Raw genomic sequence first — 70343 nt, forward strand, 5'->3', positions numbered from 1 at the left:
TACAGATATTAAGACATGGCAGTTTAACAGATTAGAGGAATATTTCATAAACAATCCTTTAATTCACCAGATTTTGAGGGCTAAACATTCTTTTGTACCTTCTATAAGACTTCATAAGTCATGAGAAGTGAGGTGAATGAATTGGAACACTTCAGACAGTGTCATTTTGCATACAAGGATTAAAGGTACCCCATAGATCCGGCCCTGGAGCATCGATGAAGACCCATAGACTATATAAGGAGATGCATATGTTGAAACCGTCTGTGCGATCCGCCACTCCTTTAGCTCCTTCAGAAAGAGAGTCGGTTCTCGACCCCTAGGGATTCAACTGGTTTTGACGGACACTCACACAAGGTCCTGAAAAAACTGTGGATGGCACTCGTAGATGTTCACGTTTGTCACAGATTTCTTGTTGCGCAAATTTTTATTTGGTTTTATTTACACTATGATATAACTTTGAAACTTTGAATTGTTGCACTTTTTTCTTTTCTCATCAGTATATTTGTCATCCTGCAGAAGAAAAGAGTGCAAGCCCATTTGCTCAGGAACAGGTTTTGAATGAGAGTGAACTGGCTGTGTTGCTGAAAGTCATTAAAGAGCAGGTGATAATGACTGCACAGCCCTCCTCTCTTCTTTCTCTCCATTTGGTCATGCAGTGGATTGGAGAAACACTGGAAGGCTAGATAAACAAATCTTTGAGGAAAAACAACATTCAGAAGCCTACAAGCTGATGAAATACGAGCGGACAATAAACCGAGGCACACTTTAAGTAGAGGTTTGTAGGAAAACACCACGTCGAGAGTTATACATACTACAGTAGTCTTGTTACATTTAACAAACCATACCTCTTGGTTGTTTATTAAAAACACTTAACATAAAATCACGTTTTCTCTTCTTTTTTTGTACCAATTGCTCTGTACTTTTACTTCAATTCAAGTCAGCTAGCAAAAACTAGCAGTTTAACTAAATTCCCATTAATTTTCCAAAAGAATGCCATAGTCGCTTTTTTTTTTGTCAGATTCCTACCACATTCATACCTCAAACCCTTCTCTGATTTGTTGTTTTTGCTCTTTCTCCCTCTCTTTACTTGGCTCCAGTGATCTTCTCCCGGAGTCTACGACGTAGCTCTTGCCTCAGCAGATCTCTCTCTTTGCGGATCCCCTGCAGCACGGTGCGGTTCTCCTGAGCCCGCCGGACCAGATACGGCAAGGTGTCTTCCACTGAGCCGTAAGGCACCGACTTGTACACAGGGAAACCCTGCTGAGCTGGAAGGAAGTCACATAGTCAAAAAGAAATCAGAGTTTGGCTGATACAATCTCACTCACTCACACACTCATTTTCTACCGCTTATCCGAACTACCTCAGGTCACGGGGAGCCTGTGCCTATCTCAGGCATCATCGGGATACACCCTGGACGGAGTGCCAACCCATCACAGGGCACACACACACTCTCATTCACACACTACGGACAATTTTTCCAGAGATGCCAATCAACCTACCATGCATGTCTTTGGACCGGGGGAGGAAACCAGAGTACCTGAGGAAACCCCCGAGGCACGGGGAGAACATGCAAACTCCACACACACAAGGCGGAGGCAGGAATCGAACCCCGACCCTGGAGGTGTGAGGCGAACGTACTAACCACTAAGCCACCGTGCCCCCCTTGCTGATACAATCTAATCCATATAATCAAATTAAACCGTGGTCGTGTTTTTTTATTTTCCCATAACAACATTGGTCATCTAAGTTTATTCCTTACATCATAGAGGGGAATGTTATGATATTTACCCAGAGTGAGGGATACATGATCGCACATCCCCAGAAGCTGACCAAAACACACCGAACCCCCTTCTCGAGCAATCCCTAACTCGGTCATCCTGAAAAAAATATCCATTATATTCTCTGCACAAATGTTTCATTTCAAAGCCACAGAACTAAACATTTCCATAATGATTGGAAAATTAAATTCATAGCTTTGATTAGTCACAAACAAGAAGACCTCATGAGCAGCCTCATCATAATCAGAATCATGTCTACATCCTGCCATACCATGTCACTGCCTTTCTGACGGATTCTTCATTATGAGTGGCAACGATGATCTTGTAGCGGTCAGGCTGCTGTGAAATCAGGTTAAGCATCACTTCCAGAGACCCGTTATAGCTGCGATCAAAAGTGGGCACAGCATGAAAACAGTAACCAGAATGCAGGACATTTCTGGATTCTTAACAAACTGAATGCGTGATTCGTTCACCTGTCATTTGTGTGCTCCCAGGACTGGTGAATCGGGTCATCTCGTCCTTCCTTGATCGCCAGCTTCCTCTCCTTGTCCATGTATGCACCTCGGACAAGTTTAACCCCGAGGCAGAAAGACTGGTCCACAGACACACGGATAGCATCAAAAACGAGGTCTCTGGACTCCTGGAAAGAGACAGGAAAGCATTCATTCATCCATTCATTCATCCATTCATTCATTCATTCATTCATTCATTCATTCATTCATTCATTCATTCATTCAACAGCTTTATTCTCAGGATTTTGACCATAGAGCATCCTGGGAAAGACCTGGAAGGAATATCATATGGACTTAGTACCCACATTCACACTTAGGGACAATTTGGCTTGTTTTGGGGAAGTGAAAGCAGAAGAACTAACCTTCAGGTAGCACTGGTAAGTGTTCCAGATCCAGGCGCTGTCCCGATTGAACTTCTTCATCATGGCCATAGTGACGAGCGAGAGCGCAGGATTCATGAACGTGTACTCGGCATCCACTAGCACCCTGACTTTGTTAACACTTGCCTGTTGATCATTTCTTGGTCAGCATTTTTTTTTAAATAATCAATATTTTCTTTTTTAAGTGTGGTAATTTTTGGTACCTCTCCGATTCGGTTTAGTCTGTTGAGTCCAAGTAGAACATGTGTGTTTTCAGTTTCACTCAGTCCAGGAAATGTAATAAACTGGTTAGGGAAAGCGTTTCCAAAAACGTGCAAAGTTAATCAAATCTGTATTGGATTTGTAACTATAGAACAAATGGAACAAGAGAATAAATTCTCCCAGGTTTTGTACCTCTCCGTCCATAGCTTTAACCACGAGGTCAAGATCATAATGGTGCTTCTTCAGCAAGGACGTCAACTTAACCTAAACATTGTCACAACATTTAACAAAGCAGTAAATAGACAACACAGTAAAGCATCGGGTCCAGCTGATATACTTGAGCTAGGACGTTCCTGGATAAGACCTTCCTGTCCACACAGTCTCATTTCCTCTTAATAAATACTGTAAATTACATTTTTCCTTTGCTTGTGGGACCAACATGTGTCTATCCACCCATCAACCCATCCAATCCATCCGCCCACCAACCCATCCACCCAAAAATATAATAATGGGAATTATTCAAATAAAATTTAGCTAAGATACCACAAAGCTGTTTTTTTCCCCCTAACTTACATTGTTATGTTCATAGTTATGGCTAAACTGCATAATCGATTCGATACACCAGTTATGTTACAAAATAATTTTCATATGATCATTTTATCATCATGGTCAGTGGCGGTTCTAGGATTTTTCTGTAACAGGGGCCATTAAGGGGCCATATGTTACATTCAGGGGCCAAGTACAGGGTACATTTAAGCACACAGTACGGTTATATACGGTTTATCCAGTACGGTGCAAATACATTTTGGCAGTCATTCCTTTTTCAAATGCTCGAGTGCCGCCAGTTGTTTGGTGGTGGAATTGCATCTGTGATTGTTTTGAAAAATTCTCGACAATTGATGGAACGGGGGCCAATCAGGGGCCAATCAGATTTCAGCAGGGGCCAGGGCCCCTGTGGCCCCACCTCTAGAACCACCCCTGATCGCGGTACCTGGAAACTACACCCATAGGAACCAGGAACTAGTACATCAATCTTTTAAACAGATTTGGTGCCCATTGAAACTAAATTGTTTAAGCATGTCTCACGGACACATTACCAAGTTAATAAGATTAATATCTGAGATCAGTCACCTACACAAAGCTCGGGGTTGATCAAGGCTGTTATTTTCAGCTGCATCATGGGATCTTTGCTCCAGGCATTGCTATGAGACATGCGCACACACTCCAACATGGCTGCCAAGTTGTCATCATACCTCTTCTCTCTGTTTAGTTCAGACAGGCAGTGACAATTTTACACCTCTTTCTTATTTTAAACGTAATAATGTCCTTATGTCCGGTGTTTGTTTTACTACCCAGAGCTTTCTCCTAAATCCTCTTCAATGGGAACAGCCAACATTGGACGTAGTCCTAGAGAGTTCATCTTCTCCATGGATGCTGCGATCTCACTCTCTGTTTCCCCGGCAACAAACTGAGCGTACACAAACGGCCGAAGGACCGCGGCGAATACTCTTTTGCCCAGGACGGCCCGCGTGAGGGACATAAGCTGAGACAAAATGGGACATACATAAAATTTGACATATACTAAACCTTATATACTATTAAGTTTTGAAAGGTAAATGTTCATAGTGGATACACATTGAAACATATCAAGACATACTTGGACATATGTCTTATATACAGTACATACAGCTTTCTACCAAATGGTTGGAACTGCATAACCAATTTCTTTTGATGCAAACTGAAACCATTTAGATTTGTTATTAATATTAAACCATAGATCAGACTTTTCTGCTTTTATTTCCTGATTTTTAAATTTAGTTGAGGGGAAGTGGAGGCTCAAGTGGTTAAGTCTCGGTTGTTGATCAGAAGCCCCAGTGCTGCCAAGCTGCCCATTTTGGGCAATTGAGACAAGGCCTTTAACCCTCTCTACTCCAGGGGCGCTGTATCATAGCTGTCCCTGCTCTCCAACCTCAATCTTCTCACTGGGGATGTACGAAGAAATTAATTCCATTTTGCTGTAATTTATATGTGGTGATAATAAAGGCTTCAATGCCCCAAATTAATTTAATTTTTGTCATCTTTATGATCAAATTATTTAAATAGATCATGTGAAATGCATTCCAAAGTGATGTTCAGAAATAGTTCAGAAGATGTTGCTTGGAAAAAAATAATAATCTGGGAGAAAATGTAAGAATTTGACTCACTGACTCATATGAGCTGGAATTTCTATTATTCAATTCAATTCGATTCGATTCAAATTTATTTGTATGCCGCAATTGAAATTGTCTCAAAGCAGCTTTACAGAACATAAACATAGAATAATAAAAGAATTAATATAAAGAATAATAATTCAAGATTAATATTAGATAGATTTAGTTCACAATGTGTATGTATTTATCCCCAATGAGCAGGTCTGAGGTGACTCAGGCAGCAGTGGCGAGGAAAAACTCCCTTGAATGGTATAAAGGAAGAAACCTTGAGAGGAACCGGACTCAAAGGGGAACCTCATCCTCATATGGGTGTGATTATAAATATACAGTCTGACAAATGTTGTATTGATGAAAAAAAGATCACATGGAGTTCACATCTCCTCTTTAGTAACGCAGAGTCCAGCTAGAGCTGGTAGATCTATCTGATGGCTATCCCAGGGGGCTTGGGACAGATTGGACAGATTACATATATAACGTATGTCTTTGGACTAGAGGAAAGGTAAATATGTTCATTCACATTGATGCTGCTTTAGACACTGTCATCTTTTACTAGCACCTAACAGTATGAAATGGATCCCATTGAGAATCCCCACTGAGGCTTCGGGCCACTCACCTTGTCACAGTTATTGACCAGCACAGGGTAGGAGCAGAGTTTAAAAACCCCAAGTGCTCGTATAAGTTCCCAAAAGCTCTTAGACTGGAACGCTCGAGGATCCTTGAACGTTAGCAGTGCAGGCGGAATTGGGTCCCTGAGCTCGTGACATCTGATGGGCGTCAACCCTCTGGGCGTTTGTGCCCCTGTTACGCGAAGAAACCGAAAGTGATGTAAAGTAGTCGAGCGGAGAACAGAATACATCTCTGTGGATTTTGTGCAGAACGTCGTTGATGTTGAAGCCCTGGATTAAATCATTCCAAATGCAAATCTCTTCTCTGGTAGAACTTACCAGAGATCTGTACATGAAGAAGGTGTTAGTGAAAGCTTTAGCATGTAGTTATTTCTTACAATGGAAGATTAAAATGTATACAAATCTCCAATTATCTAAAAGTCCAAGATCATACTGTACCTTCTCAAGTCCGAGCGTTACTCAGAAAGACCAGAGATTATTATTATGAGAATGTTGGAAATCTGGAAGGTGGCTGAATATTCAATTTGGATGTAAGAGGAGAAAGGATAGTGGTTTGGGGTTTATGTTGGGTCTCGTGGTTAATTACTGACAAACAGAATGAACTTTGGGCCAGGACAAAACCTCATCATTTCATTTTGGTTGGTGCACTTTAAAAAAAACGACTGGACGTGTTTCAAATGGACACGGTGACGTTACTGGTTAATGACATGTCCAACTCAAAGCAGACTTTGATCCAAACTGATCCTGCAAACAAATCAGGGGACAATAATGGGGTTTACAGTAGATAGAAACACTTGAAAACAATCACACCATCTCTGTTCTGCCATTGTATTGATCATCTTTGTGCTCAGGTCTTCATCTGTGAACATTTGAAGACTTCTCCAGGAAGGAATTAGTGTTGTGTGTAACGATCTCAGAACTGACTCGGAACTGTTAGTTCCTCAGGAGCTCTTGGTTCCACATTTCCACTGGACTATAAACTGATGTTGAAAGATTATTTACATTTTAGTACATATTACTTATATTTACTGTCCAGTGTCACCTAAATGAGGATGAGGTTCCCTTCTGAGTCTGGTTCCTCTCAATGTTTCTTCCTCATATCTCAGGGAATTGACTTGAACCTCCCAAAATTCCTCCTCACTACTTACTCCTAACATTTTTTGACCTTATGAGCCCTTTTAAGGGTTAAGATACTTTATGAATAACTTACTTGGGCTCTTCTGGGAATTCCGTCACTAGGTAGCTTTATCATAAGAGTTTTCTGACCTGACATGTAATTACTTCCTCTTTTTGACAGATTTTAATAGAATTTAAACCAGTCTCCTACTGCATTTATTACCCAGGTGTGTTCAGGTAATGAAAAATAAAATCACACTTCAAACGGTCGCCGTCTCTCGATTCGTCCTAGACACATCGCCTGCATTCAACTTTGGTGGTTCGAGCAAATATTTGAACTGAAGGACCTGCACATTGACCTGCATGTTGCAGAGTGGATCTACAGGCAGCAGTGTTGCTGTTTTGCACGATTACGACTGCACTTTTTGCCCAACACGGTTAAAGAAGGGAAACGGTTTACATTTTAAGGTTTCTAGCTCACATCATGGAGATTTTCCTCACCACCAAACCTCGGGCTTGCCCATTTAAAATGTAGAATTTCTAGATGTCTATAAGTATGCTTTGTGACATTGTACTTGAAATGCTGAAAAGTTTAGGTATAATCAAGAAATAAATAAGAAAACCTCAAAGAATCAAGCAGATTGATCAGTTGAATATTTATTTATTTATTTATTGATCACGGGGAAAAAAGAAAGAAAAAAGAAGCTCCCCCCATGCCTGCTGATGTTCTCCCTTAAAATCTGCTCCACCCTTTAATGCGTTCTGTAATGCAGCTTTAAAGGGGAAGCAGAAGGTCAGAGATCTGAAATCTTCACTGGAGAAAAAGTGGTCAGTGTGGTGATCCTGGTGAAGCAGAGGAGATGAAGTACGGAATGAGAGATGAATGAACTCAATAAGAGCTCTGGTTCTGGTTCCTGTAGGACCCTCGCTGGTAGTTTTGTTTCTGTTGGTAGGAACCTTTCTGATCTGAGAACGAGAATGAAGAGAAAAAAGAAGAATACTTTAGAAACGACAGAATTTATACAAAACTAATGTAATACAAACAATAAAAGATACATTAAAGAAAGAAAAACAAAGTATAGACGTATAGGAGTCTCCGGTGTCGGTCAAATGATAACAGGAACTACTGACCATTAAATGGGACTATAAACAGATAAAAAGTATAACATGCTCCTTTAAAAAAAAAGTGGATTTAAAAAGAGAGAGAGAAATACAGGGGTGTATGTGTGTGTGTGTGTGTACCAACCTCTCTGGTAGCCCTGCTTTTGTTGGTATCCTCCTTTCTGATCTGTTAAATAGAATGAGAAGTGAGATTCAAGAGTCTTGGTACTTCTCAAGACATAAGCAGCATCATTAGTGGAGAAACGCATAAGCACGGAAAGCTACGCTCCAGTTTTACTTCGATGCCATGTTATTTTCAGAAACATCTGATCTCTTTTCTCATGTCACGTCTTGATGACGTGTCCGGTCCGCGCCCGCTCACCTCTGTTGAAGTAGCCTCCGTAGACGCCCTGTTTGAGGTCGAAAACGCGCTCGTTGTTCTCCACCAGGCCGCCCAGCTTCTCGGCCAGCTGCAGCGCCATGTTCTGCAGGCACGTGGGCTCCGTCCTGTGCATCACCACCGTCTGAGTCGGCTGGTCGAGAGAAGCCTGGAAGAGAGAAGCGGTAAAAGGTGAAGAATCTTAACAGGAAATGTGCAACTCCGGTGTGACGGCCAGCAGCGTTAGTGGTGTTTGCCAGCAGCATTAGTGGTGTTTACCATCAGCTCCTCGTTGATGATCATCTTGCTGATGATGCTGTGCACTGTGGGTATCTCCAGCTCAAACATCTCAGATAGAATTGCCATACTGTTGAAACACACACACACACCATGTTAGTGTCAGGTCTCGAGTAGTTACAGTATGTCTAGACCGCACGAGTGGCTCGCTTGTATTCGTACCTGATAGAGTCGTAAACACTGCTGTAGGTAAACAGGTAGGTACGTAACGACTCCTCCTGAATCTTCCTGTAGAAGAAAAAAAAAAAGGTTAAAATAGCAATTTCTTATTTCAAAAACTTTCAAATCAAAAATTATTTACTAAGCAAATTTCTTGCCGTAGGTTAGTACGTTTAGGACATGATGGTGATCACGAACGACGTCTTTACCTGACGAGCATCTCACGTACGCACTGTGCCTCGGGGAACAAGTCCCACACTTTACTGTTCATCTTCTCGTTGATGATAAAGGAGTGGCACGTGCGCCAGTCGCCCATCTTCATGGCCTTGCTAGCAGCCACAACGTGCTCCCTCATGCTCTCAGGAGGACCTGGAGATGGATGACAGGTTTATTTTAGCTGTAACGTGACCCTGAGTGTGAGTGCGTCTGATTGGGTGTTTATGATGTAGCAACTAAATGGAAGAATCTCGGACAGAATGCGCTCGGGCACTCACCCAGTAACGGCTGTCTCTCGCCTACACGCAGCTGGTGGTGGAACTGTTTGCTGATCATGCGCCGACGGGCGTCGAACTCATGTGCTGCCATGTATGGGATCTCCAGCAGCATGGCTGACACCAAATACACACACTCCAGCAGCTCCAGGTTGATGTGCATGTGGAAAGGCACCTGAGCAGGAAACATAAGCAACAGAGTAAACCTTCTGCACAAAGCTGCCATCGTCACTACCGACACTCTGCCACTGCTCTAAGCGTACCTGTCGCCTCTTCTCGATCTTCTCTTGCTCTGCGTTTCTCTCCTGCATGTTCCTCATGAGCAGGCCCTGACCAAGCAGCTCCTTCGCTCTGCCGCTCGACTGGATGTCCAGCAGGGCGTTGTGAGCGTCTTTGATCATGCCCTGGCGGAAAGCGCAGATGCCCAGCTGCACCATGGTCCTGTTGTAGAGAATCTGTGGGGCAAAAACTTTTCAAAATCAATCAATCCCAGAATGTTGTTTATTAAGTATTTATTACGTTTGCATAATGTTTAAGGTTTTCTTGGTTTAGGATCTAATCCAAATAAATTAGAATATCATGGAAATGTTCATTTATTCCAGTAATACAACTCAAATAGTGAAACTTGTGTGTTCTATAAATTCAGTACACAGACTGAAGTAGTTTAATTGTGATGATTTTGGTTCACATTTAACAAAAACCACCAATTCACTCATTTCAAAAACGTAGAATATGGTGACATGTCAATACCAAAATATCAAAATGGTCTCACTTTGGTTCACTAGGCTACACACACGATCATGGGGAAGAGTCATGAGGCTGATCTGACAGTTCATTGTTCATAATTCATAATCATCGACACCCTTCACAAGGATGGAAGCTGTACACAAACATGACGCTGTACACAGAGTGCTGTATCCAGGCATGTTCACAGAAAGTTGAGTGGAAGAAAAAGATGCCCAACCAAACGAGAGAACCGCAGCATTGAGAGGCTTGTCAAGCAAAATCCATTCAAGAACTTGGGTGAACTTCACACGGAATGGACTGAGGCTGGGGTCAACGCATCAAGAGCCACCACACACATAGACGCATCAAGGAATTTGGCTACAGTTGTCATATTCCTCTTGTTAAGCCTCTCCTGAACCACAGACAACATCAGTGGCATCCTCGCTGAGCTAAGCAGAAGAACTCGACTGCTGCCCAGTGGACCAAAGTTGAGGCTGGAGGAAGGGTGGAGGAAGGGTGGAGAAGCTCATAGCCCAAGTTGCTTGAAGTCCAGTGTTTAGTTTTCGCAGTCCAAGAAATTTACCAAGAAATTTTAGAGCACTTCATGCTTCCTTCTGCTGAGCAGCTTTTTAAAGATGCTGATTTCACTTTCCAGCAGGATTTGGCACCTGCCCACACTGCCAAGCACCAAAAGCAGGTTAAATGACCATGGTGTTGGTGTGATTGACAGGCCAGCAAACTCAACAGATCTGAACACCATAGAGAATCTATAGGTTATTGTCAAGAGGACAACGAGAAACAAGAGACCAAAACATGAGCTGAAGGCCACAGTCAAAGAGCCCTGGGCTTCCACACCACCTCAGCAGTGCCACAGACTGTTCACCTCCAAGTCACGCTGAACTTTCTAGAAGGCCAACAATTCACTAAAAATGTTTTTTATTGCTCTTATGAAGTATTCTAATTTTTTGAGATAGTGAATTGCTGGGTTTTTGTTAAATGGGAGCCAAAATCACCACAATTAAAAGATCCAAAGACTTAAAACTACTTCAGTCTGTGTGTACTGAATTTCTATAATACACCAATTTCACGATTTGAGTTCACTTTTCCACGACAATCTAATGTACAGAGCTGCATGTGTAAATGACCGTGAGAGAGTAAACGGAACCCAGTTCGCCAGTGTGTACCTGTACAGGGGGGTCAGCATGCTGAATGTTGTCCTGCAGGTGACTCATGAGCATGAGGTCCCGAGCCTGGTACCAGCGGCTGTGCAGCGCGTGGTGGTAGATATGACACAGGATGGCGCAGGTACGGATGCGGTCGGTGCGGTCCTTGGCGTAGATGAACTTGCACAAGCGGTCCATGATGATGGCGCTGTCCTCCCCTTCGCTCTCCTCCTGGTCCTGCTCAGACTGGGGGAGAGGGGAGGGATGTTTAGTTAAGAGCCAAAAGCAACAAAAATAAATGCTTTTACGCTACTAATTGTTAATAAAACTATGACTCTATGGCGCGCACACACACAACATACTTTGCTCTCCCCCTGCAGGCCCAGGCTGCGACGATGAGCCTTGTAGTCAAACTTGTAATAGGTGTGCATGATGCGGCGCAGGTAGACGCGGCACACTTCCTCCGTAGTGCCTTTGCTCTCCAGGTATTGCAGCAGGCGGTCGATGATGTTGCAGACGTGTCCCTCGTCTTTCAGGTTGTCCACGTACTCTGGAAGAGCGAATGTGTATGTGAACGGTTAGTTGTCTGTCATCTCCCTTAGCGGTTTATTAGCAGGAACGAGACGCGTTCTTCGTTAACCTGTTAGCTTATTTATTAAGCTCACCCTGGGAATGAGGGTCTGTGTTCTGCATGATCTTGGTGAACTCCTCATCCATTCTCTCCACCAGGGTCAAGATGCAACCACGAACACGGAACGGCTGCAACACGAGCGCAAAAAAACATGAGGAATCGGGGGGGATGGGGGATACGCCAGCCATAGTACAGTTAGGCTTTAGTTTTTCCCAGGTATTTTTGAACAGAAACACTGACCTGGTCAGAGACAGCCAGGTTCTCGCTGTCCTCTGCGATGTTCTCGCCAATGAAGATGTTGTTGTTGGCGAACAAGATGTCCAGCAGCTCGTCGATGCATTCCAGGCACTTCTTCCACATATCCGCCTGAGAACAGAGCAGACAGACAGGAGGACGCGTTAACGCATGACGGACTGGACCCTGGAATAAAGTGCGTCTAGAAAAATCACCCACCTTCATGAAGGCAGCCAGATTGGGGTTGTAGTCGTACAGAGAAGCGATGATGTTGAACTTGATCTTAACCAAGATGCCTTCACCCAGGTTGTTCTCGTTGGAGATGCCGGCAAGAGCGTGTAGGAGCTCGATCTGAGCCGCTCTAACACACACACACACACACACACACACACACAAAGCATTAATACTACTATATACAACTAATCTGCGGTCACAACATCCTACACAGACTGACTAGTGGACATGTCGCAAATTCTTGCAGAGCAGAATTCAAGAGAAGAAAAAAAAGAAGCTGCTGATTGGTCAGTGTGATATTCTAAACTATCTAAGGCCAGCGGTGTGTGAGGCATGTGTGAGGAGTGTGTGAATACCTGTCTGTCCCCTTCTTTCCTCGTGCCTGCAGGATCTCGTTGAGTTTCTTCACCACCACGGCTGTGTTAATCTCTGTGCCCTTGGCGAACATCTTGGGCTTCTCCTTGACCAGCGGCACTCCTCCTCTCACCTTCTTCCAGCCTCCTTCATCGCCGTCTGCTCCCTCTTCCTCGCCTTCCTCACCCTCCTCGTCGGCTCGCTCTTTCTTTTTGGTCCTCCGCTTCCTGTCGTCCTTCTTGCGATCGCCCGGCTGCTTGTCTCCATCCTGGGTCCTGAGAAACACAGATTTAGTTCACTGTGACGGCGACAACTGAACTAACAACTAACATGCGTTCAGCGAAATACATCCATTATAGAGAACATTTTAAGATAGAAAAAAAAAAAACGAACCGCAAATAAATATATTTCATGAGTAAGCAAATAAACAGTTCAGTTAATTACAAATAATCAATAAACAATTGATTAATAAACAATACACAATCAATAAACAAACCAAAAGTATAAACATGCAATAAATGTATAAAGATGCAATAAATAAAAAACAAACAAATAAATAAGAAAACTATATAAACAAACCAAATAAAATTAAATAAGCAAAATGAAACAAAACAAAAACATTAATACAATCAATAAACAAAACCCAAAGAAAAACAACAACAAAAAAAACACACACACACATATATATATATATATATATATATAAAAACAAAAGAAACAACAAAAAATAAATAAATAAACACACACACACACTTCAGAGTCAGGCTTACTTTTTGAGGAAAGCCGTAGCCAGGGACGTAGTGTTGCCTTCATTGTCATCGCTTTCACTGCTGCTGTCCATGGAGTCGCTGCCCCAGTCTTCATCATCGCTGCTGCTCTCGGATTCCTCGTCCTGCGGCACAGAATTGTCAGCCGACACCACAGACAAGCACTGGACATGTTATAATATCAAAGCGATCGATTTTATCAAGATCACACGAGCGACAGCGCGGTTATACCGACTAACAGCACGGCCGTGACTCGGCTGCAACTATTCAGTATAACCTCATGGGGGCGATGTTGCTTCACATAGAACAGTTCTAGAAATACTGAACCGATCACATTGGTCGATCAGCACTAACTGCTATATAAAAAGTTTTTGTAATTGATTGGAAAAAAAAAAAAGACCTCCTGGCCAATCAGCTTCCAGAATTCATGGGCGTTGGGTGTTAGATTTCTCTACCCTCTAGCTGGACTCCTAAGTTGACTGTTACTATGACAACTTGTGGATTTCTCTGCTGCCTAACAAGCAGCATATTTAAAGAGTACACAAACAAACAAAATATGGCTATTTTATTATTATGTTTTTTGGGATTATTGTTTTTTATTTTACGAATTTTCGTAGCGATTGTTGTTCTGGTCTATAAGTAAGGAGTTAACTCACAGCTGCCCCCTTGAGGAACTTGCTGGCTTCTGGCGCCGGCTCAGCCGCGGGCTTCTTCTTCATAAAACTCTTCGCTGTGGCGCTTTCTCCTGCTCCCTCTTCATCACTGTCTGAGGACGAACCTGCACATCACACACACAGACAGATCACGGAAAATTATCCAAAAAAAAAAAAAATAAAAAAAATTAATATAAAATAAAAAGGACATCTGGACAATGCGATAATTCTAATTCCAAAAACAGAAAGGACTTTACACCACACTGGGAAATATCCAATTTTGTATTAATATCTAAAATAATACATAAATAGATCCTCAAGCTGGCTAATGAGTTTCACTAGCAGTTTCTCAACACGTGTCATGAGATCATTTTAGACTGGAAAGCGTGCGATACATCCAAAGCCGTGACGTACCTGATCCGGCTTCCTCCTTCTCTTCCTCTTCATCAGCAGACTGTTCGGGGTTCTAAAGGCACAGAAGAAGGCAGCTTAAGTATTGAAGATTTAAATATTAAAAACAACATGAGCTTCACTTTTAAGACAAAAACTGTCAGAGACAGACGCCACTAAAAATCATAAATCAGTTCCTAAATCATAATTTTATGTTATCAGTTCTTCCATGATTTCTGAGGGTTTTTTTGTAGAAAACTTCTCAAAATGGTGAAGTTACGAACTCAGGATTCTTCAGTTAATGATTTTTTCCTGTGATCGCTCTATTCGTAGCCCTCTATTTGAAGACTTTGGCTGAATGCGGGTTGTGACGACATCATAAGTATGATGTTGGCTGACCTCCTTGTAGGTGGCGATGTCCGTCTCGAAGTCGCGGTTGTACTTGCGGATCTTCTGGCGCAACGTGCTCAGAGCTTTGGCATTGTTTTTGTTCATCTTCTTCTTGCCCTCCTTGTCCTCCCAGAGCTGTAACGGCAAACCACACGCGTGTGTTCAATCCTCAAGACATAAAAAGTCACCAAAACGTTCTCAAGGAAATAAAGCTGAACCAAAAAAAAAAAGCCAGTGAAGAGACCTTTACTCTTGTTTGTCTCACGTACCTGGTTGAGGTAATCCTCCAAGTCGGCCAGCAGGCGAATGTAGAACGGTGGAACTCCTTCTTTATCTACAATCGCTTTGCTCTTGAGGAACGCTCGACACAGCTGCTCAAACTCCTCCAGACACTTGGCCATGTCTCGAATCTTCATGGCGTTTCGGATGGTCTTGATCAAGTTTGTCAGCTCCTCAAACCTTAAACAGAAAAAATAAATAATAAATGACGATATCATCCTTAAAACTATGTCTCACGTCATTATTTCAAACCGAATTGTGAATTTACACGCACACCCGTGCTCACCTCTTGTCCTTGGCACTGCGCACCACTCTCTTGGTGTCTTCTTCATCATCACTCAACAACAAGGCTCTGAGAGGGGAAATAAATAAAACTATCAGAACAAAACAGGATTTGTGTGTGTGTGTGTGTGTGTGTGTGCAGAATGTGAACATGAGATTAACACTGACTGTTTGTTGAAAGTAGTCCCGGGCGCTTTAGGGGCGAGCTCATCGGCGGACGAGGACTCTTCCGACTCGCTGTCGGATCCGGTGGCGAAGAAACGGGACATGGCGAAGGCTGTTCACACTGGGAGAGAAACAAATACGTGTTTAACACCAGCGAATAAATCCACAGACACTCCACATTATAATTCTAGTCTACATGCACGTTGCTGCTGTAGAAACAATGACGTATCAGAATACGTGCATTCATTATAACCTAGCGTTTATATTACAGCCGAATGTTATTGGTCACGAGACCTTAACGCACACCATCGGACCAATCAGTTTAGAGAATTCTGCAGCGCTATAATCAAAATTTACATAAATGTACATCGTTCTGATGGCGCGTGACGTCACGCAGTGAGCACGAGCGACATTTAGCTAGTTTCCCCTGAAAAGGCCTGGAAACGCTTTACTGTGCTGTGGGCCGTGAAAACACAGATATATTAATGATAAATAAGTAAATAAACAAGTAAATAAATACAAATAAACTGTCACTTGAGCACGAGGGAAGAAATGAATAAACATGAAGCTGAAATTTAACCGTTACATTTTACAGCGATTAAGATGCTAAGCTAAGTGTTTATAAAGGGAAAGTAAATTTGCCATCCGAAAAAATGCAGATTAGTCGGAATAAATAACACATTGACTCCCCTGGGGAACAAATAAAACCTAGAATTACGCCAAAATCCGCCGCTAAGCTCGTTAGAATGCTAGCTAACGCATAAGCGCTGCTAGCCGGTTAGCATGCTAGCTAACGCACGAGCGGCTACTAGCCGGTTAGCATCTCCACATAAACATTCACATTCTCGGTGTGAATCGATCACAAACCCACACATAGACTCACCTGTTATCTGATCAAATTAAACGATTCTTGAGTTACGAGTTTATTTTGACCCGATTTATAATCCAGGTTTGCAGATTTTCCAGCACAAATGACGCGTGCGTCTGAGCCTTTCTGGCTACTTCCGGCGAGAGAGGAAATGACGTTGCGCAGTCCGTCAGAGCAACTGCCACCTGTTGTAGTGGAGAATAAACGCCAAACTACACCGCAAACAAGCAATAAACTGCCATTGATCCGTTTAAAATATGTCTATGTTTATGTTTAGTACAGAAATGATCACTTTAATGCACGATTTGGCCAACAGTATGTGATATTAATGCACTTGACAGCTGAACGTTGCATCCAAAAGCAATGGGCTTTAATATGGACTCAGTTTTCTGGGATGAGGCAGACTCTGTGAGGAACCTGAGAGGATCCTGAGGCACCTTGTACCAACTCAGATTATCTTCCATTCCATGAAGATTTTGGACCTCCACTGGGATGAGGCCGACTCTGTAAGGATCCTGAGGCATCTAGAGATGTCTCCAGTTAGACTCTACGATACTAAAGAGGAGATGCCGACTCCATGTGGTCTTTGAGGACAGCAATCTCCTTATCAATACAACATTTGTCAAACTGTATATTAATAATCACACCCTCCAGTGTCACCCATATGAGGATGAGGTCCCCCTTTGAGTCTGGTTCCTCTCAAGGTTTCTTCCTTTACCATTCAAGGGAGTTTTTCCTCACCACAGTCGCCTGTCACCTCAGACTCGCTCATTGGGGATAAATACAAACAGATTTATATATATCTAATATTAATCTTGAATTTTGTATTGTATTAATTTTTATATTATTCTTTATAATAACTTTTATTTTTTATAACTTTTTATAATAACTTTCTTGTTTATGTTCTGTAAAGCTGCTTTGAGACAATGTCAATTGTAAAAAGTTGAATTTGAGATCGGATTGAGACCAATCTCCATTCGAGTTCTTCTACTACAAACTTGCCTTTAAGAGCTTTGCCTTGTTTTGGCCTCTTAGTTTCAGGGAGAGAAAACTGTAATATGGCATATTTACTATACAACCAAGTTTGTTGTAACTGACTGGAAATGAACCACACATGGGTGTGATGATCAGGTGTCTACAAACCATTGATTTCAGTTTTACTTATACATGTGTGAAATATTCCTCAAAACTGTACAATTGCTGTATATATAATCCTACAGCCTTACACAGTAAGCTAACAACAAATTAATTTCAATAAGCACTCAGATATGAAGCTTGCATGACCAAAAAGGACACGTACATTAACATCATAATCATGCCGTGCTGAGCAATGTATTTACTGCGGTAAATACTTGGTCCAGGTCATGGTGGTTTACATTAATTTATTTGTATTTGAAAATATCCATAAAATATGCAGGAGTGGGTGGTATTGTTCAAACCTTCTGCTGGAGCAGATGAGAATTCCTAAAAGCATAGACAGGGTAGGTGGTATTGGTTAGAATTCCTCCAGTAGTGGGCTGGATTGGTTGGAATTCCTTTGAGAGTGGGTGAGATTGGGCAGAGTTCCTTTGGGTGTGGGTGGGATTGGACAGAGTTCCTTGGGGTGTGGGTGGGATAAGAGTTCCTTTGGGTGTGGGTGGGATCGGACAGACTTCCTTTGGGTGTGGGTGGGATTAGAGTTCCTTCAGGAGTGGGAGAGATATGTCAAGAGTTCCTTTGGGGGTGGATGGGATTGGACAGAGTTCGTTTGGGAGTGGGTGTGATTTGTTCAGAGTTCCTTTGGGAGTGGATGGGATTGGACAGAGTTCCTTTGGGAGTGGATGGGATTGGACAGAGTTCCTTTGGGAGTGGGTGGGATTTGTTCAGAGTTCCTTTGGGTGTGGGTGGGATTGGACAGAGTTCCTTTGGGAGTGGATGGGATTGGGCAGAGTTCCTTTGGGTGTGGGTGGGATTGGACAGTTCCTTCAGGAGTGGGTGGGATTGAGAGGAGTTCCTTTAGGTGTGTTGTTATGCAAAACAGCACATCAGTGAAAAAATAATCACCACAGGATAACCACTGGCCAGCTGTTAATTAGGGGGTGGATCATTCTCAGCACAGCAGTAACACTGATATGATCATATGTGGGTATCAGATACAGAAATAAAACTATGCATGCAAACACTATGAATTATTATACAGCTGCAAGATTTACAAATATTCATCTTTTATCAGCACATTTTCTCAGCTTTATAAATGTCCACTTGGGATCACAGGGTCACTGGTGGTGGGATATTTTTAATTATGCAGTTGTTCTTCAACCCAGCTGTGTGTAATACAGTAAGTGTTGTGCTGAGTAGGATCACACATCTTAAGTCATCGATTCGGTCCTGAGCCTATATAACTCCTTAGGTGTGGAGAAGTGTGTTAACGTACAGTATGTGTACATAGTGACTTTGACAAACTGTTGACACAATCAAAGTGTAGCTCTTGTGCTTGGCTGACACAAGTAGAACCTGATGTACATTTCTGCTCATCCATTTCAAGGTTTGATGTGATACGAGTTCTGGGATGATTTTTTGCTCACCACAGTTGAATTACTATAGACTTCTGATCAACTTAATCCAGTCTGATCAGTATCCTCTGGTCTATTTATACAACAAATTTTTTTTCCCCTTTTAGTATTGTGCAGCTGCTACAGCTTTGACTGATCATAGTTAACTGTGTAAATGAGAAGATTTAGAAGTTTTCCTATTCAAGTAGAAGGTCAAGTGTTTAAACATAATAAACATCATGTTTATTAAAACCTTATATACAGGAAGCCATGCATCTTCGTTCAAATACTTAAAAAAACCAAATGAAAACAGCATTTATGTTCATACAAAAGTACGGTTTATTGTCACAAATAATAATAAAAATCAAGTTGTCTTCTATTGAGAGAAGTCAGATGGGAGAGAAGGGAAAAAAAAAAAAAAAAGCATGTCGCCTAAAAAAAAAAAAAAAGTTTGGTTTTGTTCCAATAATTTCCAGTGTGGCTGCTGATCACTGCAGAGAACGTAGGCATTCCTTCACGAAAGTCAAAAGTAAGACTACGGGCTTCAGAGGAGGAAAAAATAAGATGCATAATATAAAACAAGGGGCAGTAGTGTCACTTTTGCTTGCCCACACATTTAAAATGAAGGGTCGAGAGAAAGAAAGGAGGATTTAAAAAAAAAAAAAAGGTAATGCAAATATCCAATACTTTCCTTAGACACAAGTGAGGGCCTTTTGCAGAGTCTGCGAAACGCCATATCCGTCTTTACCTCCATTTCCCTGCTGCTTTCAACTGACCATAGTGCGATTCACATTGGTTAGAACTGCATACAGCTACAGTGTATTTATGAGAGCGAGTGACTTTTACAGCAGTATGAGGAACTACAATACCAGTCTCTGTACGTGTGTGTATTCAGGTGACAGTGTGTGTGGCTAAGAAAGAAAATAAGCAGAAGGACAAAAAAGGAGGGAAAAACAAGTAGAAAAAGTCTTTAAAAAAAAAAAAAAAAAAAGCACAGTTAAGACAGCTGGGCAGGGGAGGATGGGACAGAGAGAGATACAGGTAAATCTATGAGATGACGCTTCCTGCAAAAGGTGGCGTCTCCTTTCCTACGTTTGTGGCAGGCTCACAGGAAGTAGTCGGCCACCGGCTTTTTGGAAGGAATGCCTCTGGTTTCCTGCGGAGCGGCTTCAAATATAATAAATTCTTTCTGCAGGTGCTCGTCTAGCTCCAGGATAGCTGCTACATTCCCACACCTGACAGGGACGAGAGAAAAAATACTCAGCGACCTCGGGACAAGAGAAAGGCATTCTCGGCAAATAAAATAAACTCGGCTCCATAAGATGAACTCGAATCAACAGCCATGGCTCAGAGCCGTTTACATGACAGCTGATGGAAACACAAACAGAACACTGAGGATGACTTTGAAGAGCTGTCTGCTTCCAACTGAGTGATTACACACACTGGTGAAACTACATGCTACTTTGTAGTAAAGCTAACAGATTTCCTGACTCTGACCCAACATCTGTGGAAATGGTACATTAGAGACTCTGTACTAATGAGTTCAGCGTCCACAGTATATTAACACTTCAGGAAGTTTGTGTCCATTAGGTGGCATAGTTTCCACATTTTCTGGACAAATCTTTCTCTGTGTTTCAGCTAGAAGAATGACATGCAACATGTACTATGGAAATAACACAGGTCTATAATATTCTGTATTCAAATTTTACACCCTTCAGTAAGCTTTGAGACCAAAAATGTCCATTAATTTAATTTAATTAATTTTATAAAAAAAAGAGACTCCTTCAAAGTCTTCTTGTTTGAAGAAATAAATAAATAAATGGAAACGCCTGTGAAGTGACGTGACACACAGCTAAGTTCATGTGCGCGCACCTGTAGCAGTAGTTGGGTGCAGACCAAACGGTGAGCACGGTCTCGTTGAAGTGCCACTTGTAGCCCTCCATAACGAGCTGGTGTGCTCGACAGATCATGTCTATGTCATTAGCGGCATTGAACTGGGCCACGACGTCACTGCCGAACAGGTATCCTGCTCCTCTTGGGCTCACTCCCCAGCCCGTGGTATCTGTGGACGCACAAAACCAGATCATCAACTAGACACCTAAAACTCAAAAACTATACCGTTCATAACATAAAAAGATTTCCAGATTCTTCTGAAACGTCTTCATGTGCGTAAATTTATGATTGAAAATGTCTGAAGTGGAACTTCTAAATGAATCTACGCAACACTTGTTACCCTTTTCCACCGAGGCAGTTTGAGTGCTGGTTAGGAGCCAGAGTCTAATTTAGAACCAGTTCTTTCTTTTTCAACCACCAAAGCACTGAAAGCTCCGAACCTGGAAAAGTGGTTCTTAAGTAGCACTGAAACGTTGCTGGTCTAGACTTAATAACCGCTTGCGTTAGGGGCTGGGCTACTGTTAGCACATTTGATAATGTACCTTAAATTTACTAATGTTTAATACACTTACTTTACCGCAATATGCTCACTTGTCAGCACACATGATAGTAGGTAGCTACATGCTAAGGCTAACTTTTGTTTCTGTGTTAATGATAAAATAACGTTATGTACTTTCTCGATTACAACCTCAGTTTAGACAGATTACATGGAGCTGCACGTACACGTTGGATTTGCCGCGTTTGGATGCCAATGTAGGTTCACAAAGCCATGAGCATTAACAGTAAAGCAACATCCACCATTGTTGTTGTGTTTGCCGCTGCTGCGCCAAAGTTGCTGTGTACGTGACATGTATACAGTGATGTCAGACTCGGCTCTGTGATGCTCTCTAACCCGATGGAAAGGCAAACCGGTTCTTAGAACCATCACCAGCACTAGCTCTGAACCAGCACCCGGTTCTTTTTGGTGGAAAAGGGGTATTGTTGTTAATCAGAAAAATCCTGCGTTACCTTCAGGGTCTGACCACAACAGGTCGCACATCGGACCGTCATGCGGCACTTCCTGTTTCCTGTCGATGGTTCGGATTTGGTCCAAAGTCTGGATGGAGGGCGAGAGGCCGCCGTGCACACAGAATATCTGCAGAGCAAACCAGGACCACAAAACCATTTATATCAGTTTTAGACTATGATGATTACCTGACTTCATAAAAAAGGGGCAAGTTTCATGATAGCTATAGTACAAGCATAGCCATCTTCTATAAAGACTTATATAGTGGTTAAGGTGTTGGAATACCGATCGGAGCCTCCACTGCTGGGCCCCTGAACAAGACACTTAACCCCCAATTGCCCAGTTGTATAAAAAAAAAAAGTAAGTCACTCTGGATGAGGGTGTCTGCTTTGACTTGTAAAGCTAGTATACATATAAATAGTAATGTTTTTTACATTTATGCCATTTGGCAAAGACAGTAAATAGAGATTAGAAATGGTGGTTAAAAGCCCCAAGGTACATGCTGACGTGTGGTGGAAAATATGCGAGTCATGTTTTCCTCTCATGGTAAAAGGTGTGCAAAATTAACTGGTGTGTCTAAGACAGACAAACAGTTTCTGTAGCAGAAAATGGCTGGGTACTGATGGGTGAAGGATGTGTTTCGTCTAATGGTGCATTTGACAAACACAAAATACAGAGGAACTGTTTTTACACAGGTCGTTGCGCACACACACACGTGCAAATACACTGTTAGCTCCTAGTACAAAAATGTTTCAGATGAGAGTTTAGTTAAAAATAAGTTAGCCATGTGATATGACAATATAATATCATGAGTTTTTTTTTCATTCATTTATTTTTATAATGCAATCTACCATGGTGGTCAAAAAATGTTTGGTTATAATCGACTACTTGATTGAAATCATCCATAAAAGTTTCCCCATGATCAAGTGTGAAGCAACTCACACCGGTCTGAGACACTAAGGCTCAATATGTTTGTATTGAGATGTTCAGAGTTCATCCTTTTAAACAGTTTACAGTTTCCAGAATGTACGCAGACGGACATGACGGGGTGCCTGTGGGAAAAGTGTGCACTAGCACGTCTCTTTTACCCACGATCCCGCTCTCTGACTATTTAAATAAAAAGTACAAACTGGCCTTTGCTGATCAGGTAAGTGTTCAATCTGGAATAAGTGGCAAGGGCCTTTAACCCTCTCTGCTCCAGAGACACTGCATCACATCTGAACCCGTGCTCAACTTTCTAAAAAACTGGGATATATAAAAACACAAAGTAAGCTGATGAACGTTTTTTTTTGGGACTGACCTTGCCATCGATGATGGCTGACAGGGAGAGGTAGTCGAAGATCTCTGTGCAGTACCTCCACACTGTGACAGAGCCATACTTCCTTAAGCACTCATCGTAGAAGCCATAAACCTGCGTGATCTGTCTGGACTCGTGGTTGCCTCGGATAAGCGTGATTCTGTCTGGGTAGCGCACCTGAGGTGGACAGATAATTCACAATAGTCCAACATTAGCTTTTTATAAACCATTAGCTCTGATGAAAGCTATAAAACTATTTCTCCTTACACCAGGCTCTGAGATGCTAAGTGATGGAAGTCATTACTCATGTCCCAGAACTGCCAGAGAACCGCTGCCAGCCCCTGACCCTCAATTACTCTGCTTTATTTATTTCTACAAGCTTTTATTAAAAATAGCCTCAACACATTTGAACCAAACAACAATAAGAACAGCGTAGAAAAATAATTGCAAACCTTAAGAGCCAGGAGCAACAGGAAAGTCTCAACACTGTAAAAGCCTCGGTCCACAAAATCTCCCATGAAAAGGTAATTTGTCTCTGGAACGTCTCCTCCGACCTGCACAGAAAACACGTCCGTTTTGAACAGGCGTTTAATCGAGCAACAAGCGCACACGTTAACTTTTAAAGAATAAACGGAACCAAAAGAGCAGGTTTCTGTAAATGAAACTTTTGAGATTATAATCCGTTATATTATGTTATATGTCAGGCTCAGACGAATAAGGAAATAAGATCCCTAGCTAAGCCATGAGAAAAATAAAAGCTCCAACATGCTCCTAATTCTAGGGTGGGAAGTCTCATTAACTAGAGTAAAGGTGACACACTAACAAATAACACACTAACTTTTTTTTTGGATAATGTCACTGTAATGGCACAAACACTGAAGCTTAGTGTTTGTGCCCTTGACCAAAGAGGAGAACGTCTTTCGTTAACAGCTTCATTCCTGAGGAGACTTCCTTCTGCTTTCCTACCGACAGCTGGATCACACCCTTGGTGTGTGTGTGTGCATAATACAAGTTACTGAGATTACTAAATGTGTGAACTAACTGGGGCGTGTTGATTTCAACAAGCACATCATGTTCTTCTTAGCACAAGTCAATGGACTTGAATCTTTCTGACAGAGGAGTGTAAAATGTTAAGGACAATAATATAAAGAACAGCTTGTTGAACCTGTGTGTACACACCAGGCAAAAAACCAAAACACTCATACAGCTCTGATACAGTCTGCATGACCTGGGCAGGGAAGTTGTGTGTCCTCTCAGGTCTGTATTGTTATTGTGATCACTTTACACGTTAATGTTAGAGGTGATTAGCGATCCTGTATCATTTTCCTGCTCTTTTTATGACTCGGTTATAGTTTCATATGAAGATGTAGCCCGGTGCTTAAACCATGCTCTCGATTTCTGATTTAAACTCACAATAAAATTCCAATAGCATCCGATATACACAACTTTTGTATCTGCACTGAGCACATTACATGGGTGTGAATGCAAGACTCACTCTGAACAACTCTTTCAGGTCATAAAACTGTCCGTGGATATCGCCACACACCTGAGGGGAGAAAAAAAAGTGACATTACATCCATCTGATGTAATCAGCACAGCCTAAAAAAGTTCACATGGGTAAAATGTATTCTAATTTAATAACAAAATTATAACAGCAAATAATTTTAAGAAAACCCCATCAATACTGTGCTATACAGCGCATCTTGGACATAAAACATTTAAATCGTGAGGCGTTTTGTTTGAAATGTCTCCGTTACCAAAGCATTAAAAGGACGCCACATTGAACATTTTAAATCAGTTAGAGTCAGAGACAAGTCATGTCCTGTTAATAAACAGACGCTCCCTCACCATTTAATTCGCGTGAAGTTAAGACTCGACTTGTCACATTTCTAAAAAACCAGAAAGCTCAAACTCCCGGTCCTCGTTCCGGATGAACATTGAACATTAAAAAAAAAAAAAAAAACAACAACATAAAACTTAAATAACGAGCCATTTTTAAACCAGTTTATCAGATCAGCTTACATAGAGTGTTCCAGTGAAGGAGTGGTTACTATAGAAACACTGCCATACCAGAACAGGCGTTTAGCAAGACATTTCCATGGATCTCGAAGGCACAGTATTAATATAGATAAAGAATTCCTCCAAGGGAGGGTCGGAAGTACGAGGCACGTCACGTCAAATAAACACGACTGCTCACAGTGAATAAAGCCTAGCAAACAAAGTCTTTGTCAGAGACATGCTAAGTCGACGTGCTGCTCATGCTAGGTCACGAGGCGGCGTGATGTACAGAGACGACTGTGCTATCCACCCACATTCCGCATACTTCATCTCACAAACAGCCGAGAGTGGTTAGTGCTGCCGTGACTCCTGTGTGCCATCTTTGGGATTCAAGATTGCGGTAAATTAATCGACATACAGATGTATTTGTTTCTTAAACATATCACTGACTATAAAGATCTCTGATCACAGTTAAATGCCTACACTACACTATGTATCTCGAACGTACAGTAACAAAGTCAGTGATACCCAACTCTGATTTCCTGCTTCTCAGGTCAGTTGAATGCAGCAGTAACATTTTTACAATGATTATAATGATTCAGAGGTATCGCCTTTACTTACTGTGACTGGAGAATCCACCCGCTGTACATTACTCTCTTCTACGAGAATCTCTCTAGAAAACAAACAGAGGAAAATAAACCCACCCTGCTGAGGTCATTCGTCTAGACTTACATAACTTCACCTGCTTCCGAAATCTTGGTTATAGTATAGTGTTAAGTCAGCAATTTCGGTTCATAGCTCGGTCACACGATCGTTGTTTAGTACCTGGCTTTGGCACACAGAGCCTTGACCTCGTTCTCTTTGATGAGCTCACATCTCCTCAGCTGGTCGATCTGTCGGTCCAGATCACTGATGTCACCCATGGTGAATCACACAGAGCAAGCTGAACGGTTTTTCTCCCACCGCACACACTCACTCACTCACTCATACACAGACACGAGGTAAGACACGGCACTGGGGTGGCAGGGATCCTGATGGGAAAGACACCTGTGGAACAGAGTCTGGTCAGTTTATTAGATACACCAAAAGCTGTACCACTAGTTTAATACACAAGTCATTTTGCATGTATGAAAATAATAAACAGGGGCGGAGTAAATGTTGGAGTGTAACAGACTGTGCAGCTGTGTTGGACGTAATGGCTGTTCATGTGGTAACATTTCTACTTCAAGTCAACAAGCAGACACTTTTAGCAGGCCAAAACAAAATATTTTTATCCGGGTTACTTTCTAAGCTTCCTTTCACTGTCTATCTTGGATAAAAAGTAAGCATAACAAATCTAAAGATTCCTCCATGATAAACAAACAAACCCCCCTTTCTAACAGAGTCTGATCTCAGAGTGAATGTCAGGGTTTTTAGGTTTCGATGACAGCAGAGCTTTCAAAAAGGTTTCACTTTTTTTTGTGACCTAAGAAAAGACTAAGAAAAAAATCAGTTACTGATGACTGTGCGAGATGAGGAGGCTTGAGATTCTAAAAATGTCTGGTTAAGATATGAAGAAGAAAAATGGTGGTGGTGGGGAGGGTAACTTTCCGAGCTTTATCTACCTATCAAGATTAGTCACTGCACAGAGTACAAGGAAATTAAGTGTCAGTTCTTTTGGTGCATAAAAATTAAAATAAGGATAGTAAAAAAAAAAAAAAAACAGAGACAAGAATCTGTTTAGTATCTAAAGCTGTAGAGCGAACGATAAAACAAAAGATAAGTAAAATCAACAAAAAGAAGAATAAAGGCTGATTATGCAATTACATGGAAAATAATCCCAGGAAAGTTCATGTAGTTATAATGTGAGTGTACAGGGTGTACAGGATTCAGCCCAACAGTGCTGTTTTACATGTCTTTGTACGCCTTAAGGGCAAGACACTACTGTGTAAGAAGAACATCTCATCTCATCTGTACAGAAGAAAACAACTACGTGTGTCAGTTTCCTTTATAAACCACATTCACCAGAGCAGGAAAAACAACCACCACAACTTTCCCCCTTGTATTCAGAAACAAAAATAGCAGTTTAAGATGCAGGAACATTTTCGGAGGGGAAAAAAACAATTATATCATGGTAGTTGGAGGAAAAAACAACCAAACAGTTCCCATCTTGAGAAGTGTGTGTGTTTGTGTGTGATCATCTTCTGAGCTGAACAATAAAGCTCTAACAAACTTTACCCTCAGAGTGCGTCCACAGTGAAACCTTTTAAACCCCAATAACATCAAATATTTGTAATTAAACAGTGTCAAATAATTCGTCTAAAGCGAATAGGGGAAGGAAAAGAGAAATAAGAAGTTTGGCGAATCTGCTGAAACTTCTAACATCGGTCATTAACCATTAAAAAAAACCCATAATTTCGGTAGTACTCAGCAAAGACGACTCCCAATCAGGCTAAAATAGACTCAAAATAATTAACAATGTCTTGTATGGATGTAAAAATGTTCTTACGTTTGTGATCCACTGTGAAAGTTCTGTGGAAAACCAGTTTCAACCAGCGGAACCGAACTCTGACGCAAACACTAATAGCGAGTATATTAGCTTAGCATAGCGTATCTTAGCTTAGCATAGCTAACCCGCACAGTAGAGATAAATTACGCGTCAGTTATCGTTTGATTACGGTCACCATTGTAAACAATATATGAAGGATTTGGATACGGATTATTGAGAGATAACGTGTTTAAAAAAAGTGTAGTCCAGGCCGTTCAGAACAACGTTAGCTTCTCGCTAAGCGACACAAGCTACATCAACGCGACGGAATAAGGACACAATTTTAAACGCGTTTTCGTGTCTTTTGAACTTCAAACTACATCACAAATAACACTTTATGGTTCTTCTACACGACCCGTAAACTTTCACGCGAACCCAAAGAGACGGGTTAAAAGAAATGAAAGATTAAAAACGTCGGCTAGTGTGCTTAAGTAAAGAAGTTAGCTTAGCATAGCATAGCATAGCTGGGCCTGGAACAATTTTACGACCACGGCACATTGGCTAAAACCTACAACTGTACGATCCTGAACTCAATACAGTTAGAAGAAATCGATTAAAAGTGGTTGTTTAAATTACCTGAAACGCCCCACTGCTGTAAGGCGAGTTCAGAATAAACCGAGGAAACTTCTGCCTTAACGAGTCGTTTTCTTTCAACCGGCTCGCCGTTTTTTCATTCGACACCATCTACCGGCGTCTGGCTCCGCCCCCTCCACCCAGCACCCTCACCGTCATCATGCCGCCCAGACCATAACTCCGTCCCAAACCGCTCCCTACTGTACATGTAGTGCATTGCAATAGGGCACCACATTATTTAATTCGTACACTACATAGTGCCTTTGTTTAAGCGATTTAAACACAGCCCGCTCTTAAAGAGTCTCCCTCGCCGCCTAAAAGCTAGTAAAAAAAAAACTCCTTGTAGTGAGTCAAATCATTTGGTTCAGCTCTATGAGTCGACTCTTTCGGCTTGCAAACGGTTAATTACCTTTTCTTCCAAATTCGATTGATGTTCTTACAGATTTAATTAAATCACCCAGCTATTTAATAATAATAATAATAATAATAATAATAATAATAATAATAATAATAATAATAATAATAATACAAAACGGCTCATATACAATCGGCTCTTAAGGTTCACCCAAAAGAACCGACTTCGTTCCAGAACGACACATTATTTCTAAGACAACCAACAGCTGGTTATTTTAAGGAAGAGTCTGTATGAGGAGTAATGAGAATGTCTACATTCCTGATATGGGGAAAAATAATAAACACTTACACCACAGCAAGGAATCACATTTTGTACGTATATTTTAATGATAAACATGCATTAAATCTCTTTTAGACATGAATTTATTTACATTGCACGGATGAAAAAAATAAGCGTAATTCATCTGTTAAATATCTTTTACTCTTTTGAAGGTTTTTTGAGTTTGCTCTTCAGCTCTGCCATCATCAGGGGGTTGCCCATCCTGCACACACACAAATGGAAAATTATTTGCACAAGAAATCATTGTGCATCATTGTGTGACGGGTAACAAATTAAAGGAAAAAAAAGGACTGTAATGATATGGAGGCACGTAATATTTCTCCATGGTTTTGGGTCCACCAAAACCAACCAATCTATCCTGATGGAAGTGGTTTCTTCCAGGTTGATTCTGCCCCCATCCACAGGGCACCAGAGTTTGGACCAATGGAATCAATGCTAATTTTTGAACATTAAAGATATTCTGTTTTTTTGTGGTGAGCCAACATCTTACTAACCTACTTTATATTTAATTCGTCACCCATCTATACATAATAAAATAGACAGCTGTACCCAGGTTGTCTTGGTGGTGTCCATTTTGGTTTGTGAGGCGATGTCTCTTGCTTGACGTTATCTTCTGCTGACTGTGAGCCTGAGTCAGATTTCTGCATGATAAACAGTAAGAACTGTAGTCATACTACTGCAGCTACATCTAATAATTCAAACCCGATGATATACTAATCATTAATTCAAGTAATATAATTACTCAACTCACCATACAAACATTAAAATGAAATTTCAGGTTTTATGCCTATACCTGTGATGTTGCACTCGCTGAATCTTCCCCATCTCTTATTTTTCCTCCAGTTTCAGTTTTTCTCAGTACAGGAAAACCTGAACCCAGACCTTAACAACAGAATGAGAGGAAGTCAGTCATTATTTCATGACATCTAAATAATAAATGTGCATGTATACTTTCTTTTTCAAAGTATATACATCCATGCTTCGTTATGGTTGTATGCTCATTTCACTTCAAAAACATATGCTAATGCACAATGATGTCATTTTCTAGAACATTTGATCATTTTTTATATTAAATTGAATATTAAAAAAATCAGAAATCCGGGTGCAGAATTAGATCCATAATGAGCAAGCCAGAGACCAGGACCACCCGGATCACATGATTAGTAACACATGATCTACATTATGCATGGATACAACATATGGTACTCCAAGTGACTTGATCTGAATACATCTGCAATTCATTTTAATAATCAGTGAGTAATAGAAACGTAACAGAGTTAGTAGATGAACTACTATTTCTTAAAAATTATAAATTTTTTTAGAAATGGCTGATCGCCTGGCGTTTTTACATGCAACGATCTGTAATGTTTACACAGAATGAGGAGAAAACCAAGGAAAAGCGGTGAATCTACGCTTCTGTACATCGCTTCTACGCTTCTGTACATCGTAAAACCTTGCTGATGCAAGAGGTCAGAGGGAACTCAAATAACAGCTCTCTGCAACGGTGGTGAGCAGAAAAGCATCCTAGAATACACAACACACTGAATCTGGCTATAGTTAGTCTGGCTAAAGGAACAGAAGACCACATCGGGTTCTGCTCGAAGAGAGTCTACCAGTGACTGGGACTGGGCCTGGACCTAATCACATGTGTGTCTTTGGATTATAATAATTATATTTATCAACTCACCAGGGAGTTTGAATCCAATCACACCTTTGCTTGGTAGTGATGCACCTTCTAAATGACTCTTTTTTACAAAGCCGGTCTGTAAAGGATGAGGAGGACGAGTCAAGGGTTCTACAGAAGCCATGTTTATAAGAGTACGCGGGTCTTTAGGGGGTCGAACGAGAGGGTTTTTCACAGCGATCTTTGACTTCTGGAATGAGAAGTCCAAGGATGAAGCCTGTAAGAGTGAAATAAAAAGAAAAATTGGTTAAATTCAAATCCCAGAAACGCTCATGTATAGTTGGTACTCTAATTGCATTGATCATTATTATACCTTTGATGGAGGTAAAAGATCTGTTAATACAGATGGTTTATCCTTGTCATTGACTCCTGCGATTTTTTCAAACACTCTCTTCAGTCCAGATTTGCCTCTTCTTTCGATGTCCTCCTTACCGTCTACTACCGATTCTCCGTGTCTGACTTGTTCGTCCTGTTCTTGGCTAATTTCCTTGGATGCTTCCGATTCAGAAATGTCTAGATGCCGCTTATCCGTTCCTTCGTCTTGGTGGATTGGTTCTTCCGTTTCTTTCATTTCTCCACCTGTTTGAACACCTGTCATTTCTTCTGCCAATTCCTTCTCCCATTCCCGTGCATCATTCAGTACTTCCACATTTATGTTACTCGCTGACGTTTCCTCAAAGCCTTCAAGATCGCTTGTATGTTCTTTTCTTTCATGGGCCTTCATTTCCTCAACACCCAAACAGGTAGTCACACCCTTTATTTCATCTAATATTCCAGTCTCTGCTTCATCAGTCCTCTTTTGCTCCTCTGTATACTTCTGCGAATCTGTCTGCATCTCCAGGGTTTCCTGTTCGGATTCGATCTCTGGTAAGTACAAAGCCTTAGAGAGTCCATGTGATGAGGCTTCAGCAGCTAAACCTTGCTCTGTAAACTTATCCTGATTGATCTGATCTTCTCCTGGGGTCTCGTTGGCAATCGAGTTATCACAAGTGTTCTCTACAAGAGAAATTTCATGATCGGGTTGAGCTTGCTTGCTCATTTGTGTTTCTAACATTTCAGCTGTATGATCAGGGAAGCTGGACTTTGCTTTTGGATTTAGTTCATCTTCACTGGAGCACTCATCCAGTTCCTGCAATGAAGAACCTTTCATTTCATCAAGCGACTCAATTACAGTTTCCTCCACTTGTCCGAGAGGAATTGACTTTATTATTCCACTAAATGGTGCTTCATTTATTCTTGTATCTGGTGATACAAGGTCTTCTAGCAAAGAACCTTTTTCAAAGAAGTATTTGCCTGTTATTTCCTGTACAGCCACTTCTTCTTTATCTTCAGGCTGCTCATGATATAGTGTCTCTCTCTCGGCTGATTTCTTCACATCCACTGCAGCAACTTCTGCTCTGACATTTGATGTGGTTTCAGCAGTTTCTATTTGGTTTCCTGCCCCTGTTTCTGGCTGTGTAATGATAGCCTCAAAGTCTTGTTTAGTCATTGTCACTGGACTTTGTGATCCGTCATGATCATGAATTGTATCAGATACATTCAATTCCTCCTCAGATGTGGCCTTTTGCTCTGTACTTTGTTCTAATTGCTGCTTTTTTATTGTTACAGCCAAAGTATTGTCCTCATCATCAAACCTGTGGATGGGTTCAAACACTTTCTGGTACGTTTCTGCATTTTCGATCTGCGTCATCTCCACATCTCTATCAATGTCTTCAGGTTGTTTCGCTGTTTTTTTCATTTCCATGTCAAAGACTTTCTGTTCTTCAACAGTGAGAGTTGAGAACCCTTCATGGTGTCCATCTTTCTGATTTCCCTCAGCCTCTTGCCTTGTTTCCTCACTGCAGACTTCAATCACTTCCTGTTCATGTACATGCATTTCTACCTCCATCTGGAGGCTCTGGTTTAAAGGGTCTCTCCCTTCCCATGTTGAAGCCGGCTGAATAAACAAACCCTCATCCACCATGTGTGATTTTCTTGCTTTGTTGTCAAGCTTGTTTGATATATCCGTTATCTTTTCTATTGCGGTCACATGGACCTCTGCTGTAGTTCCCAGATCACGCACACCTGCCTGTTCCTTAGGATCGAATCCTTGGTCAATAAACTTGCCTTTCGTTGGTTCTTCTTCAGTTTCATCAATCTCTCTCCTCAAAATCATCAAGTCATCAACACTTTCCTTGTTCCAGCTCTGATCCGGACTGCTTTCATTCCGCTCCACATTTAGATCAGCTTCCTTTGACAGTAAGAGCTGGTCAATTAACTCATCTTTAATTGGTTCTTCTTCAGTTTCATCATTCTCACTCTTCATTTCACCAACATCATCCTCTTCCTCTTCCTGTTTCCTTCCCTGTTCCTGATAGTTTTCATCCCTCTCAACATCTAGATCAGCTTCCTTGACCAGTAGGACTTGCTCAGTAAACTGGCATTTCATTGGTTCTTCTTCAGTTTCATTATTCTTTCTCCACATTAGTTTATCAGCACTTTCCTCTTCCTCTCTCTGTTCCTGGTTGTCTTCGTCCCTCTCAACATCTAGATCAGCTTCCTTGACCAGTAGGACTTGCTCAGTGAACTGGCATTTCATTGGTTCTTCTTCAGTTTCGTCATTCTCTCTCCACATTAGTTTATCAGCACTTTCCTCTTCCTCTCTCTGTTCCTGGTTGTCTTCGTCCCTCTCAACATCTAGATCAGCTTCCTTGACCAGTAGGACTTGCTCAGTGAACTGGCATTTCATTGGTTCTTCTTCAGTTTCGTCATTCTCTCTCCACATTAGTTTATCAGCACTTTCCTCTTCCTCTCTCTGTTCCTGGTTGTCTTCGTCCCTCTCAACATCTAGATCAGCTTCCTTGACCAGAAGGTCTTGCTCAGTGAACTGGCATTTCATTGGTTCTTCTTCAGTTTCCTCATAGTCTCTCCTCATTATTTCATCAACACCTTCCTCTTCCCCTCTAAGTTCCTGGTTGTCTTCACCCCTCTCAACATCTAGACCAGCTTCCTTGGACAATAAGCCTTGTTCAGTGAACTCACTCTTGATGGGTTCTTCTTCAGTTACATCATTCGCTCTCCTCATTATTTCACCAACACCTTCCTCTCTCTGTTCCTGGTTGTCTTCGTCCTTCTCAACATCTAGATCAGCTTCCTTGACCAGTAGGTCTTGCTCAGTGAACTGGCATTTCATTGGTTCTTCTTCAGTTTCATTATTCTCTCTCCACACTAGTTCATCAGCACCTTCCTCTTCCTCTTCCCCTGTCTGTTCCTGGTTGTCTTCATCCCTCTCAACATCTAGATCAGCTTCCTTGACCAGTAGGTCTTGCTCAGTGAACTGGCATTTCATTGGTTCTTCTTCAGTTTCCTCATAGTCTCTCCTCATTATTTCATCAGCACCTTCCTCTTCCTCTCTCTGTTCCTGGTTGTCTTCATCCCTCTCAACATCTAGATCAGCTTCCTTGACCAGTAGGTCTTGCTCAGTGAACTGGCATTTCATTGGTTCTTCTTCAGTTTCATTATTCTCTCTCCACACTAGTTCATCAGCACCTTCCTCTTCCTCTTCCCCTGTCTGTTCCTGGTTGTCTTCATCCCTCTCAACATCTAGATCAGCTTCCTTGACCAGTAGGTCTTGCTCAGTGAACTGGCATTTCATTGGTTCTTCTTCAGTTTCCTCATAGTCTCTCCTCATTATTTCATCAACACCTTCCTCTTCCCCTCTAAGTTCCTGGTTGTCTTCACCCCTCTCAACATCTAGACCAGCTTCCTTGGACAATAAGCCTTGTTCAGTGAACTCACTCTTGATGGGTTCTTCTTCAGTTACATCATTCACTTTCCTCATTATTTCATCAACACCTTCTTCTTCTTCTTCTTCTTCTTCTTCTTCTTCTTCTTCTTCTTCTTCTTCTTGGCAATTCCTTTTCTGTTCCTGATAGTTTTCATCCCTCTCAACATTTAGATCAGCTTCCTTGACCAGCAGGTCTTGCTCAGTGAACTGGCATTTCATTGGTTCTTCTTCAGTTTCCTGATAGTCCCTCCTCATTATTTCATCAACACCTTCCGATTCCTCTATTTGGTCCTGGTTGTCTTCATCCCTCTCAACATCCAGATCAGCGTCCTTGACCAGTAGGACTTGCTCATTAAACTGGCATTTCATTGGTTCTTCTTCAGCTATATCATTCTCTTTCCACATTAGTTCATCAGCACCTTCCTCTTCCTCCTCCCCTCTCTGTTCCTGGTTGTCTTCATCCCTCTCAACATCTAGATCAGCTTCCTTGGACAATAAGCTTTGTTCAGTGAACTCACTTTTGATGGGTTCTTCTTCAGTTACATCATTCTCTCTCCACATTATTTCATCTTCACCTTCCTCTTCCCTTCCCAGTTCCTTATTGTTTTCGTTCCTCCCCACATTTAGATCAGTTTCCTTGGCCAATAATCCCTTGTTAATAAACTCACATTGAATCAGTTCTTCTGTAGTTTTGGCTTCCTCTACCTGTTTCTTTCTTTGCTCCTGGTTGCTTTCACTCCTCTTAACTATTAAATCTGCTTCCTTGGCCAGTAAGCCTTGTTCAATAAACTCACATCTAATCAGTTCTTCTTCAGTATCATCCTTCTCTCTCCTCATTATTTCAATACCTTCCTCTTCCAGTTTCTGATTGCTTTCACTTCTCTCAACATTTAGCTCAGCTTCCTTAGCCTGGACAATAAATTCACTTTTTTCTTCAGTTTCGTTATTGTCTCTCTCTATCATTTCATTAACACGTTCCTCTTCCTCTTCACACCATTCTTGATCGCGTTTCCTCCTCTCATTCAGATCAACTTCCTCGGCCAGTAAGCCCTTGTCAACACACACACTTTTAATGGGTTCTTCTTCAGTTTCATCAAACTCTCTCTGCATGATTTTCTCTTTCTCTTCTGATTTCTTTGTCTGTTCCTGATTGGTTTTATTCCTCTCAACATTTACATTATCTTCCATACTTCCAGAAAATGTTCTGTCTTGGTTCTTTACATGTGCATCGATGTTAGCAGGTGAATCATCCGGTTCAGTAATTTGGCCATCGTGAGTTTTTCCTGACCCACTTTTATCATCCAACGTTTTTTCTTTATCCTTCTTCATCTGCAATTTCCTGTCTCCGGCATCTGGGTCAGCGAAGGTGTGTTTGCTTTTGACTTTTTCTTCATGACTATGATGAGCAACGTTCTTTTTTTCCCATTGAACAGCAGCAGCCCGCACGGCAACCATGGGATACTGCAGATCTTCTCTCATCTTTGTTTCATCTCGTTCTTTTTCCTGTTCCTTTACTTTCAACTCCTTATAACTCTTACTGATGGATACAGTGTCTTCTTGTTTAATTTGTATGTTCTGGGCTTCTTCATTCCTGACCTCTGGTCTGAGATATCTTCCTACAGCACCTGAGAGGTAGCCCTGTACAAACACAACAGTAAAAACATTTACATTTTTATTCTGGTTCTATACATCTGTAAAGTTTAACATCAAGTTACTATTTATCTCTAACATTTATCCCTAATGATCAAGCCTGAGGTGACGGTGGTGAGGAAAAACTTGAGAGAAACCTTGAAAGGAACCAGACGAAGAATGGAACCTCATCTTTATTTGACTGTGACACTGGACAGTAAATAAAAACTAGAATGTGCATTTCCTGAAGAAAATGTGAATGGTGCTTGCACGTGGCAAGTTCCCCTCATCGTGCTGAGTTTTTTTATACATGACATGTCCATGTTGTTCTAACTTTTTGATTTCGCTTATTTTGGGGGCGGGGCTACATATGACGTCAGTTCCCCTCATCAGGCTGAGTTTTTTTATACATGACATGTCCATGTTGTGCTAACTTTTTGATTTCGCTTATTTTGGGGGCGGGGCTACATATGACGTCAGTTCCCCTCATCAGGCTGAGTGTTTCGATACATGACATGTCCATGTTGTGCTAACTTTTTGATTTCGCTTATTTTGGGGGCGGGGCTACACGTGATGTCAGTTCCCCTCATCAGGCTGAGTGTTTTGATACATGACATATCCATGTTGTGCTAACTTTTTGATTTCGCTTATTTTGGGGGCAGGGCTACACGTGATGTCACGTGAATACCCGGTGGGGTGCCAATTTGGACAAAAATTGCTACTGAAATAAAACTTTATCCAGAGTAAGGTCCTAAAGGAGCTGGTTGAGTTTGGTGTAAATCGCTCGAAAACTTGCCGAGTTATACTGTAAACCTCCAAAATTTATAATGGAAGTCTATGGGGGGAAAAAAAGCCAATTTAAGCTTCCGTACCAGGAATTCTGGAATTCCGATCCCTTATAAAAGTCAAAGCACACCTCTCCTCAATGAGCCGGTCGATTTGACACCTCATTCATGGGACTAGGACAAAAGCTGCGGGACAAGTTACGCGCCGAAGTTTTGTCCGGCACAATAACAAGAATGTTGTTTTGCAAGCACCATTAATAAATAATGTCCTTACTATAACAGTTTATAGTCCAGTGGATTTGTGCAACCAAGAGCTCTTGAGAAACTAACAGGTCAGAGTCAATTCTGAGTTTGTTACAGACTTAACACTAATTCCTCCTTGATGGTTTGGTCACATGCTGATGGTCTATAGTAGCAAAAAAAAGGAAATAAAGCCACCTTTATGGCAGAAATAACTGGGCAATCTTGTTCAAGCTTTTATTATGTTGCAGTTCAGTACAACATTACTACAGGGTCTGTAGTTTTCATACGAGTGTCAAACACTGTCACACTGTGAGTATCTTTGTTATCGTGTTGACATAATTTATGACACATTTCAGATATCATTTGCCTAGAGACAGCAAGACAGAAAATTACTGATTAATAAATATATGCGAAACCATTGGATGAAAATAGTTTTAGCCAAGAGGTTGTTACTTTCTTCACGTATCCCAACTTTGGGTTCAGAGCACAGAGTCAGCCATGATACAGTGCCCCTGGAGCAGAGAGGGTTAAGGGCCTTGCTCAGGGGCCCAACAGTGGCAGATTGAACGTGCTGATCCTCCAATCAATAAACCAGAGCCATAACCCCTAGAGCCACCATTGCACCTCTCCTGATCTTCTGAGATTTTGTCCATGCTTTGTAATCTCCTTGCCGATCAGGCAGTTGAATGAAACCAAGTAACAGCTGAACTCTGTGTTGTTAATCCGAATAATTGAATTAATTATAGACAGCTGTATAATATTTAGTTTTGACTATGAGATTGTTAATTCTGAACACAGCCACAGTTACGGTCAAGTGTTTCTGACTATTTTTCTATGTTGTAATTTCAAACTGAGGCTAAAAAAAATTTCTGACATGGTGTATAGAATTTTTATATCTATTGTCCCTAGAACTGTGGCTGAGATTCATGCAAAAGGGAAAGAGTATAATTTTAGATCACTGTAGCATTTCAAACTAGATACAAGTGCAATAGTGAAACTGAACTCAAGCTTTCGGCTTGTATCTGCACCATCTTTTTCACTGCCTGCGGCCTCATGACTGACTGATTACATAACGTACAGGTGTCTCTAATTAAGTGCCCAGTGATCACAGGATATTTCCATGACTGAATATACAGGTTCTGAATCTCGTGAAAGTTCACTCCCGGCTGCAGATATTTTCTTTCCTAAGTGTACAGCTACACCAATATATATATATATTAACTCCAGTCCCGAAGACCCTCTACCTTTCACTGTATACCGTCAACACCTCAGCCCACTTTATTAATTAGCAGATCAGAAAGACTAGGCATGTGTATGGTAAAGGCAGGAAGTCATCAGGATTGGTGTTAAAACCCTCCTGGCTCTAGAGATCTACAGAGCGTTAGTAACAAACACTGAGTACGATCAGCACCTCAGGTCATACTGAACCTTTTGTATACGTTTCCATGGTGATAACTCTGCAATAAAAACATCACAATTGCACGTAAGGGGAAAAAACAGGACTGTAAAATGTCATACTGTTAACACTGAGACAGAAACACAGGGGTATTTCTATTTATACCATTCAATAAATTGTGTATTTCACAGAAACATGCTAAAAAAAGGGGGGGAGGGGGCAGGGCTTCGGCTATGTGAATAAACCTGTGCTTGTTCTGTTAAACATACAATTCACCTTTCAATCGTATGGATTTGCTGCTACACATTTAATAAAAAAGCCTTGACATCTTGTTTAATGCACCGTGTGGGAGTCAAAGCTGTACACTGCCCTATAGAGCTGTGGCCTGTCAATCAGCACCATTATTATTAGTGGCATTGAAAACCACACTGCAAAATAATGGGTTAGGTGTTGGCTAGAAGAGTGAGGAAATGACATTGCAACCGACACATGAGCCCAGTATAAAGCCTGTGATACAAACAAATATGGCGAACTGAATCAACTGTGCTGCAGTACAGTAGCCTGGTGTTGCTTGAGTAAAAACCTGGTTATTGCAGACATGCCTATCTGTACACGTCTAAACGTGTCCGTATCCCTATCTATATTTCTTCTCCCATCCTGATCCTCCATCTAAACACGCTTCCTCGGCTCCTACATATTCGTTGCAAACTACTTTTTTATTTTCCATTAAAATGGCCAAGGAAACTTTGCTTTTCTTGCTAAATACAGTCTATGCGAGATATAGTTCATGTCAACCCCCTGATTTTCTTATCATCCTTTAATGAGCAAGCCAGAGGTGACCATTCCATGGAGAAACTTTCTGCCATGACATGAAGAAGAACCTAGAAAGGAACCATACTTGAAACGAAACCTTGCCTCTAACATAATGGCTGATTGTCTTTGATTTGACATGAAACAATACAGGATGTTGACAAAAAGTTATTTATTTTATATGACCACAAAGCTCTAGCCCATGTCAGAGATTCTGTAGATATTTAGTGTGTGGTCAATCCAGGTCAGTCCTGAGGTAGATCTGAAGCTTATCTTGGAAACGATGGGTGTGAGGTTGGAATACATTATGAGAGGGACGCCTAGTTATCTCAGATCACACACACACACACACACACACACACACACACCTAGGGGCATTTTTTTTCTTTTCACAGTCAATCCACCTACTGACATATTTTTCGGTGGATGGCTGGAAACCTGAGAACCCAGAAGAAACCTACGTGGACATAAAAAGATCATGCACAGAGTCTAACTCAAGCTCAAAACGGAACCAGGACCTTGAATCTCTGAGGCGTGCAGCGATCAACACCTTAACACTCCCTCAGCTCTGCTTTATGAACATAATCTCACTCCTCAAATACGAAGCTCATTATTTAACCATTTTTATTAGAATTTGACACATCGAGCCGCACCTCTGGCTTGAAGATCGAACGGACAACTGGACAGTATTTACACACAGACACAGTAAAGTACGTTCACAAATCACTGCCACTTGGTTATCTGCCTGTGCTTGCTGTTCTTTAGCAACAGTTTGGGGGAAAAAAAATATATATAGCATGTATTGAATCAATCTATCTATCTATCTATCTATCTATCTATCTCAATACATTAGGTTACAATGTGATTAATTATAGACCTGATATTTGGATTTAATTTATTCAATTCAAGATTCAAGTGACCAGTAGAAATTACAATAAGAACTTAATGATGAAAATATAATATAATATAATATAATAAATAAATAAATAAATAAATAAATAAATAACATTCACAGACTTTGATAGCCTGTTCTAGTTAACTGAAGACTAATTTAAAGACATCTAAATGTTATTAGTTAAAGTTAGTAGTTAAAAGTTACTTGTTATAGTTACTAGTTAAAGTTTGTAGTGTTACATGCCTCCAGGAAGCATCTTTTGAACCCAGGGCACATAATTTACTGATAAATATCTAAACATTTATGGATGTATATATATAAATATATATATATAAATAATCACTCACCCAAACTGTCCACACAGCACGACCAACTCTGTTTATTGCACTTTCGTTGCCTTCCATTTCTGATCAATTTGAAATAACTCTCTAAATCGAATCTCAAAAATGAACCGAGTCGTTTAAATGTCTTAAATGAGCTACATGCAGGATGTCGGTCGGTCTTCAGATCCTAAAGTCGAGAAGTCGATTCTTTTTTTAAAAAATAAATAAAAAAAACAGCGACACAGATCAGGTTTGGTCGAAGAGAAGCATATCAGAGATGACAGAAACAGCACGTAGCACTTTCTGTGGGTTTGTGGCTCAAAATATATAGAGATAATAAAGAGATATTATTAGTTGTTAGATATCCACACGGTACAGTTCCCTAAACAGACTGCTGCTGTAACATGAGCGTGTGTCCACTTCCCTATAGTTAGAATTGATAAACCAGGAAATGAGCGGCTGGATGTAGAAACAAACCTAAAGTGGTGTAACACAATGAAGCCTGGTGTTTGTTGTGGGTTGTATAGTGTCAATCAACAACTATTGCAGAAATGTTTTGAACTTTTTTATGTGTGATGCCACGCCTGATAGTACAGACAGACCACGAGGAGCCTGAATCCTTAGTGATGGAAATTCTGACTCCTTTCAGTGAGTCAGATTAATACGTTCGGCTCACCTAAGAGCCGACCCTTTCGGTCGTTTTCCATTAAAAAAAAAAAAAAAAAAATTTTCCCACTTCTTTGTGGAACCACAGTACTCTTATGTTTTTCCCATCTACAGTATTCTACATTCTGATTAACATTATAACAATAGCATATACTTTGCATAGTCGTTATTAAAAAAATATATTTTTTTATTTGAATAAATCATAAAACCATCATGATACATATCACAATGACAATCTATAAACTATAGATTACAAAAATAACTGCCACAGCTTCGGTATAAACACATAAGTAGAAGGCATTAATTGTATGATAATTAATTCATTATCATAATTACTCTTCAGATACGCGAGTCGGCTCAAAGAGTCGATTCGTTCGCGATTCGTTATCATCTCTTACATATACTTTTAAACAATGATATATGTTATTGACATCCAGGGCTCTCAAGTTTTGAAGACAGGCAAGCGTGACATCTCCAACCCCCCCAGGTGTGAGTTGCTCCCATTTAAAACAGTTCTTTTCAAGCCTGAACCTATTGAATATTAAATATATGATAAATAGTCAAAAAGTTTTTCTGCGATGTGACAAAAAATCAAAATGCGTGGCATCATTTTGTGATATGATTGATAATTAAAGACAGAACACGAAACTATGTTTTTATTTGCATATTTCAGTTTATCCATCTTTATTAAACAAAGCATTTTAATAAACTCATTTTTCAAAACTATTTTTTTACTTATCAGTTATGCTACTTTCATTCAGTTTGATGCTTCATAAACAACAACCTCCACTTTCCAGTTCACCGTGATCCAAGAAAGGCACTTTAGATCCAAATTTTTGCAAAGTTTTATTGCCCTAACATGCCCTAAACCACCCAGTCCCTGAACCCCAACACATACACACTGCTCTCATACAGGAGTGTTACACATTAAAACACATCACCATTGAAAAGTGTTACAACAGTGCAGATAAACACAGAATGTTCCTTATAAATTAACACACACACAAAAATAAGTTATTTTTTAACTAAAACAAATATATTGTTAGAAAAAAATCCACACACATATACAGCACAGGCCAAAAGTTTGGACACACCTTCCAAAAGTTTGGACACAACACCTTTTCAACAGGACAATGACCCCAAACACACCTCCAGGCTGTGTAAGGGCTGATGAAGGAGAGTAATGGGGTGTTGCGCCAGATGACCTGGCCTCCACAGTCACCGGACCTGACCCCAATCAAGATGGTTTGGGGTGAGCTGGACCGCAGAGTGAAGGCAAAAGGGCCAACAAGTGCTAAGCATCTCTGGGAACTCCTTCAAGACTGTTGGAAGACCATTTCAGGTGACTACCTCTTGAAGCTCATCAAGAGAATGCCAAGAGTGTGCAAAGCAGTAATCAAAGCAAAAGGTGGCTACTTTGAAGAACCAAGAATATGACATATTTTCAGTTGTTTCACACCTTTTTGTTATGTACGTATATAATTCCACATGTGTTATTTCATAGTTTTGATGCCTTCAGTGTGAATCTACAATTTTCATAGTCATGAAAATAAAGAAAACTCTTTGAATGAGAAGGTGTGTCCAAACTTTTGGTCTGTACTGTAAATTGAGTTAAAATGAGTTAAAAAAAAGGCAAAAAAAAACAACAACAAACAAACAAAAAACATTTATTTCTTTATGTATGTATGTATGTATTTATTTTTAAAGATCATTTTACTTCATTGTTACTCCTGTACATTCTCTCCAGGCTCTGTAAGAAGAACAAAGGCATAAATCACACATTTATTCGAATATTTTAAAGCAACCTTTAAAATAACATTATATAATCATGAATAATCATTAACAATTTCATGGCTCAATTTAATAGCCATCATTAATAAAATGATGCTCGTTTTGGCTGAGTGTCCCTTACCTGTCCAGGTGCAGTACACAGGCAGAGGAAGTGCAGGATGGGAAATCTCCACTGTGACTCTCAGACACTCTCTCTCTACCCGTTTTCCTTTTCCCACCACATATACGGTGTTTATGTACAAAGACTCATGTTCAGTTTGCACAGCTTCCCTTGTGGTCTCCTGTGTGAAGTCTGGTGTCTCTGCAGCTCTTTCTGTTTGCTGCTTTTGTCCTTGTTCACTGGCATTTGTTTCACTTTGCAATACTGGACACTGAGAATCTATTACAAACAAACAAACAAAAAAAGGTATTCATTGTGGTTTGATTACACTAGGCTAGGGAACATGACCCATTTATCTACAGTTTGTTCCTTGCTGGTAAATCTTCATTATTCGCTTGCCGGCTGACATTTCTGTGACGTATAAAATAGGAATCTAGCAGCAGGAATTTGATGTGACTGAACTTGTTTCTCTTATGGACTGCACTCATTTACCAAGTCTTTTATTATTATTACTGCTTCATTAAAGATGACTGATGAACGCTACACTTCCAATCAGCTTTGCTTTCTGAGTGGTTCTTTTATTGTGCTCCAATTGTTTTAAACACGGTTGTGTTATTTGGATATTTTCATACAATAAAAGTGTTTATTTTGTCACGTTATACATTACAGCACAGTGAAATACTTTCTTCACATATCCCAACTTTGGAGGTTGGGGACAGAGCACAGGGTCAGCTGTGATACAGCACCCTTGGAGCAGAGAGGGTTAAGGGCCTTGCTCAAGGGTCCAACAGTGGCAGTGCTCAGGCTTAAACCCCGATCCTCCGATCAACAACCCAGATTTAAATACTCGATGTGCCTTCATGACTCTACACAGTGAAAAGAATAGTGTGAGCAAGTGTGGGATTGCATGTAAAAAATGTGAACAAGAATTGGCACAAACTCGTAACTTGTAGATCATGCTTGAAGTCCGACTTAACACACAACCTCTAAATTCTTTAACGGTGTGCGATATTTTCCTCCGAAAGCAAAATCAAGCTACAAATCATGCAGAGTAAAACTTTAGTGCCTTCGTGACCGAGAAACACCAGCGTTAAAATTTTGCTATTTAAAAGTTCTAAAAAACGAGGACGGAACAGGTGAGTTAACGGTAGAATCAAGGTAGCATCAATGACCATATGTGAATGAAGGATAATAGAGAGAAGAAATATCTTTATTACTCCAAGCTCTCTTTGAATACCTGTATTCAATGGGCCCAGATTGACGACGTTAGGTCAATGTAATTATCTGTAATCTCAGCAATCACCAGCAATCGTCTGTTATCAAATTTGTCACATACACAGTACAACATGCAGTGAAATGCTTTAAGTTTTCACATATTTATATTTAGGTTATTATGAGCCCTGGGGTCAGCCATAGTACAGCATCCCTGGAGCAGGTGAGGTTAAAGACCTTGTTCAAGAACCCAACGTTGATGTCTCAGCAGCTTGTGACCTTCTGATCAGTACCCCAAAGCCTTAACCACCGAAACATCACGTCCTCAGGTGGAATCATCTTATATAGTGTGAGAAGTAACAAGAATCTAAGCTCGAAGTAATAAGCTCTAAACCAGGCTTGACTAGCTTGCTAAGACATTTTTCATATTAAAATTAAAGATTTAATATCACTATTAACATGTATTATTAACCCTTGTACACTGCACTTATATTTGACTTTAAACATTTTATCCAGTTTATACATGTCTGGCCTACTCACTGTACAGATTTAGAATGTTGGCTTCACTTCCTTGTGGTAATGCAGACTTCAGCAAAGCACAGACGCTGTGTAGCTCTCTTCCTTCTCTGTCTGTCACTTTCTCTGTCTCTCTGGAGATGAGTGGGATGAAAGTGGCGCCCCCTGCAGCCCACTGCAGCCTGGGCTGTGGAACGCCACCAGACAGGCACAAGGAAAACACCCCTACACCATCATTATTCCAGCTAACAGACAAGGATGTAGGGATGGAGGGAGCCACTGGACGGATAAAAACAAAGACCAAATAAATATTTTCGTTTCGTACAGTCATATTCACTAATAATGCACATAACTTAAACGATGCATGTTTGTATGGTTTTTAATGGGTTTTTTCTGTAGTCAGTCATAATCCTAATGAAGTACATTTCAGATTTATTCCAATATAAAATGAGGAAAACTGTTCAAGGAGGGTGAATATTTCTCAAAGCCAGTGTATGTCTGAGGGATGTGGTAGCACAGTGGTTGGAGCAGTAAGGGTTAAGGGCCTTGCTCAAGGGCCAGACGGTGGCAGCTTATCAGGGTGGGGCTTTAACAATCCCGAATTCCACAGAAGTGGGTCCCTGAGCAAGCAAACCCAGACTCGTCCGTCAGACTGGCAGACAGAGCAGTGTGATTCGTCACTCTAGAGAACATGTCTCCATGTACATGTACCAGTGGCAGCGTGCTTAGTGATGTAAGGCTTGGTTGCAGCTGCTCGACCATGGAAACCCATTCCATGAAGGTCTCTATGCACTGTTCTTGAGCTAATCTGAAGGCCACATGAAGTTTGGAGGTCTGTAGCTATTGACTCTGCAGAAAGTATTTGTGTTTGCTAACTTAAATTTGTGCTTGATTTGTGCTTTACTAACTAACGACATGCTTTTCGACTCTAAACTATGCCTACATGAATAGTGCCTTACCAAAGGGAGAGTTTGTCCAGACTCGCTCTATGGGCTCGAGCAGAGAGCAGTGCTCGATTCTGCACACAATCTTATCTACTTCCTTTAGCTTGTTCTCCACTTCCGTTAGCACAGCCGTGGCTCGAAACGTCCTCAGCTGTGTCTGGATCGGCCCCCATACTTCCATCAGTGCATCCTCTTTCTTAATTTCCATCTCGCGATTGTTGGTTTGCTTCAGCCATTTCACTGTAATGTCAGGAGGGTAGAAACTTGCGATACTACAGGCCAGAGATAAATGCTCTTGTTGTGGGCTTGATGCACAGCTGATTTCCGAAACAATGGGCTTCTTTGTAAACCCTGTACAAGGTGAAGGAAATTATATTATCAGTTATATTCATATATATATTTATTTTATCTATCTTAAATTTGTCAGCTTTCAATTAGTCATGTTTGTTACTTTAAAGTTTGTACAGACAGTACCAGGGAAACAATACAATCCATAAATAAATAATACGTATGTTTTTTTTGCACAACCTTGAAATTATGTACGAATTTTTTTTCACCTAATTATTAATCAAAAAACAAGCAGACAAACAAATAACAAACATAAATAATTGAAAAAGAATTGAAAAAGTTTTACAACTATACTGTAATGAATAAAAAAAGAAAGAAAGAAAGAAAGAAAGAGAGAATTAAATTGTTTAGTTGTCACCTGAATACGAGCTGTTTACAACATAAATACTAAAATCAACCAAGCAAATAAATAAACAAATAAATGTGTTATTTCAGCACCAACAGATGTAATAAAAATAAACAAATACGAAACAAAATAAAAAAAGCAACAACAGACAAAATAAAAAAAACAACAATTGTTTTTATAACAAAAAATGTGTTAAGTGTAAATGTATAAACAAATAAATAAATAAAAAACAAAAGTATTTGTTAAAATAAATAAATAAACAGGTAAATAATAAATAAATAAATAAATAAATAAATACAAACCAACTCATGACCAACTAATCAAACAAATAAACAAACATGTTACTTACACATTACTGGATATTTGTAAAAGGTTACACGCCTTCATTAAAATTTAAATACATATAAACAAATAACTGAATGTTAAATGAATAACTAATGTAATATTTAGACATTAGTGTGAAGACATAGAATAGGTCTAAATATAATGTACGGTAAATATTTCCCAGATGTTTTCACCTACACTGTTAGCTTGAACACTCTCACCTCTGGTCTTTCGTGTGATTGGCTGTTTTAGAGACATGTGATGGACGGTGACCCACACTGCAGTTACTCCTTTCTCCAGCTCAAACATGGGTAACCTGCACTGGCTCCGGGCTGAGAAGAAGCCTTGGGTATCCGGACGTGGTGCTGCCAGGGCTGCTGGGATGGCGACAGGACACAACTCTCCTCCTTCACAGAACCAGCGGAAGGTGATGACGTCGGGGTGGAAGTGGGAGGCTTCGATAGTCAGTACCACAATACCTGTAGAAAGCATTGTGTGTCAATATGACACACACACACACATACAAAACAAATAAGTCAGTATAAGCAAATACTGACTTATTTGTTTTGTATGTGTCTATGTGTGTGTGTGTGTGTGTGTGTGTGTGTGTGTGTGTGTGTGTGTGTGTGTGTGTGTGTGTGTGTGTGTGTCATACCTGTCTCTTCATTTGGTTCGGATAGTCGGATTTCTGAGACCTCGGGTTGAGCTAGACGACATTACAGTAACGTACACAGTCATAAAGGAATGTAATAAAACTATTAAGGAATGTGTAAAAAGAACATAAAGAAGACTTATAAAAAATACATAGCTTGTTTGCTAAAAGAAATGATTATCTGTAAAAAAACAAAAAAAAACAAAACAAAACAGTAGAAAATCTGTTTCCTTACACAGAACAGTAAACTTCTCTGACACTCTCTCCATCACTATCTTGTCTTTCCCTTTATAGGAGATTTGGCATTTGAAGACGGCCCCTTTATGAACAGACAGGTTAGGGATGAAGGTGAAGGAGGAAAGGAGTTGTTTGTTGGGGCCGGTCGAGTGCAGGGGCTTCCGGGTGTGCAGTTTGTAATATCCCAAAGCAGTTGATGTCAGCAAAGGGGCTTTTTCTGACAGCACTGATAGACGCGATGTCCTCGGTGTGTGACTCCTAGAGCTGTTGCTTTCTGCTCCACAGAGAGGGAGGATAAGGAAATGAACATGATGATGATTAATTAATCAATTTTCCTTAACTGCTTAAAACTGATCTGAATATATTAAATATTCATTTATCACTACCTCTAAAAGTATGTAGGGTTTGATGGTTACCTGCATAAGTCGTATCTGTGATAGGGACATCGTTAAGAAACCAGACAGTTTGGACTTGATCTGCTCTCCTGCCTTCTATGCTGATGGTGACCCGGCCTTTCTGTCCCACCACCACCCTCGGGGGCAGGATGATACAAGACACGCTTAAACTTTTCTGTTTCTCTACAAGGAGAACAGAGATATTTGGAGACATTATAGAAAATGAGAGAAGTCCAGAGATGTACTCTTTACCAAATTTAAGACCGGACTTGAGTTTGTATAGTAAAAAAATTGGCAGTATATTAAAAAAATATTTTCATTCTCTCCATCTACAACAGATTCCTGTATCCAGAACATTACATTTACCTTTTTTATACGGCTGAGCAATTAAGGGCCTTGTTCAGGGGCAGCCCTGGGATTCAAACGCATAACCTACTGATCAGTAGTCCAATGCCTTAACCACTGAGATATCACATCAACACAGACAACACAGACCTATCAGTTCATTTATTCTCTGTCTAGCTTTGTGTACACTGTGATATCTGAGAAAACTCTGAGAGTTCATTCACATTGCACATATATATGAGTTTTGTGTGTGTGAGAGAAAGTGTATGAATATAGGAATACATATGTGAGTGTGGTGTAACGTCTGTCAGTCATTTGACCAAACAGGGCTGTAGTACAATGCCCCCATTAGTCAAATTTTAACTTGGACATTTTGGCAGATGCCCTTATCCAGAGAGACTTACAGTTTATACATGACTTACTCAAGGGCCCAGCACGGGTAGTTTAGTGAACCTGGGAGTTGAACCCACAACCTGCCAAATGGTAGAACGACACCTTAATCACTAGGCTACGACATTCACATTAGAGAGTTAAATACTATCTATTCAAAACAAACAGAAATCCTCAACCTCGACTTAGCACTCACTGAACATTTAAATTTTGAGCTCCTTTCATGACGTCGCAACCCTCTTGTTGCTACTCAATCACCATAACCTTTGCAGGTGAAGGCTACTATCTTCGTCAACGGTAAATGAGCTGTCTTTCAAGGTCATCATTGCTTGCTTGAACTTTGACCTTGAAAATAAAGATTGTGCCGGAAATCTGTTTTTTATTATGTCCAAGTCCAAGGTAAAGGCAAATGTGAATGGGATGCTCCAGTAACTAAAACGATCATAACTTATGAATCTGGTGAGCAGAAAAGCAGCTTGTTTCAACATGCATTGATTTGGATTATACTCTGAGGCTACCCTGAGCACAGGCCCATTGAAACTGGACAGTTTTAGCGTGTTATTGGTCTACTAAACATATTTTTGGTCTGGCCCACAGAGCAATTCAAAGATTTTGACACCCTTAGTCCCTGGTTCAGAGATTCCTAGGAGTCCGACCCCAGATGTCCAGTGTCTGAGTAATGGCAGCAAACAACTAGTACCAAGTTTTTTTAGTTTGTATGTTTGTATCTCCATGCTGTCTCACCATCTCTCCTCTTCCAAGAGAAGCCAAAGCAAAGCAGAAGAACGAGTACCAGGGAGATGATCATCATTGCCACTGACGCTTTTGCAGATTTAGTCAAAACGAGTTTCTGCACTGAGAAAGAAGGACAACAAACAGTGATGGGAAGATAATAAACTATGAAAAAGGTCAAAAAGCTTAACACCGCATGTTCCAAGTGTTGATGTTTTGCTCTTCAAGACCGTTCCCTTTACATGCAGTATATTTATGAAAGTTACCTAACGAATCAGCAGCTGATGGGTCGATGGAGCTCAAAGCTGGTTGGGAAACATGAGGTTGTTGAGCCACACATAGTACTTGTCCAGATCTTTCTCTCTCCTCTATGCTGAGAGTGTGAAAGTGACGCGTTTTGTACGTTCCATCATGGTTCTGTTGGATCTGAGGAGTCTCGGGCAGGACGGTACCATTCCTGAGCCACAGCACAGACACATCCTGTGGGTAGAACCCGTTGATATCGCACGCCAAAGTGAGTGCGGATGAGCGCGAAGAGGACGGCACAAAGGACACACTGACTTTGGGGACGACTGGAAGATAGGAAAAGCAGGAAAGAAAGGAAAGTCTTTCAACTGTTATTCAAACATAGGCACATGGAGTGTGATACTGCTATTGTGGAAGTCTTAATTAAGAAATGAATATTGAATAGCTGACAATTCTGACACGGTATGTGTAAAATAATTTGTTTATTTTAATTTGATTCCGAGAGAAGCCAAAGTCACTGATGGCCTATTAGCTAGCTGGCTCATACCGATGTGCTCATTCTTTCTGTTTTTACGTAACATTAGCTTCCTTTTTTTAACAAGGGTTTTTTAAGTCAGAAGCTATATTTATAAAAAAACAGAACATGTATCCCTGATGATGTTACTAACACTACAGCAGTAACGGTTTCAATAGGATTGTTCCTCTACATGACGGTCGCACACAAGCGAAGTGATACAAAAAAGTGAAACGGTCCAATGCAGATTTACTAAATACAGTATAAGCGCTTTTGGAATGATGTTCATTATATCATTATATAAAGGACTATATTCTGCAGAGAACTATGTTAAGTGGATATAATTTAAGATATGAGCAAGTGGGGAAAAAAGTAATTATAACCATCGCAGTTACTCTTAACCCATCTAGTTCATAGAAATAAAGTAGGGATCAGTTTCGCAAAAATATTCCTTTCCCAGCATACATTCAACGATATTCAAGATGTCTTATCTGCTGAAATGATGGGTTATGTGAAGTAGTTGCATTTGTCAGTTTAAGCTCAAAGTATTTTTATTTCTAGGCCGTGGCAATACTACACCCAATCACAGTCTATCGGTTTACACTCCGTAAGCCAGCGTAAGTGTATGAGCAGGTTATGCAAGCAAAAACAAAAAAGAAATCCTTGTTGAACAGCAAACACAAAGTTTCTCAAACAGGATTAGTGAAGAAAACAGCAGGTGACCATGTGACAGCTCCAAACTCAAGCTCCCTACTTCTCATGACTATTTGCGTTTTATTTGGAAAGGCTACGTGCTACAGGTGTCTAGTGGCTGGGATGAGTATAGCACCCAAAATACAACGCATTAGACAGTGTGACAGGAAGTAACTCCTCAAACTTACAGACTTCAGTGATGTCCCTTAAGTTATCAGTGATACTCACTGGTGATGTTCATTCTGAATTCCCTCACGAGCGGTTTCTCCAGAGTTTCATGGTTCACCATACAGGCGTATGTAGTATTTCGATCAGCAAGTTCGGGAATGAACACCAGCTTGCTGACACCTTCATATAAACCATCCTCTGTGTGGATTGTTTTGGATTTTTGAGGAGCTCTGATCTCTTTGCCTGCTCGCATCCAGGAGAATGTGATGTTAGGAGGACTGAAGCCTTTCGCCCAACATTCTACTAAGCTTTCTCGCCCCAACACCACCTCTGGAGAAGGCACGAAGATGGATGGTGGAGCTACAAATAAAGAAAAGTGACAGTTAGGATATCATGTATACCTGCACATTCATATAGAAAAGGAGAGGCATAAACATATTTTATTTGTCTATCAAGGTGTTTAATTGTCCAGGTGATTTTATGTTCCAAAGCATAACCTAGAACTGATGAAGCTTCTCAGCTGAACAATGAACCAGCTTTAAATTTATACCTATTTTATGTTATTCCTGTTTTTTTAATCTATGCTTATAGAGGTGGCTCAAAGAAATATATTAAAAGTAAATGTAAATATTCTTTTCCATGAACAATCAATTAAACAATGGAACAGTATTTATTTATTTATTTATTTATTTAATTATTATTATTATTATTATTATTATTATTATTATTATTATTATTATTATTATTATTATTATTACCATTTTAGCCCTCTATATATTTTTGTATATTTTTATAACAGATCGAAAATTTTTATTATTTCTATTTTTCACTGTATATTTATAGTATATAATTTTTATATATATTTACTCTGTGTATATCTGTTATGTTAAGTCTTTTTATGTTAAGTCTCGCTATAATATCTTATCTAGTCTTATCTGATCTTTTCTTATCTTATGTTTTAAGGGTTCACCATATGAGCCACATTTTATACAAGGGAGCATCTGAGGAACAGCGGCAGCCCAGGTATTTAAACTAACAACCTTCCTATTGGTCCAACACCTTAACCACTAGTCTACCACATCCCCTATCAGTAGTCCAACCTCTTAAACTCTAATCTACAGTCACTGCCCAAAATAAGTATTCTTGTGATATTGACTGACAAGGTCACTTTGAAAATACAAATCTTTTACTGAAATAATAGATCGAAGGAAAATGATCTTAAAAAAAATCAATGTCAAGTAGGTATCTTGTGTAACTTACCTAAAATGTTCAGTGTGACATTGCTGACCTGATTGGTTAGATTGGTCTGCACATGGCACTCATACACACCCTGATTGTGTGGTGTAGCGTTATAAAGCTTCATCAGGGAAAATCCCTGTGATCGGGATTCTGATGTGATCAAGTAAGTTTCATTGTTTGTGTGATAATCGGATGCGATGACGGATCCGTTGAAGGACCAGGTGATGTTGAGTAACTCATCGTTGAATAGAAGATAGAACGAACAAGGCAGGATAACAGAGGAGCTCAGGTTCACGAAGATCTCTGCAAGAAATACTGAGAGGACGAAGACAGAAATGGGATATTGGAAGTAAAAAACAGATGAAAAAACTGCACACTGAATAACTTGCATCTCAGGATTGATAACAAATGTCTGATAGCCAGTGGTGAAAAAGATATAATTTATGATTTTGCTTAGCCATTTAGCTAATAGTTCATCTTAGTCTTTAATCTGTCTAGCTCTTTCATCTCCTCATCTGTACACTTAGCTCAGGTTCTTCACCTTATTATGCCAATGCAATCATCACTTCCATTTAGCAGACACCCTTATCCAGTGTGACTTACAGTTTATTTCAATTTATACAACTGAGGTTTAAGGTCCTTGTTCAGGGGCCCAGAAGTGGCAGATAGGTGTACCTGGGATTCAAACTAATGACCATATATAATGACTATATATATATCAGGAAGTGATTAAAAACAAAAACAAAAAACCGCATAACTTGGGTGGCCACATTGAAGGGTGGGCAGGACTTTCTGAATTTAAATTCCTCAGATTTTGATTGGCATTTCATGTGGAAAAAATAATAATACTAATGCTATCAATTTTATATATATATATATATATAACATCAGTAAGCTCTCAGGTCTTTAAAATTTTATATATATATTATATATTATATTTATACGACTGAATCAAATTACTCTTTACAGTACAACTGTTGAGATATGCGTCATTAACCTCTGTCTTGTTATCTGATCATCTTTCACAACAGAAAGCCTTGTAAATTACTCCATCGTGCTCTTTCTTCTTACCGACAAATATTTATGATTCTGGTCATTTATTAAACAAATATATTGCCTTAGACATCTAGATGTTCGTGTTGTATTTGCTTAGGGACATTTTTTTATTGTGCGTTAAACAAATTTATATAACCACTGATAAGGGAGTGAATGAAGAAGCCACATGCCAAGAATTAAGCGAACATTCCCAGACTTCATGTGTCAAAGCAACAATAAGAGTCCAAATTTATTACAGTGAAAATAAAAAAAAAAAAAAGTTTTAAGCAATTAAAAAAATCACTTTGTGCAAACAACCAAACAAGGAGCTAAATTAAATAGGAATTTATGGGTGATATGTCAGATTTTTAACTTTGAACAAGATCTGTTGCTCCACTGAGATGAGTACAAGTGCATTGGCATTGACTGTGATTGATTGCGATAAAGATCCTTCTAGAAATCTCCACCGAACACCTGCTCACCTGTTTGATTAAACACCGGACAGAACGATCGTTGTTTAATCAAACAGGTGAGAAGGTGTTTGATTAAACACCGAACAGAACGATCGTTGCATTTGAATACTCACCCTGTTGGATTTGGCTCAGCACACAGAAACACAACAGGACTTTAAACTTCATGGCCTTTCGCTGCTCTGAGGAAACATACCTTATCAACAACTTTTTACTCCCTCTCTCTCAGATAGTGACATGCTCTTTTATAGACGGACGACACGGTGGGCGTTTTTTAGAGCTGGTAGAGAATCAAAACCTGAAAAGAAGAGTGGAGAGAGTGGAGAGTTGGTAATGATCATTGTCTCCAAATAACACTGTCAGAGAGAGAGAGAGACAGAGAGAGAGCGAGGGAGAGACAGAAAGAGAGAGACAGAGAGACAGACAGAGAGAGAGAGAGAGAGACAGAGAAAGACAGAGAGAGATGGAGAGAGATGGGAAGAGAGAGAGAGGGAGAGATTTTAGGACAGTGGTCACTTAAAATTCAACCCGGCTGCTCTCCAGTGTTTTAGGCTGCTTTATATTCACAGCGTATAGTGACCCAGCTAAAATCCTCGTTCATGGTGACCTCACGGTGATTAATTACATGTGGAGTCACAGTCGAGCTGAAAAATTACTGTAACGACTACAAAAGACTGAGCAAGGAGAGGAAAAACAAGTCAAAGAAAAGAAGGGGTGAAGATCATCACTAGACTAATATTTCTCTCTCTCCTTCTCTCTCTCTCACTCCTTCTCTTTCTCTATCTCTCTCTTCCTCCTTCTCTCTCTCTCTCACTCTCTCTCTCTCTCTCTCTCTTCCTCCTTCTCTCTCTCTCTCTCTCTCTCTCTCTCTCTCTCTCTCTCTCTCTCTCTCTCTGTTAAATGATCAAGCTAATGAAGTCTTAAATTTATGAGACTTTGAGACTTAAAGAGAAAATGTATTTTAGTAGCATGAGAGCATGTTCGTGTATTTGTCTCTGTCTTCCTCTCTCTCTCTCTCTCTCTCTCTCTCTCTCTCTCTCTCTCTCTCTCTCTCTCTCTCTCTCTCTCTCTCTCTCTCTCTCTCTGTTTAACTCGGTTGAACTGTGTATTGTTATTAAAACGAATGCCTGACTTTAACATCAGGATTTGTTATTTGTTTGAAAAGCGTTTTTGAATGACTTTAATTTCTTCACTGTTTAGACTGACATTTAACTAATGGCATGGAAGTTAGTCTCTGTGGAACATTAACCATACTAGACAGGTTGTGTGTGTGTGTGTGTGTGTGTGTGTGTGTGTGTGTGTGTGTGTGTGTGTGTGTGTGTGAGAGAGAGAGAGAGAGAGAGAGAGAGAGTGAGAGTGAGTGAGTGAGTGAGTGAGTGTATGTGTGTGTGTGTGTGTGTGTGTGTGTGTGTGTGTGTGTGTGTGTGTGTGTGTGTGTGTGTGTGTGTGTGTGTGTGTGTGTGTGTGTGTGTGTGTGTGTGTGTTGGTATTTGGTTGCATGTTAATAAGAAAAAGATGCATTATATGACACAGACGGCAGACAATAAATAAAAGACAAAAAGAGCAAAGACAAATTAATTAATAAATTTAAACTAACAACTAACAATAATTATTATATTCCCCTATTTTGTAGAGAGAGAGAGAGAGCGAGAGAGAGAGAGAGAGAGAGAGAGAGAGAGAGAGAGAGAGAGAGATGGAGAGTAAGTGAATGAGCAGAGGAAGATTTAGAGGACTGAGAGAAACACAGCCTCCTCACAGTGAGAGTAAAAAGAAAGCCAGTGTTACACAAACTTAATGGAGCGAGTGAAAACTCCAGCTGGTTCAGACTTGACCAGCTGCATGAAAAATATCTGATGCAAATAAAAACAAACCTCTGAAAGGTGTCATTTAATAATTTAATCATACAGAATGATGTTAAAAATGTCTTAATAAGTCAGTAATTTACTGTTGTGTTCTTGAGAAAGTCTACAAATTTTTGCTTAATGAATATTTTATTAATGAAAAATGTATTTTATTATTCTAGAAAAAGTATTGTAATGTATTAATTATTAATATTGTCAAACATTTATGAATATGTACCTATTATTTAAGTCTAAAATAAAATCAAATAAAATGATTCATTCATTCATTCATTCATTCATTCATTCATTCATTTTCTACCGCTTATCAGAACTACCTCGGGCGTCATCGGGCATCAAGGCAGGATACACCCTGGACGGAGTGCCAACCCATCGCAGGGCACACACACACTCTCATTCACTCACGCAATCACACACTACGGACAATTTTCCAGAGATGCCAATCAACCTACCATGCATGTCTTTGGACATCTATCCCTTTCCCTGATCTAATAGTATCACCATGTGACCTCAAAGGGTTCTTACTTCGTAAATAACTTAATCCTTCACGGTTTTACAATGCAGATGATAGCCCACCAAACTGAGGCTTCATTCAGGAAACACAACTGTTTCTGTTTCGGTCAATGACTGTGTTTTAACCTGAACATATGGAATTGATGATCATTAGCACCTGCTAGGTAAAATTGGTTACTCATACACCTGACTTTGTGCAAGTGTAAGAATTAATGCTGATTTGAAGCTAAAGAGAGATCACACTAAATACTGATTTGATTTAGATTTTTTCCCCCTGTTCAGTCACTTTGCATTCTATCACATTCAATCACAATATAGCATAGACGCTATATTCACTAGCACATTAGACACCGTTGCCCCAGTCAGATTACAGAAGGTTAGAGATAAAACACTTGCACCGTGGTATAATAGTTATACTCATACCCTCAAGAGGGAGACCCGTAACCTCGTACGGAAATGGAAAAAAACTAAATTAGAGGTTTTAAGAATTGCATATAAGGACAGTATGTCCAGGTACAGACAGGCTCTAAAAGCTGCTAGGGCTGAGCACCTGAGCAAACTCATAGAAAATAACCAGAACAATCCCAGGTTTTTATTTAGTACAGTGGCTAGTTTAACAAAAAAAAAACTGAAATCTGAGCACACTATTCCATCACAGTTCAGTAGTGAGGATTTCACGAGATTCTTCACCGATAAAATCGAAAGTATCAGGAATAAAATAGGTGACGCTGAACATATGAGAGCAACTAGTGACACAATCTCACCTAAGGCTTTACACAGCTTTACAATTACAGGACAGGAAGAGTTAGATAAACTTATTACTACAGCTAAATCAACAACAGGTTAAGTAGACCCCATCCCAACTAAACTACTGAAAGAAGTGTTACATAAAGCTGGTGAGCCTCTTCTTAATATCATTAACTCCTCGTTATCTTTAGGTTACGTCCCGAAGTCTTTTAAGTTGGCAGTTATTAGGCCACTCATCAAAAAACCTAACTTAGACCCAAATGAACTATCAAATTACAGGCCTATCTCACACCTTCCATTTATTTCTAAAATACTTGAAAAGGTTGTGTCTGTTCAACTGAGCTCCTTCTTACAGGAGAGCAACATCCTTGAAGAATTTCAGTCAGATTTCAGGCCCCATCATAGCACAGAAACTGCACTTGTTAAAGTTACAAATGACTTGTTCTTAGCTTCGGACCAAGACTGTATGTCACTATTAGTTCTACTTGACCTTAGTGCTGCATTCGACACTATAGACCACAACATTCTTCTAGATCGCTTACAAAATTACACAGGTATTCGTGGACAGGCTTTAAGTTGGTTTAGATCCTACCTGTCAGACCGATACCATTTTGTAGAATTAAATGGTGAATCCTCCAGTTTATTACCAGTTAATTATGGGTTTGTTTCCATTGTTATGCTGATGACACACAGTTATATATCTCAACAAAACCAGATGAAATAGCCACAGTGTCCAAATTAACTCAATGCCTTAGAGAGATAAAAGACTGGATGAGCTGCAATTTTCTGTTGTTAAACTCAGATAAGACAGAAATACTACTTATAGGTCCAAAAACCAGTGCACAGAAACTCTCACAACTTAACTTCCATTTAGAGTGATGTACTATTACTAATAGCTCGACAGTGAAAGACCTGGGTGTTATATTAGACAGTAACCTGTCTTTTAAAAACCATATCGCCCGAAATATTGCCAAGCTGAGAAACATCCTGTCTGTATCTGATGCTGAGAAGCTAGTTCATGCATTCATGACCTCTAGACTGGACTATTGAAATGCATTACTAGTCAAGTCAAGTCAAGTCAAGTCACCTTTGATGTCACTTCACCATGGCACAAGTGCCTTGGTGAGTGAAATTCTTGGGAGCGTGCTCCAGAAATTGCAGAACCATTTACATACAATAGTAAGAAACATAAGTAGAACAATTTACAAACAGGTTAAAAAAATGTGCAAAATGCTCAGTGCCAATGAAATGTGCAAATGTGGAAAATGTGGAAAGGATGCAATGTGCTCATACATAGTCAGTACACACAGTGTACTACTAGACATACAGTTGAGGCCAAAATTATTAGCCCCCTTAAGAAATAAGACAAAACTCTTGATTTCTCCATGGAAATGACAATTAACAACAAATGTTTTATAGTGTATTTGTTTCCAAAATAACAAAGACAAAATGTCCACTAAGTTTGATTAGGATATTTAATTGAAATAGTGAGTTGAAACAAGAAAGGGCAAAAATGAAACGTCCAAAATTATTAGCCCCCTGGTCATTAATAGTCAATAGTGTACCCTTTCTGAGCCACAACTGACAACAACCTCTTAGAGTAGTTCTTTACTAGGTTGGCACAGTTCTCCTGAGTGATTTTAGCCCATTCTTTCATTGCAAATTGCTCCAGCTGGTCCAAATTGCATGGTTTCCGAGCATGGACATTCACTTTGAGCACTCGCCAGATTCTCAGTAGGATTGAGGTCTGGTCTCTGTGCGGACCACTCCAGGACCCTTGGTTTTGGTATCCTTCAGGAACTCTTGGACCAATTACGATGTATGCTTTGGATCATTGTCTTGTTGAAAGGCCCAGCGATGACCTAAGGCTAGACTACGAGCAGATTTCTGCATATTATCCCTCAAAATGTCAACATAATTTTCATTTTTGATGATGCCATGCACCCAAACAAGGCTCCCTGTGCCTGAAGCTGCAAAACAGCCCCACAGCATGATGCTCCCACCACCATGTTTAACTGTGGGAACTGTGTTCTTAGGGTTGAAGGCCTCACCCTTTCTTCACCAAACATAAACAACATCCATGTGCCCAAACAGTTCCAGTTTAGTCTCATCAGACCAAAGCACAGACTCCCAAAACTCATCTTTACCTTTCATATGTTCACGGGAAAACCTCAGTCTGGCTGTGATGTGCCGCTTTTTGAGTAAAGGGGTTCTTCTGGGACGATGGCCCTGAAGCCCACCACGATGAAGAGCCCTCACAACTGTATTCCTTGAAACATCAACTCCAGAAGAGGCCAGGTCAGAAACAATCATCTTGGCAGATATCTCTGTCTGACATCTCTGACTATTTTCCTCTCCAGAGTTCTTGAAATCTTGTGCTTACGACCACACCCAGGTTTGTTTCTTACAGAATTTGTCTCCTTGTACTTGGCAATGATGCAACGTACAGCGGTTTTAGACACTGTGAAACACTTGGAAATGGCAGTATAGCCTTCCCCGTTATCATGAGCCTCCATTAGCTTCTTTCTGAGCTCAAGACTGATTTCCTTTGTCTTCCTGTGTTTGGCATGGTGAGTAAAAGTAGTCTCGCCCAATAATGTGATCAAGTGCCCTGCTCCTTGGAGTCCTTTTATTCTGATTGAATGCCCAGGTGTTGTTAGGAGGCCAATTGACTGCAGAGGTGTATTTTGAAAGCTGATTGATTAATTAAGGTGTGTTTTGAAAGCGAAAATTCACATGGGGCTAATATTTTTGACCACCCCATTTTCACTATATTTGATATAAAGCAAGCCTAAAAATGTATTTTATATTCCAAAATGTACCAAAAGCTACTAAATAGCACTTGTGAATGTTTGATTATATCAAGTTTTATCAATGCTGCAAACATTGGAACGATCTTTAGGAAAATGTTCCAAAATTCCTGGGGGGCTAATAATTTTTGCCTCAACTGTATATATATATATATACCCATACATATATGTATGTATAAGTATAAATTTAAATAATATATATAACTATAAGTATTATATACATGTAATATACATATATGTATCATGTAAGGTGCAACAGACTGTACAGATACAGAAATGTCCTGTGGTACTGATAGCTTATTGTCAGATAGATAGTTATTTTAAATTAAATGCAGTGTGTGTGTATAGTCCCATGTGTATTGATGCAGTGCGAATGCAGTGTGCGTGTGTGTGTGTGTGTGTGTGTGTGTGTGTGTGTGTGTGTGTGTGTGTATAGTCCAGTGTTGAACTGTTGAATATTGTGGAAGTATGCTGTATGCTGTGTTAGTTATGGCTGTTAATTAGTCTGATGGCCTGAGGGAAAAAACTATCCCTCAGTCGACTAGTGCGGGATCGGATGCTGCGGAGACGTCTTCCTGAGGGGAGCAGAGAGAGCAGTCTGTGGGACGGGTGGCTGGAGTCATTAGTGATCCTCCGAGCTTTCCTTATACACCGCCTGTTGTAGATGTCCTGGAGGGAGGGAAGCTTTTCAGAGCCTTTTCAGAGAGGTCAGGATGCTCTCTATAGTGCAGGTGTAAAATGTTCTGAGGATGCTGGGGCTCATTCCAAACTTCCTCAGCCGTCTCAGGAAGAAGAGGCGTTGGTGTGCCTTCTTCAGCACTGCGTCAGTGTGTACTAGGTTGTCCTGCATCTTTAATAAATAGGTTATAGTTAGTCCAAAATGCAGCTGCCAGAGTTCTCACTAGGACAAGAAAGTATGACCATATAACCCCAATTTTATCATCTGTACACTGGCTACCTGTTAAGTTTAGAATTGATTACAAACTGCTGCTACTTACGTACAAGGCTCTTAATGGTTTAACTCCCATGTATCTAACTAGTCTTCTAACACGTTAAATCCTTCACGCTCTCTGAGATCACAAAACTCAGGACTTCTGGTAGTTCCCAGAATATCTAAGTCTACTAAAGGTGGTAGAGCGTTTTCTTATCTAGCTCCCACACTTTGGAATAGTCGTCCTGATAGTGTTCGGGGCTCAGACACACTTTCCCAGTTTAAATGTAGATTAAAAACTCATCTCTTTAGTCAGGCGTACACATAATACATCCCATAATATCATGCACCAGTACATCAGACCTGCACATTTTTATGAACAGCAGATTTGTTAATCCCTTTCCACTGCTTCTCTCTTTGTACCCATCCAAAGGGTACATCCAGACATGTAGGCATCCAGACATTGTACCAGCTCCCAACGTCGTCTGTGGGACGAAGCCTTTGGACGTCCACTGAGCCGTGGCCGACTCTAAGAATCCTGAGACATCTCCAGTTAGACTCTATAATACTAAGCAGATCCAAAGTCCATGATCCTTGCACCAATACAACATTTATCTGACTGTATATTACAATCACACCCCCACTGTCACCCATATGAGGATGGGTTCCCCCTTGAGTCCGGTTCCTCTCAAGGTTTCTTCCTTTACCAATTTAAGGGAGTTTTTCCTTGCCACTGCTGCCTGAGTCACCTCAGACTCGCTCATAAGGGGATAAATACATACAGATTGTGAACTATTTATATCTAATAATAATCTAGAATTTTTTATTCTGTCAATTCTTTTACTTTTATTATTCGTTATTTCCTTTATCATTAATTATGTTTACCTTCTGCTCTATGTTCATGCTCTGTAAAGCTGCTTTGAGACGATGTCTATTGTAAAAGGCGCTATACAAATAAACTTGAATTGAATTGAATTGCATTCTGTAAATTGATAAAAAAAAATACTATAACAAATACATATTTAATTTACAGCATTCAGAATTTTGTCACACACCTGCCTAAAACCTTTGCACAGTACTCTACTGTATGTATGAGCATACGTGCTGTGCTATACAGCAGGGCTGCCAAGTGTCACGCATTGAGAGTGACAGTCACGCATTTTGGTCTTTTGTCACGCTCTCTCGCCACTAGGGTTGCCACCCGTCCCGTGAAATACGGAATCGTCCCGTATTTACAGGCAAAATGACGCGTATTATTTGTCCCGTATTTTACATAGGTCCACATTATACAGCATCCCATGCAAATCACCACACCGGCATTGTGTGGCGACGCGTCCTATTCTGCCCCTGATTGGGTAATACTCGTTGCCATCGTTGGTTTGATTGGTTTGTTTTAGGGTTACGAGCCGTGAATCACGGCCAATCAGAATCAGAGGAGGGCGGGACGCCGCCTCGCTGGTTCTTTTGACAGAGTCAGAAAATCCATATGAAACGATGGCATCTCCAGATACCCCCCGCGTCCAGAGCTGAAAGTTTCAGAGCTGAAACGAAAGCGGATGCAGAAGTACAGACGTGAGTGGGAGGAATCGAATACTTGGCTGGAAAGTGTTAGTAGTAATGAATATCAAGCTAACTGCACAACTGCACGCCTCGGGAGAGCAACATTCACGGAATGCTAGAGCTAAGCGAAATCAGAGCACCGTCGCACAGTTCTTCATACCTCAATCATCTCCTGAGGCAGATAGTCTAATGTTTTTTTTTTTAAAATCACCTCAGATTTTTGATTGATAACGTTAGATTTCATATGCTGCCTATTACAGTTTTTTTTTTTGGATTGCTACACACTAAAATTAAAAGTACACTATTAACAAAACCTTACACTCAAGAGGCAAAACTTCAGCCCATATTTGCACAACTATAAGCACATTGTCAACCTCACACTTGTTGCAAAACTCTACACACAGTGATTTGCAAAACACTAAACACACTTAACATACATTACACACAAAAATCTATCATGAAGTCACTTCCATGCAATACCAAAGCACTGACTGTCAAATTACTGCACCGTCCAACCAATTGATTCAACACAGTCATAGAAAAAAAACCTAGACATTGTCTCTTCGCCTAGCTGGATCTGGCCTGAGAATTTCATCAACATCGCAGAAGGTAAACATGTATTATAGTGCTTATACACCTGATTGGTGTATAAGCACTATAATACATGTTTACCTTCTGCTCTATGTTTATGTTCTGTAAAGCTGCTTTGAGACAATTTCTATTGTAAAAAGCGCTATACAAATAAACTTGAATTGAATTGAACTTGAATTGAATATAAAAAGCAGCAGGTGAGTTCATATGTCTTCAAGCACAATGTAAAGAGTCAGAGAAAGAGTAAGACGAGGAGGAGAACGAGGAGAACGAGAAGGAGGAGGAGGAGGAAGGGGAGGAAGAGGAATCAATAGAGGAGGAATCAAAAGAGGAAGAGATGGAGGCCATGCTGGAGGTAGAGGTAGAGGAAGAGGAAGACAAGAAGGTGCTCAAAGAGTACTGAATCTGACAAATGAGATCCGCGCAACACTGATTGACCAACCACGGCCTGAGGGAGGCTGGACTGCGAGTACAGCCAAATCTAAGCCGATACACAGTGGCAAGTGTGATAACATTTCGACTGGAAATTAGGTACATTGTATTGTAAAAATATCATCATATCAACATTGAACATCATATCAACATCATATCTACATTGAACTAGACAATTTTGCATGACACTGTTCTTCAGAGAGTTTTACGAATGGATGGAGAGGAGATCCAGCATGAGTTCATATACGTAGATGAGGCTGGGTTCAACTTGACGAGAACACGAAGGAGGGGAAGAAACATCATGGGCCTCAGGGCTATAGTCAATGTCCCAGGGCAACGTGGGGGTAATATACTATGACACTCTGTGCAGCCATTACACAGATGGAGTCCTCCACCACCATGTCCATACTTTATGGGCCCTTACAACACAGCACTCATACTTACATTCTTGGACCAATTGCACAAGATAACAGCAGCAAATCAAATCGATCATATGCAATACATTGTTGTCTGGGACAATGTGTCTTTCCTCTGCTCTGGTTCAGAACTGGTTTCAGCAACATCCACATTTCACCATCCTATATCTTCCACCATACTCTCCATTCCTCAACCCTATAGAAGAGTTTTTCTCGGCATGGCGGTGGAAGGTATATGATCTCCGTCTCCAGGCTGAGGTACCCCTCATCCAAGCCATGGAGGAGACCTGTGACCAGATGGAGGTAGCAGCAATGCAAGGATGGATTCGTCATTCACGACGTTTCTTTCCAAGCTGTCTTGCTAATGACAACATTGCCTGCGATGTTGATGAAATTCTCAGGCCAGATCCAGCTAGGCGAAGAGACAATGTCTAGTTCTTTTTTCTATTTTTTACCATAAACTTACAGTACATGTCAACATTTTGGGCATGTTAACAAATAAATGAGTTTCTTCAGTCTGCAACATTGGTCTTGTGTAGTCTTTGGTGAATTTACATTATATTTGTACTTTATTGATGGTAGCCTACTCTAATCATAGGGAAGTAGAAGTGCTAAAAGTGTTTTAGGTTTATCACAGCAGAGTGTAACTCATGCAAACAGAGTATAGTAATGTGAAATGTGTGTGTTTCATATGGTAACAAAGGGTGGTTTTTAAACAGAAGTGTATAGTTTTTACAAGAGTGTTTACTTATGCAAGGGATCTGTAGTGTTTTGCTAATTGTGTGTGTTTGTGCTAATTGTGTGTAGTGTTTTGAAAACACGGGCCCTGTTTTGAAAATCGTGCTTGAGCAATCCAAAAAAACTGTAATAACATTAATATAGTAGTCATGTTATATCTCACATTAGCTTTGTCCTCCACCAGATGGCGCCTACAGATTCTTCTTCTTCTTCTTCTTCTTCTTCTTCTTCTTCTTCTTCTTCTTCTTCTTCTTTTTTTTTCTTTCCTTTTTTTAACTGAAACTTTATTTGTTGCTTTTTGTGGTCAGATGTCAAGTGATGGAACACAGAGAAGAGATTTCCAGTAAAGGAAAGTCAAACCAACATGGTTTCTTGAACTTGCTTCACTCTGAGAGACGCTTTAACGTGTAAGTTTTTATTGTTCACTGAATTCTTCAATTTTCATGTCAAGCTGTCTGTACTGGAGCTCTCAGTGTTGTGTTCTAAGCCCCCTGCTCTTCCCATTGTACACATATGTCTGTGTGGATACTTCAAACTCTACCATCATTGTCGAGTTTGCTGATTTGGAGACAAGCTACAGTAAGTGGAGCTGAACCAAGGCCAAGAAAGATGGTAAAGGCTTCAGCAATCCCAACAATGGACTATTTTTTCTGTTGTGATCAGGGAAGCGCTTCATGAAGGCAAACACATAGAGAATGAGGAGGAACATTTTTCCGCAGGCTATTTGGACCCTCAGCCAGGAGAACATCTAGAAGAGTAAGGGACTTTTTCTGGACTTATGCCATAACACGCACTACCTCAGCTGGACTTTTGCACGATTGCACAATTCGTGCAGTGCAATGGTACAATTACACTACATGCAATTTTTTTGCACTAATACAGTACAGTGTCCAGTACTGAGCAAAAGGTTTATTCAGGTGTGGACAGTAAGAGTACTTTCAAAGTATGTATATACTAATTGTTGAATTTTTTATTAGTGTACAAAATGCAAAGTAAGCAAACAGTAAAATCATCAAAATCAAAATCAAATGAATATTTGTTCTGACTTCCTTTGGCTTCAAACGAGCATCAGTTCTAAAGTCAGGGATTTTATTGGATCAGAGTCAGCTACAGTATATGATATGTAGGTTGAAACACAGTCATTAACTGAAACAGAAACAGCTGTGTAGGAGCTTCACTGGGTGAGGAGTTGAACTCTGCTACAGAGGTGAGTTTGTGGAAGACAGTTTAATGTCACAGGTCATACACCATGACAAGACTGAGCACAGCAACAAGACAAAAAAGTAGCTATACTTCCTCAGCAAGGTCTCTCCCAGGCAAAGATTTTAAAGCAGGCTGGGGTTTCAGGATGTGCTGTTCAAGATATTCTGAAGAAGCACATTGAAACAAGGCTAAGTGACTCAACTATGCATGAAATCAAAGGAACTAAGGTGCAGAAAAATGGCAGCAGGTCTCTGGACTGATGAACGTTGGTTGTTTGTTGAAAGTCTGGAGAGTGGTACAACAATGAGTGTCTGCAGGCAACGTTGAAGCATGGTGGAGGTTCCTTGAAAGTTTGGAGATGGAGATTTGGACAGGATTAATGATGTCCTCAATGCTGAGAAATACAGACAGATACTTATCCATCATGTAATACCATCAGGTTTACCCCAAATTTATTCTCAGAAGGACAGTGACCCCAAAGATACAGCCAATGTCATTGATTGTAGTCTTCAGCATAGAACAAGAACAAGGAATTGTGGAACTGATGGTTAGACCCCCATAGAGCCTTGATCTCAACATCATCGAGTTGGTCTAGAATTATATGAAGAGGCAGGATATATCCACAGAAGATCTGTGGTTAGTTCTCCAACACTAACATGTTTGGAACAACCTACCTGCCAAGGACAGTTTCCACCAATTTTTAACATTATAATCCTCTGAAAGCACATATTAGATAATTTAATCAGGATCGGTAGACCTGTCAATTGTAGTAACGAATTCATGTTTGTGATTCCACAGACACAGAAACTTGTGTGAACAAACATGATTTCAGAAGAAAAACAAATGTGGAATGCTGAAATGAATTTTCTTTATGGTAATTCATTTTTGTTCTTATTTCATTTTCTTTCTACATTTCACTTTCTCTGTCAAAAGGAATGCCCCCCCCCCATGTCATCTTCACCTCTTCTGATTTAATGTTCTTGATTCGAATCTTGATTTGAATCTTTTGAGGAAGCAGCATTCTAGCATACCCCTATCTATGTTGACAAAACTTGGCCTCCGCCTTATCTCATACACCACAGCTTACTGTATTTTCATTGCGTATATATTCTGTTCTGTAGCTCAATCCTTTGAGCAGCTGTTTGGAATAAACCAGATTTGATTTCACTCGTGTGGTTTGTTCTCTCAGTGCTCCGGAGCTCCTATTGTTTTGCAGAGGTAAAGAGACGCGGACAAGTGCGAGGAGGAATCTTTCTTACATGGAATTTTGCAGCAAGAAACAGAAACAGAGTATGGGTAAAATCTGTAAAAGTACACAACATCCAGTTGGTTATGCCCACGATCAATAGAGGAGCAAATCGAGCCTGAAATCTGGCATAAAATCGTCCAGTGTGAAGCCAGACTTAATGTTCCCACGTGGAACAGCATTTCCTTACAGCTCTTTTGTAGCAACAAGTGTATTGCCCTTGTCTTAGACTGAGTGCCTGTACTCTTATCCTTAATAAAGAAAAAATATTGGTGAAAATTTGAACTGAATTTCCTGCCCGTCAGTTAATCTGACTAGATCAAATGTATGTCCCAGGATCTCATCCAATGACTGTTCCAAGGGGAAATCTCTGAGACAAATCCCCACATATATGTGGCAGCAGACCCTGGGAGCTATATCTGAGTATGTCATTGACATTGACCTGTGACATTGATGTCATCAGTATATGCCATCATTTTTTGATCAGTTATTGTTGCCAGGTTGCCTGGTTTATGGTAAGATGGTTGATGAAATATGGATTGGTGACGTGTCTCGTGTTACGGTGGGTTTGTGGTTTAGCACAAGCTGCCGATTGATATATGGACTGGATCGTCCATAAGTGAATGACAACAATATCGGACCAGATACTAATATAGGATCAGATCGGGCTCATCTCTACTTTTGTTCCTTTCTTTGTGGTGACTTTTAAAAGCAGGACACATTCCTTCTGTTGGTGGTGGTGACCTAAAGCTTCGCCTAGTGCTTTGGCTTGCAGTGTGCGCCAGGGATAATGGCAGGTGGCTTGGTGATTATGGCATTGCAGATAGTTTTTTCTGCATTTTGTTAGGAACCTGTTCTTAGACTCATGGGAAAATTCCTTAGGTAAAATTCCCAGGGTGGCATAGTCTGTTTTTAGTATTACTTTTTTTTGGGTAGTTCATCAGAAGGTCAAAGTTCAAGCCCCAGCACTGCCAAGCCAAGCTGCCACTGCTGGGACCTTGAACAAAGCACTTAACCCTCTCTGCTTCTGCAGCATTGCATCATAACTGAGTCTGCATTCTGACTCTAACTTTCAAAAGCTGGGATATCTGAAGAAAAGTGTTGTACTTTGCTGTGATGTAATATGAGTCAATAATAAAGGTTTCTTTTTCTTTAATTGGAAACTGGACCTAAGACTGACTTAAGACCAATGACTGACCTCACTTAAAAGGAATCAAGTGTGCTATAAATTGACCAAGTGTCCTTTGAAGATTGAAAGAAAATTCTTTTTTGATTGAGGTGTCAGTAATTGAGTAATTAATGCTAATTAAGAAATAAAGCATTCTGGGTTGTACTGTTAAATAATTAAAACTGGAATGTTTAATCAACAATGGAATAGTCAATTCTAAACATTAACTCATGATACTTGTATTCCATCTTTGCTTGGAAAGTCCACAAATCAAGTTCCTGTTAGCTATAAACAGTTGTTCCTCTCATCAGCTTCTGCTTTTCATTTCTCACAAATATTAAAATAAAATGTTTGACAACGAAGCCAGATAACCGCCCATCATGAATTGTTTACTGTTTTTAAAAACTGCACAGTTTAATCTCTTAAAAAGTGTAAAGTGTAGGACTTCTCCAAAATTTCAGGAAAAAGGAACTAGGAGGCAGACTTGAAAGTTCAAAAATGTGCAATATTTTAAAGTTTTGCTTTTCAGTATATAAACACGTACGTTCACAGACACAAAGCTTTGAAGCTCTCCATGCCGATTTATTCAAATTCTTTCAAAGGGGATCTTGACTATTGGTAATGGGAGCAATGAGGCTTTCTTGGGTGACCGGCATATTCACCATTGACATTCACAACATGCCGCACACCACCTGCAAACGTTGCAGCAAATGCCTGACCTTCATTCTGGAGGTGAGTTCTCAATGCGAATTTGTATTGGGAAATTTGTATTGTGAATTTTTCCATAGGAAATAATGTAAATGCAGATTATAGTGTTACCAATTCCAACACTATAATCATATTTTTGCATATAAAAACAATAAAATCAATCTTTTCCTTTACTTTGAAAATTGTGCTTATCGTTGATGCTGACCATCCGTACTCGCTAACAAGATTGTTTGTTCTTGCTATTTTAGCGATGATTTCTTTCATAATTTCCACTGAAAATGGCTTAATTTTCTTTTCTCTACCATCCTTGCCAACATTCTTGGGACCCATGGTGCTATGTCTTCATTTAATCTTTTTTCCACGTACTACCCGGCGTCTCAGATTTTGGTTGCGATCGGATGGGAATATGAAGAGGTGGGGTGTCTGTGAATTTGAGTTCATTTGTTTTTATCAATTTCCTATGATCCTTTAGGCAAGCTACCCAGAAGTTGGTGAGCGACGTGTTGGTGGCCCCTGGTTTAGTGTGTTCTTGTGCTCTAAGTGCCCAGATATGATTTTTTGGGACTTACAGCTGTGTCATTTCTTTAGTTTGAGTTAGGTGCATCACTCAACATCATTGATAATTGAAAGGTATGGGTAGGAGGACACAACATTTGGCTTCATTCATCAGTTACTTTATCTTTGTGGAATTTGTGCCAGAGAGTTTCATGCTGCGATTAATTTAGTAACCACCACCTTGATACAATGATTTTGACCCCCTAATTGAATAATGATGGTGAATAAGGGGTATTTATGAATGTCCACTCAAGACCAAAAAGGAAGTTAGACAGTTTTTGGGCCTGGATGGCTGGATATTATCACAGACTTTGTCTAATTATTAGGATGTCTCTAATCCACTGACCAATCTCACTAAAAATAGATGGCCAGATTAAGGTCCACAGGATGGAGACATTCACAGTGGTAAAACAGTGTCCCAGTCAGTAGAGTGAGAAGAATGCCCCAATGCTGTATTAAATAAACTCTTGGTGTGAGAGAGCAACTAAATTCAGCATTAAATTCTTCAGACAAATCCTATGAAAGTCTTTAACAAATTAGAACAAATTAGCAGAGATAATTGTTGTCTCTGGATAGTGTTTGGGACTAAGTTACATTTGAGTTACTGTACAGTGGATAATGCAATGAAAATATTATCTACGATTGGTTCAGATCACAAAGTTCAAAGTCTCATGACCAAACTCACCAACACTTTGGCTGTTTTTTTAGCAGTGGCTTCACTAGTTGTCACCCTCTACAGGAAGTGGAGGGCTGTAAATGAAGACATGAGTCAAATGGTTACAGAATGTGAAAATGATCTTACAGAGCAGACATACAACAATCACGCTAAATATTTCCAGTTTCCAAAGGAGATGGAGTCTATACACCATAAGATAAGAACATTACTCCTGATTATGCAATTAACATTTAGAATTTACTCCGACTGTACTTATATTCTAAATCCCCGTAACCATAGCAAAAGAGATGTAGTTATATTTATCACAGAATAGAAGCCTTTTTTATTGCTATACATGGGAAGTGGTGGCTAAGGTGGTTAAGGTTTTGAGTTGTTGTTCAGATGTTCAAGC

The 70343-nt window shown here is 40.2% G+C and overlaps 5 protein-coding genes across 10 annotated transcripts in view; all 5 read right to left on the reverse strand.

Moving 5' to 3' along the window:
- prodh2 (proline dehydrogenase 2) overlaps positions 1-6306 on the reverse strand; it is a 6742-nt gene extending 436 nt beyond the window's left edge. The window contains exons 1-11 of the mRNA XM_027163162.2: positions 6146-6306; positions 5695-6032; positions 4224-4414; positions 4007-4133; positions 3064-3135; positions 2874-2954; positions 2653-2796; positions 2252-2418; positions 2050-2160; positions 1789-1877; positions 1-1265 (exon numbers count right to left, since the gene is read on the reverse strand). The exon at positions 1-1265 is cut by the window's left edge and continues 436 nt beyond it. Of these exons, the coding sequence (XP_027018963.2) occupies positions 1084-1265; positions 1789-1877; positions 2050-2160; positions 2252-2418; positions 2653-2796; positions 2874-2954; positions 3064-3135; positions 4007-4133; positions 4224-4414; positions 5695-5937 (1407 nt within the window). The 5' untranslated portion in view covers positions 5938-6032; positions 6146-6306 and the 3' untranslated portion in view covers positions 1-1083. The remainder of the gene's footprint in view (positions 1266-1788; positions 1878-2049; positions 2161-2251; positions 2419-2652; positions 2797-2873; positions 2955-3063; positions 3136-4006; positions 4134-4223; positions 4415-5694; positions 6033-6145) is intronic.
- Positions 6307-7468: 1162 nt separating this feature from the next.
- eif3c (eukaryotic translation initiation factor 3, subunit C) lies at positions 7469-16557 on the reverse strand. Its single transcript, XM_027163257.2, has 22 exons — positions 16402-16557; positions 15522-15639; positions 15358-15423; positions 15062-15251; positions 14802-14927; positions 14427-14478; positions 14016-14137; positions 13363-13484; positions 12595-12867; positions 12224-12365; positions 12011-12136; positions 11805-11898; positions 11502-11689; positions 11161-11385; positions 9514-9705; positions 9254-9425; positions 8969-9128; positions 8763-8828; positions 8583-8670; positions 8307-8472; positions 8070-8111; positions 7469-7789 (listed from the first exon to the last, which is right to left on the reverse strand). Exons 2-22 carry the CDS (start codon positions 15620-15622, stop codon positions 7713-7715), a joined length of 2790 nt encoding a protein of 929 aa, XP_027019058.1. The 5' UTR covers positions 15623-15639; positions 16402-16557; the 3' UTR covers positions 7469-7712.
- Positions 16558-19232: 2675 nt separating this feature from the next.
- On the reverse strand, positions 19233-28370 carry ppp4cb (protein phosphatase 4, catalytic subunit b). 2 transcript variants are annotated; one of them, XM_027163169.2, is made up of 9 exons: positions 28215-28370; positions 25937-26158; positions 25733-25784; positions 24609-24659; positions 23566-23667; positions 23117-23290; positions 21819-21945; positions 20790-20979; positions 19233-20152 (listed from the first exon to the last, which is right to left on the reverse strand). In XM_027163169.2, exons 2-9 carry the CDS (start codon positions 26032-26034, stop codon positions 20023-20025), a joined length of 924 nt encoding a protein of 307 aa, XP_027018970.1. In that variant the 5' UTR covers positions 26035-26158; positions 28215-28370; the 3' UTR covers positions 19233-20022. The 2 variants fall into 2 exon arrangements, with proteins under 2 accessions (XP_027018970.1, XP_027018971.1); XM_027163170.2 differs by lacking the exon at positions 28215-28370 and adding an exon at positions 27600-27748.
- A 558-nt stretch (positions 28371-28928) lies between these two features.
- Positions 28929-40995, reverse strand: si:ch211-136m16.8 (trichohyalin). 4 transcript variants are annotated; one of them, XM_047817046.1, is made up of 7 exons: positions 40461-40995; positions 34478-35993; positions 30903-34441; positions 30593-30806; positions 29699-29787; positions 29455-29546; positions 28929-29107 (listed from the first exon to the last, which is right to left on the reverse strand). In XM_047817046.1, the coding sequence occupies exons 1-7, from the start codon at positions 40515-40517 to the stop codon at positions 29044-29046; spliced, it is 5571 nt and encodes a 1856-aa protein (XP_047673002.1). In that variant the 5' UTR covers positions 40518-40995; the 3' UTR covers positions 28929-29043. The 4 variants fall into 4 exon arrangements, with proteins under 4 accessions (XP_047673002.1, XP_047673004.1, XP_047673003.1 ...); XM_047817048.1 differs by having other exon boundaries at positions 30903-33373; positions 33668-35993; XM_047817047.1 differs by having other exon boundaries at positions 30903-33379; positions 33668-35993; positions 40461-40994.
- Positions 40996-41751: 756 nt separating this feature from the next.
- Positions 41752-54577, reverse strand: si:ch211-180a12.2. 2 transcript variants are annotated; one of them, XM_027163251.2, is made up of 13 exons: positions 53916-54577; positions 52316-52609; positions 51116-51415; positions 49701-50006; positions 49447-49557; positions 47989-48150; positions 47571-47846; positions 47339-47389; positions 46905-47162; positions 45681-46016; positions 44750-45000; positions 43015-43273; positions 41752-42852 (listed from the first exon to the last, which is right to left on the reverse strand). In XM_027163251.2, exons 1-13 carry the CDS (start codon positions 53965-53967, stop codon positions 42827-42829), a joined length of 2682 nt encoding a protein of 893 aa, XP_027019052.2. In that variant the 5' UTR covers positions 53968-54577; the 3' UTR covers positions 41752-42826. The 2 variants fall into 2 exon arrangements, with proteins under 2 accessions (XP_027019052.2, XP_027019051.2); XM_027163250.2 differs by having other exon boundaries at positions 43015-43272; positions 44746-45000; positions 53916-54573.
- Between the last annotated feature and the right edge of the window lie 15766 nt (positions 54578-70343).

This window comes from Tachysurus fulvidraco, chromosome 8, assembly GCF_022655615.1.
Source record: "Tachysurus fulvidraco isolate hzauxx_2018 chromosome 8, HZAU_PFXX_2.0, whole genome shotgun sequence".
NCBI classification, from domain to species: Eukaryota; Metazoa; Chordata; class Actinopteri; order Siluriformes; family Bagridae; genus Tachysurus; species Tachysurus fulvidraco.

Coding starts and splice junctions, on each gene's coding strand:
- eif3c (XM_027163257.2), bottom strand. CDS start 15,622: ATGTCCCGTTTCTTCGCCACCGGATCCGACAGCGAGTCGGAAGAGTCC. Junction 14,479..14,801: donor ACATCGCCACCTACAAGGAG/GTCAGCCAACAT, acceptor CTGTGCCTTTAG/AACCCCGAACAGTCTGCTGA. Junction 8,829..8,968: donor GTACGTGAGATGCTCGTCAG/GTAAAGACGTCG, acceptor TTTCTTCTACAG/GAAGATTCAGGAGGAGTCGT.
- ppp4cb (XM_027163169.2), bottom strand. CDS start 26,034: ATGGGTGACATCAGTGATCTGGACCGACAGATCGACCAGCTGAGGAGA. Junction 25,785..25,936: donor GCTCTGTGTGCCAAAGCCAG/GTACTAAACAAC, acceptor TTTGTTTTCTAG/AGAGATTCTCGTAGAAGAGA. Junction 24,660..25,732: donor GGGTGGATTCTCCAGTCACA/GTAAGTAAAGGC, acceptor TTCTCCCCTCAG/GTGTGTGGCGATATCCACGG.
- si:ch211-136m16.8 (XM_047817045.1), bottom strand. CDS start 40,517: ATGGAAGGCAACGAAAGTGCAATAAACAGAGTTGGTCGTGCTGTGTGG. Junction 30,807..30,902: donor ATCTTTTACCTCCATCAAAG/GTATAATAATGA, acceptor TCACTCTTACAG/GCTTCATCCTTGGACTTCTC. Junction 29,788..30,592: donor GATTGGATTCAAACTCCCTG/GTGAGTTGATAA, acceptor TCTGTTGTTAAG/GTCTGGGTTCAGGTTTTCCT.
- si:ch211-180a12.2 (XM_027163250.2), bottom strand. CDS start 53,967: ATGAAGTTTAAAGTCCTGTTGTGTTTCTGTGTGCTGAGCCAAATCCAA. Junction 52,610..53,915: donor GCTGAGCCAAATCCAACAGG/GTGAGTATTCAA, acceptor TCGTCCTCTCAG/TATTTCTTGCAGAGATCTTC. Junction 47,390..47,570: donor AGAGAAGTTTACTGTTCTGT/GTAAGGAAACAG, acceptor AATGTCGTCTAG/CTCAACCCGAGGTCTCAGAA.